The sequence below is a fragment of the Mesocricetus auratus genome, unplaced genomic scaffold (assembly GCF_017639785.1).
Source record: "Mesocricetus auratus isolate SY011 unplaced genomic scaffold, BCM_Maur_2.0 Super-Scaffold_100010, whole genome shotgun sequence".
Lineage (NCBI taxonomy): Eukaryota > Metazoa > Chordata > Mammalia > Rodentia > Cricetidae > Mesocricetus > Mesocricetus auratus.
In genome coordinates this window covers 62,922,864-62,994,952 of record NW_024429194.1, presented here as the reverse complement: position 1 = coordinate 62,994,952, position 72,089 = coordinate 62,922,864, and the positions used below count along the sequence as shown (strand labels likewise).

Below are 72,089 nucleotides of genomic sequence, written 5' to 3'. Positions count from 1 at the left end.
ACCTCTGTTTTCAGCTGGGCTGACTCATCTCTCCCTTCCCCCTTCCTCACCACTGCAGCTCCTGCATCCCAGGCAGACCTCTGTGCTGCTAGTGGCTGCTGTGTGCGGGACGACAATGCCACTAGGCAAGGACTCCTGGCTTCTCATCTGTGTTTGCCTGTTTTTTACACCCTTCCCTGGATCTAACAAAGGGAGCTGGAAACCAGCCTTTCAAATTCCTTTCCTTCCAGGTTGGATGACCCTTGGCCTATTTTTGAATGAATGTAGACATGATGGGCTTTCCCGGATCCTCAGTCTTCTTTGTGGCTCAAGTCTCTGTCCCAAGCACTGTTAGAATTCTGAGAAAGGGAGGGAGAATTAGGGTGGGATGGCAGTGAAAACCTCATGGAAGTGGCAAAATTTTAAGGGAAAATTTAAGAATGCATGTATGTATGTATTTGTCAGCTTGACACAAGCTAGGGTCATTTGGGAAGAGGGAAACCATAACTGAGAACATGCCTCTCTAGGACTGGCCTGTAGGTAAGTCTGTGGGGTATTTTTTAACTGATTGTTGATATGGGAGGGTCCAGCTCAGTGTGGGTGATGCTCGCCTGGGCAGTTGGAAAGCACTGTGCAAGCCGTGGGGAGCAAGCCAGCGAGAAGCACTCACCCATGACCTCTGCTTGAGTGCCGGCCTCTGGGTTTCTGCCTTGAGCTCCTGCCCTGACTTCCCACCGAGAGGGACTGTGGTGTGGAAGTGTGAGCTGCTTTTGGTCATGGTGTTTACCACAGCAATAGACAGCAAAGTGGGGCGGGAAGTAACCGTGGGATCGAGTGAGCACAAAACATTCTGTAAACTTTAAACAGAATTGTTTTAGGATCACAGATGATACAGCCTGTCCAATATATGGTAATTAGATGTTTCATCTTGAGAAGCCGAGGCAGGAGGATTGCTGTGAGTCTGAGGCTCACCATGGTCTGCAGTGTGACATTCTTTCTTTAAAAATGAAAAGAAGGCTCTCTGTGGAGGTGCACACGTAAAATACCAGTTGTGAGAAGTAGAGGCAGGAGGATTGTTGGGGGTTCAATGCCAGCCTGCTCTATAATAAGTTTCAGCTTAGGCTACAGTGTGACTCACACACACACACACACACACACACACACACACACACACACACACACACTATATAAGCAAGAAACAAAACAAGAAATCTGAACCTTAGGCTCCATTGGGGAGAATAAAGGACAACCTGGAGGCTGTGGGCTGCTACCTTGGAAAGGAGACAAAGGGCAGGGTAATCATTTATAGAGCCATTGTAGATGAGAGATGCAAAAGACTAAGCTAGGGGCTGGAGAGATGGTTCAGAGGTTAAGAGCACTGGCTTGTTCTTCCAGAGGTCCTGAGTTCAATTCCCAGCAACCACATGGTGACTGACAACCATCTATCATGAGATCTGGTGCCCTCTTCTGGCCTGCAGGGGTACGTGCAGTCAGAAAACTGTACATAATAAAAAGACTAAACTAAAACAATAGCATGAGGATGGAAATGACTGGGTGGGACTGATAGCATTGTGAGAGCATGAACAGAGTGTGATTGTGGTGGACTCTGATGGGGTCGTGATGGGGAGTGCCGTTAAGATGGAGATAGAAGGTGAAAGGAAGGACCAAAGATGAAGGTGAATTACAACATCAGCAGTTTGTAGACAGAGGTCATCTGTAATAGAGAAAGAGCAAGTTAGGAGCCTGGCCTTTGAGGGAAATACGGGTTTTCTGTTCATCTGTTTAGGTGTGGGTGTGTATATACGCGTGCACATGCTGAGACAAGGTTTCACTATATAGCCCAGGCTTATCTGGAAGTCAGTATTCAGAACTGGCTGACCTTGAACTCACAGAGATCCAGTTGTCTCTGCCCCCGATGTGCTGGGATTAAAGGTGTGTGCTGCCATGTCCATCCAGGGATATAGGCTTTATATTTTAGAATTAAGTGATTCAAAGGGCTGGAAGAGTTTGCACTAGAAAAGTTCGTTACACTTTGGAGATGGCAGACTACAGAGAATATTATCCTGTCAGGAAGGACAGATCTAGAATGCATCCACAGAGACATTAACATCGGAAGCTGTGAAAGTGGTGAGGCAATTGAGAGATATCAAGAAGGAGAGCTAAAGAGTGGAATGGGAGCCACATAGGAGACCACCTTTCACAGGTGTCTTGTTCTTGACATGGGAGAGTAAATGACTCCCCAGAAACATAGGTGACCTGTGTTTAGTCCTCTGCAAACTCTTTCTCTTTCTTACTGGAGCCCAGGTTTTGACCCGGGGGGGGGAGGGCTGTGTTTTCATAGGAAATTTTAGGTCATCTAGCAGAAACAGATGGAGGCCATTTTAGATGCCTGTTTGTATTTTCAGTTTTCAGCTCTTTTGAGGAGACATAAATGTTTGGGCAGTCTTGCTCGGGTGAGTTTGAAGGGCTCACGCCTCAATGCAAATCTGTTTTGTGCCCATTTGTGAAAGACTTAAGCACCTCAGTCTGGGAAGTGGGTGGGTGGCGTGGACAGTGATTTGTTCCTGAGCCCCGGACGCTTCACTTGACTTTTTCATAACTCCCCACCCTGCTGACTTTTCATCCAGAGATCTCAAAGCCCTAAACAAGCCTTGATCCTCCCTGGCCCCCTGAGTCATCTTCTGCTTCCATTTTCCCAGATGTGGGGGCAGGAGAACGCCATGTTTGGGGGTGGGTGTTTGGTTGGTAGATGGGTGGGGGAGGTTGAAGGGGCAAGCGCGGGGCCTTGGGGCGCCTTCCTGATCACGGGCGGGGTGAGGAGCAGGCATCAAGGTAGTTCTAGCTCAGTGTCAGCTTGTCCTTTTGAGGTTGTTTTATGACTGGAGAGACTCTGCTAAAGAGTCCGAGCTAGAGAAATTGAAGAACAAACAAAGCTGTAAAAGACGCCGATAAAATTCCTCCCAGCACACAACAGTCTTTGGAGCCTTTCTCAAGAATCTCAGAATGATCTGGAAAGGCTAATTAAGTCTCACAGCCCGCAGTGGGGACCAAGATGGGACCAACATTAGGAGCAGAGAGCACTTAGAAAGATGTCGTCTCTCCTCTCTGCTCCCTCAAGGGACCCAGGTAGCCAAGCATCCAGTTCAGAAATGGATTTCACACTGAGGAGTGAAAATCTCTGACATTTTCTAAGACTCCCTTTGGTAAATGGGTGCCTGAGGACATGCGGGAAGGCTAGGTGAGGGGAACCTTGATTGGGAGACCATTAGGATTGGAGAATAGCTGGGAGGGAATGAGAACTAGTGGGTCCGTTCACAGGGGTTCTGAAGAGTGGATCTAGATGAAATGCAGGTAGCTGGACTCAGAGGATGGTGGTCTGGGGGCTTGGGATGTTTTAACCGGGGTAACTCAAACCTGGCTGGGAAGGCAGGTGAAGATAGGGAGAGAGGATCGGAGGGATGGTGGGGTCGATGGTGAGGTGGAGCCTCGGGGGTGGGGGGTGGGGGGTGGGGTCAGATGCACCTGTGTAAGAAAATGCAGTGCTTTGGGAGGAAACCCCGGGGCATAAAAACACCCCCAAGCCTAGCTATTCTTCTGTCTTTTGTTCAGAATAGGTTGTTGGATTGGTCAGAAAGGGAAATCTTATGAGCTGAAGTGACTTAGAGGTGGGAGGGAAAGAGTTGATGGGGGAGTGTGTTTGCAGGGGAGCCATAGAAACTGCTGGTTTCCATGGTGATAGCCGAAATCTTTGTTTCTAGTCTCCTGATTTCTACAGTGTGGAAGGCGAAGCCATAATAGAGAAATGCTACCTTTTTATTTCTTCAACTCAATCAATGTTAGGGTGGAATGGGGTAGTGAGGGTAGGGGTCTTTAACAGGCCACAATCTCTAGGCTCCCAGGTTAATTGAGTTATCTCCTTTGATGTCTTTGGGTGTATATTCAAGAAGTTTTGGGGTGTACTGCTGCAGCAGAAACCAGAAACGCTTCTTACGTAGGGATTATCCTGACTCCAGAAGGTGCCTCTGCCTCTGCCATCCTCATCCAAATAGAGGCACATGGTCCTCTAAAATCCAGAGACTACGTTTCCTTTGAGAACACAGGGACAGCTGACCCCCATGAAGTCTCTCCAGATTTCGGTTCTCCCCTGGAACAGGGTTTTGTATAGCCCAGGCTGGCTTGAATGCTCTGTGGCTGAGGATGTCCTTGAACTTCTGATCCTCTTGGTTCCACCTCCCCCGAGTTGGGTTTACAGGCATGAGCATGATTAGTACTTGGAATCAAACTCAGGGGCCCACACATGCTTGCTAAGTGCCCCCAACTCCTCTCTGGCTTCCCGGGATCTCTATACTGTCTGCTTGCTGTTGGGCACTGGATGCCAAGTCCGTCTGGAAGAGGCTGAGATGGTGAGTGCTGAGAAAGGCCAGTGCTCAAGCATCCCACACATGAAAATGGGATATTGTAAAAATCCTCGCTGTCTAATTCTACCTATTTTCCCCGTGACAGCCACAGTGACTTCAAAGCAAGCAAACAAAACCCACACAGCATGTGAAGGATTTAACCTGCCTCCTGTCCAGGAGTACCCTGATTTTTGCCCTAGTCATATTCCCTTTGTAACTGGCTCCAAGTTGAGGTGGGTACCCAGATACTTAACACGATGAGATCATGTCTTAGGCACAGTGGCTCCTATGTGCTCCCCAAATTCCTTCCACCGGCCTGGCTTGTCTAGTGACTTCAGAGAACAGCAGCTGCCAAAGCTGGCTCCTCCATCCACAGGGATTGGCTGCAGGATGTTTTTTGAACAAATGTCTGTCTCCTTTTTGTCTGTGTTGTGCTAAGTTTCTCTCTGTCTCGTAGCCACAGCACCTGATGAAGCCCCTGACTTACAGGATCCTGGAAGGGTTACCTTTTCTGACCAGCAGCGCCGAGGGTTGAGACCAAACAGGTGCCTCTGGCACAGAAGTTTCCCAATAGCCTTCTTTCGTCTCTGAGAGGCTGCCCCTATTCTGGATCCATAGGTAGCCCCTAGCTATCCCTAGTGCCCCCACCTCGTGCCTGTCCTTCTTCCTTCTGTTGGCTGCAGCCTCTGTACCCTTTCTAGGGGCTTCCTACTTTCTTCTCAGCCTTTGCTTATTTCCCTACTCTCCCTCCTGCCTGTTCCCTATTATTCCGTTCTATTCTTCCTGCCTTCTCCTTCCTTTCATAAAATGTTTATTGAGCACCTATTTAATGTCAGGCCTCTAGCTGGCTCTCAGTTCAAGACTTATGAGACCACTTGACCTAGTGCTCTATAGTCCCTGAATACAGTTAGCTCCCTCTTAATGCCTATCCGTAGCCAAAGTCATCCTTCAGGCTCGCTTTGCTCACAAGACCCCTTCCTTCCTTCCTTCCTTCCTTCCTTCCTTCCTTCCTTCCTTCCTTCCTTCCTTCCTACCTACCTAAAATAAACCTCAGTTAAATGGCCACTTTTCCTCATTTTCTGGGTTGCTTGTGAAGAGTAATTGAAATCATCGGTATAATGGTCATATAAAAACACTGAGAACGTTAGATAAGATTCCCCTCTCAACTTCTCACTTTAGTAATGATGGACGGGGTGACAAGATGCCTCAGTGAGTAAAAGTGATGGAGTTCAATCCCTTGACCCACATGGTGGGGAGAACTGACTCCTACAAGTTGTCCTCTAAGCTCCAAATGCGCTCCATGGCACGAGGGTGCCCATCCACTCACATACGAACATACATAGAAGACATAAAACATTTAAAAACGGAAAAAGAGATTTCTTTTTACAAACAAACGTTCAAAAGAAATTTTTAGGCAATTCTGAGGTGCCTGATCTCTAATCTCACCTCACCTGTTATGCATACAAAGTGACTTGTTGATTACAATAGCCAGTGGATTCAGGTCCCTTTACGTATCCCTGTTAGCACAAACAAGTGGCTTCCATTGTGATAGATTCAGGGCAGAGAAAGGACCTTTTTACATACCTAGGTATGAAAACACAAGCCATAGGAAAACCTCCTCCATTATGGAGCATCACCCTTGAAGTCAGAGGCACTGCCGTGATGATCCGGGAGGAGTCTGAGGATTACATGGGAGAGCGGTAGTGGTGCTTGATCCAGGATGATGGATTTCCAATCGAAATTAAGTCTAACAAGGCTCCCTGAGTCAGAAAATGTCATCAAGCCCTGTTCCTAGTAACAACTTGAGAGCAGCTGGCTGGATTCACTCCATTAGCTCAGAGGGTGGAGGCAGAGAGTTGGGGCAGATGCTGTCCAAGGACCAGGAACATTCCCGGATTCAAGGATGAAAGCCTGGCCTCCTGGCAGTGTGGAGTTCTGGCTGGCTGTGCTAATCCTGATGGCTGGGCTACATCAGGGTCTCACTCTTGCTTCCTCCATTGGATGCATCCACACATCAGTTGGCTGACTGTCCAGAGTTCCCTCTCTCCTACACCTGCCTCCTGACTGCCCAAAGTCTTTGCTTTCCCAGACTCTCTCTGAGTGCTTTGTTAACATTGTCAGGGATCTAACTTGAGGCTCAACCTTTAAAGCAGGCCCATTTCTTTGCAACCTGGGCTTGGTAGAAACTTTTGTACATCACACTGCTGCTATACATTTCTTTTTCATCTCAGGCCAGGTTCAAACTTGCTTCATAGTAAAGGATGACCTTGAACTCCTGAACCTCCTATCTCTACCTCTCCAGTGCTGAGATTGCGGGTGTTTGCCACCACAAACAGTTTGATACAGTGTTAGGGACTGAGCCAAGGGCCTTAATGCATGCTAGGCACGAGTTCTATTAACTGAGCTACATATCCAGCCCCAGGTTTTCTATTGTTTTCCCTCCCTTCTCTTGCCCAATCATGCATCTTCTCATTCTCCACCACCTCCCTTTTATCTATGTTTGCAAGCCTCACCCATCCCCCCACCCCCACCCCAACTCAAAATAGAACCAAGGCTTGTCTCCTTTGGCTTCTTGGGGGTTATTATTTTATTCTTGGGCATGTTTCCAGTTTTGATGGTCGGTCAGCAAGTTCTTTTCACAGTTTATTTATATTTTTACTATTTCAGCTCAACCCTGGGTCTCCTTAGTGTCCGTATGGAAGCCATGCTCCCAAGGACTTGGAACCTGGCATTTTAAGAGCTTGCTCTTCTGTCGCTGGCCAGTTCTTTCATGTACAGGCTGCTGAGTGAGGAGACTCTTACTTACTTGGTGCTTACAGAGCTGGGCTAATGACTCAGTATGTACTGGTGGAGCTCAAAGGGACAACAGAAACCCATTTGTAATATCCCCCCCATCCTTAAGAGGATGAGCAACAACATCAGGGATTAAGAAGAGGCTCCAGGGTTTATTTTTACCTCAAGAGGCTCACCTTTAAAAACCACATCCTCAGCATTAAAATGGGCTTGGATTTTAGTCCTTTTATACGGCGGTGCCATTTTCCATTGGCTTCTGCCTTTACCATCATATTTCTGTGTTAAGACAGACACAGCGTGAAGCATGCCACTTTAACCAGTGTTTAGGTGTGCAGTTCAGTGACATCGAATGCCTCCACAGTTGACAGTCTGGACTTACTAAGCACTAACTCCCAGCTCCTGCCATCCTTGGCGTCCTTCGTTTGCTCTCAGCTTCTTAGCATCATCCAGACCGCAGAGGCTCTAGTTCTGAAAAACCCCAGAGTCCTCTCCACTGGCCTCTGTAGACTTCCTTCCCTTCTTGGTTTGGATTCCGTCTCTGAGAGGCAAGTCTGAGTCCCAGCCCTCATGTAGGTCATCTTTCTCCATCTGATCCTCAGGTGTGACCCTCCCTACTTTCCCTTTGGCCCAGTTGGTCCTCACTTCCATGTCCCCTCACAAACTTGTCCTGTTTTAAGATACCCTCCTGGTCCCCAAATACCCCAGCTTCTATGGTGTGACCTTGCCGTCTCCCAGCACACACATGGCATTCAGCGGGATTGCTGTCAGGCAGCTCTTGTTTATCTTTGTCTTTTTCCTTCTCAGACAAGAGGCACCCTCAGTTCAGTCTGCTCTTTCCTAGATCCTCACGGCTCAAACTGTGGCCCACGTTCCGGTAGCATTAGTCCCACTCCGGAGCTTGCCAGAAGTGCAGAGTCTCAGGCCCCACCCAGACTTACTGAGAAAGAATGGTCATTTTAACAAGACCTCCAGATTATAGTGTGCACGTTAAAGTCTAAGAAGCGCTGCCATAAGAGGGTAATAAGTAATTTATCTTGTAGGTGTTTATAAGTAAAAAATTAACACCTCTGGACTAGATTCAAACAGTAAGGGTAACATTGAGGAGAAAAAACAAGTATTTTGTATGCTTTGAATTCACGGGGTTCAAAGAGCAAGGCAGGAGGCTTGCACAGGGAGAATGTTCCCAATTGTCTGAAGCAGAAAGGGGTACAGGTCCCTAAAATTCACTCGGAGGTTAATTGATGATGTCTTCCCAGAATTAAGGCACTTGTCTCCAAGCAGACCCATCACTCCAGCAGGGCTTCCAGCTCCCAGAATAAGTGACTGGTTTCTGTCTCCATGGCTGGTGCTGATTCATCCCTTGTAGGAGGGCTGGCTGTGACTGGGAAAGGCTGAGGAGCGGTGTAATTCTCTCCTTCTTCCTCACTCCACTGAAAGGGAGTGAGGAGGGGCACACAGTGGAGACAGGGTGTGGGAGTCAAACCTGTTCTTCACATAGCAATCATCTCGTCTCACTCTTTGCTCTCACTCCAAGAAGTTGAGTCCACAGCTGGGAAAACCTGGAGCCAGTCTGAGTCTTCTTGGCTCATAGCCAGCCTTCCTGTTTTTTTGTTCTTTCTCTTTCTGGGGATCCACAGGAGTCAGGGCATCTCCCTCTGGTCTCAGGTATTAGAGAGCTGTGTCCCCTTGAGGCAAAGGCTAGTGGTGGGAGTTTGAACTCTTAGTCTCCTGCCTGGCCCTCCTCTGTCATCTTCAAAAGAGGGTGACAGAATTCGAGATCTAATTGTTTAGGTTTTGCTTTTGCTATTTATCATTTATTTATTTATTTAATTTATTCACTTTAGAACATGGAAGGTTTATACTGAAGAACAAGGTAGTTCAGGACAACCTGGAGAGGGCTGCTGGTGTATTGTGTGGGGAAATAGCCTACATAAAATGTCCTTCTGTCCAGAGTCATGGGAAAAGACTACTCTGAGACTTTGCTTGTTTTTCTGGGCCCCTGGATTTCTGCGTGTGGTTTTATTGATGAAGTGGTGTGTTTTCCCTCTGATAGTGGTCTCTAGAGCCGAGACCTGACATATTGCAGTCTGAGCAAAAGACCCCATGGATGTCCTTGTCATGCCCAAAGTTATCACCCTTCAGAGCATCTCTTTTTCATTTTACCACATGCTATTATCTGGTCCTGGTCCTGGGTGTCATATCTAGGGCTAGCCTGGGATTGGTTATATAATCCACTACCAGGATGTCTCACTCTCTCATGTCATACCAGTTCCTACTCTATAACTTCTGCTGGAGCACTTGGTGTTTCTGGGCCCTCAACATGTTTGCTTTTCCCAACTTGGCTGAGGGCTCCCTGCAGGCCTGGAGAGGTGCCCTCTTTTCTGTGTCTACTTCATGTGAGTGCCAGTAGATGCTGAGGAGGAGGGAATGTGAAGGAATCCCATCTGTCTGGTTCAGACAGTATGCATGCAGTTCCTTGGTGAGGGAAAGACTATGCATTTTTCTGAACTCACTTTTAGGTCACACTGGGTTACCTCAGTTGAGCAGAACTTGTGATAGGGCTATGCCCTTAGTCCTGTATTTTTTCTTAGACTTTTTTCCTAAGGATGTCCCAAATTGGGGTCCTTGGAGGTTGGGGGTATATATTGGTGATGGCTGGTGTATGCAAGAAACGTAAAATTTTAGTAAGGAGAAGCTATCTCAGGAATCTATAATGAGCACGTGTGTTATTTCTTTTTCAACAGGCTGCATAATTTTTATGACTAATTATTCCATTTGTAATGACGCTGAGATAACAGAGATCCCATCTCACGCTTCATGGAACATGCCAAGCTCTCATGGGAGCTCAGGGACACCATTCCTTCCTCAAGAACTGGACAGCCAGAGTGTTTCCACTAAACTCAGTACGAGGGGGGGTGGCTAGAGAGAGGAAGAGAGGTGAACCTTTTATGAATAGCAATGGGTAGAATGTACTGGAAGGGGCATGGAGTATTTTGGAGTTTTAAGATGAAGGGGAAATTGGCTGGGGATAAGTCAAAAGATCAGTCTTTTGGAACAAGAAATGCTTGGCTTATACAGATTTCCAGTGAGTTTTACTTACTCTTAACAAGTGTACACTCTTTGGCTGTGAGTGCTTGTGCCACCCCACACTGCAAGGAACCAGTTTTTTTTTACACAGGATTTGGGGGCTCAGTCAAAAAAGTTTGATTTTGGGAGGTTTAGAAAAAGATAACACCCAGGTGGGGCTTTGAAGGGGACTCGCCTTTGGGGCTGGTGGGTCTTGTGTGTGTGTGTGTGTGTTGTGTTGTGTTGTGTGGTGTGTTGTACTGTGTACATGCAGAAGTCAGAAGAAACCTCAGGTCTTGTTACTCCGGTGACATTGTCTTTTTTTTTTGAGATAGGGTCTCTTGCTGTCCTGGAGCCCCACAAGCAGGCTACACTGCTGGCTCATGAGTTCCCAGAACCCACTTATTTCTGCCTCTCCAGCCCTTGTATTACAAGCACACATCACCATACCTGGATTTTCTTTCTTCCTTTCCTTCCTTCCTTCCTTCCTTCCTTCCTTCCTTCCTTCCTTCCTTCCTTCCTTCCTTCCTTCCTTCCTTCTTTCTTTCTTTCTTTCTTTCTTTCTTTCTTTCTTTCTTTCTTTCTTTCTTTCTTTCTTTCTCGAGTCCTGAGGGTTGAACTCAGATCTTAGTACTTGCAAGCAAGTACATTGCTGACTGAACCGTCTCCCCATCTCATTTCAGGAGAGTGCTGTTGGCTGCCAGACAGTCTTGATAGTCAATGCCTCAGGTCCAAAGCAGGCAGGTTAAGGACTGGCCTCCAGCTTCTACCATTGATTGGTCTAGGCTGCTCCCTTGGTCCTGCCTGTATGATTTTCTCCCAGGTCTTTCCCACCAACTTGCCCTTTTACCACATTTCTGTCTGGTTTTTCTTGTCTACTAATTGTTAAGGGTGAGGTATTTGAAGTCAGGCTGGCCTCCGTTTGAATCCCACTTAGTATTATATTACTTAGACTCTTTGATGTTCTTTTCCCATCTGTAAAATGGGGATAATAAAACCTACCCCTCAAACTAGTTGTAAGAATTAAATGGGAGGCTGTGTCAGTGACAGCTTGGCACACAGCAAGTGCTTCATAAAAGGTAGTTAACAGTTTTGCTTTGAATTCCCTCCCTCTGCTCCCTGGGCACTTTTTCTCAGAGTACACAGAATCAGAGCAAAGAGTGATGGCCAAGTAGACGGACATACAAGGTTAACTGGGAGGACGGTAGAAGGACAAGAGGGACAGATACCACGGAGACAGAGTCATAAATACAGTTACAGTCATGGAACAGAACGAGATCCCGCAGTAGACAAGGCGCAGTAAGTGGAGGCGAAGGAACAAGGAGATGTGGTCATCTGGAAAGGCAGAGACATGAATGAAAGCCAGACAAAGCCCATCAGAGGACAGGAATGGAGAGCTCATCTGTGGAGCGTGGCATAGGAACCCTCCTGCCTTCTTCTGGCCCTGCTGTCATGAGTTCTAAATCCCTGTCCCCACCCAGCTTGACTGCCCATTCATCCCACTGCGGACCAAGACCCCACCCACCCACCCACCCCCTTCTTCTCTACTCCCCTCATCCACACTGTCTTAGTTACCAGAGTCCACAGAATTTTTCATTCCAAACAAAACTGTTTGGAGTGCAGAAGCATCATGGTGTCAGCCAGTCAGTGTAATAACAAGGTGTAGTTTTACAGTCACCAACCCCCCCCCCCCGCCCCCGACTGTAACTGCGCTTTCATATATCTCTGGCTGAGACAGGCAATTTTCTTTCAAAGATTGTTTTTTCTGGAGCCCGTGATTTCTGCTCTCGCCTCCAACCTCTGGGATATTAAAACGGGGTCAGTGGCTCTTGGCAGGCTGGCCGATTTGTGGCCATCCTCAGTTCACCCTCCTGTCTGTCTCCACTCTTACATCCCTCTACATCTGTGCTGCGCCTGGTCAGGCTGATGCTGAAGCTCTTGAGACAGAGGTCGTGACCTCCTGGGAGGAGACAGGTGTCTAACTTTAAATGTGGACGGTAGAGGGGGGGCAGGTAGTCAGCCCACCCCCACCTCATTCTGAAGAATTGGGTGTTTTCCTGGGATTTTTGGACAGTTGGAAGAATTGTGGTATACTGTAGATGGAGGGCTGGGTTAGGGGAGGCCTGCATTATGGGAAAGGATGGCAGGATCCCTGCTTCCCTAAAGAGAGATTATCAAGCTGCCAGAAGCAGTGTTTGCCATTGTTCGTTGTGACAGTGTTTTCTGGGTTTTTAAATCCTTGTCTCAAACTTCTGTTTCTTGGGTGAGGCACCTGTGTGTGCCTTTGGGGTTGTCCATTTGGGATTTCTCTATTCCCTGGCTCATGGCTTGATCAAAATCCTTCCCGGGGTCTAACTTTCATTCCCGTCCTTTGCTAACAGATCGAAACCTCTTGAAAAACAACATGATACAACACCCTCCCCCTCTTCGCCCATACCATCCCTTGTTTTTATTAAATAAAAGTAAGTGGAGCTATAAGATGTGACTGGCCTGGATCCCGGCTTCATAAAACAAAACTAACACCCTCTTTATCAAAGGACTGAGGCATCCAGAGAAGATTTCTTAGGCCATTTTGCTGTCACGTAAATGGGAATCAATATTCAATAAGCCCTTGATGCACTACAGTAGCGGTTCACCTAACACCGGCTTCCAGTACAGTAAGTGGCGTTGATATAGGGAGGGCTTTTGTAAAATAACAGTGCAGCTCTCACCTCCTGGATATTGGATCTGGCTTCCCTTAGGCAAGAAGATTCAGGGCTCCGAGGAAGCAAAGAGTCATCTTTCCCACCCTACCGCCTCAGCATGTCTAGTTTGAAAAAGAGAAGGGATTGGATGCTTTTATTAAAGCCAAGTGGTCTAGAGGTCATTAGGCACACATTCCTATTAGGAAGTTTTCCACAATGCCCAGCCTGATTGCCTCCTTCTTCAATAAATTAGTCAAATTGAAAACCAATTGAAGGGTAGAATTTATTCTGCCATTAACGTTATGAGAACAGATCCTCCTGTGCCCTGGAAGCCTGTAGTGGTTAGAAATGATATTTGCTTCTCTTCGCCCGGTGTTTGCTGTAGGAAAGACTGCAGCTGCTTGGCCCCCTGGTGGATGGATGGCAGTTCTGAGTTTCTCTGTGCAGAGTGACTCAGAGTTTGGTAATACATGGAGTATTCAAATGTGGTTATTGATTTATTTTCCAGTGATATCTTTGCTGGGAACGTGTAACCGCATACTTACTTCCTCTGCATAACTCCAAGTAAGCAAAGTAAAGAAGATGCAATCAGATGTTTAGATGTCTAAATGTGACAGGAAAACATTGTACAAAGCTTTGTATGATCCATTTCAGAACCGAATAGATTTTAGAAAATTTGTTATTTTTTTCACTGCCAATATTCATAGAGAATTTAGGAATTAACAATTTGGAGTATGTGTGTGGGAACATTTATTCTGCATTATAGTTATGGATATTTCTTATCCCATTTAGGGTGAAGATGCTGGGGGTGGGAAACTGTCTACACTCTTGTCTGGAATATGCTGAAAGAAGTCAGATACCCAGTCAATAGTGATCCTGTAGCTGTCTCTACATGAGTGATGCTTAGACGTAAGTCTCCTGGAGCCATTTTAGACAGGATGTATATGAAGTGCCCTTCGGTCCATTCTGTTACAGATAGATGTATTGAACCTAAAGCAAGAAGCTGAGGTATGGCTTCTCCTCTTGGACATAAGTCACAAGCTAGAGTAGTCTGCAGTGTTTTGGTAGTAAGCTGTTTCAGTGAGGAGAGCCCTCAAAAGATAACTGGGCATGGATGCAGGCTTCTGAGGGAGGGTTTAGAATCTCCTCAATGTTTTCTCTTTCCGGAGTTCCTCATCTGGTCCAGTTTGATGGCCTTAGGAAGGAGGCAGCAGTGCCCGAGAGCACAGAGCTCAGAAGAGGCTGACAGCAGCTGTGACCTGATCTGGGGTTTTACAATCATTTTCTGGGATTTCTAAATGAAGGGGAAGAGGCCTTGTCATTCCTCTCTTCCAAATAGAAGGAAAAGAGACAAGTGAAAGGCGAGAGTGGCCGGTGGCATTCAGTAAAGGGTTGAATTTAACACACCCAGCTCACAACTGGCTTCTTCAGTTCGGGGCCCATTCTGCCATCCTCTCGGCTCTGTCTTTGGCTGATCAGTGTCAGGTGCAAGGGCCAAGTGTGATTCGGGCACTTCCCACATCATCAGTTTTCCAGGTTGACCTTGCCTGACCAGCCTGAGTCCCTACTTCCTTCCTCCTTGACTGCCTACTTTTCTTGAAGCAAACACAAACATAAAGGATGAGAGAGATGGCTCAATGGTTAAGAACACTTACTAATCTTCCAGAGAAGCCGGGTTGGTTCTCAGAACCTACATCGAGTGCCTTGCAGCCTCCTATAATTCCAGTTCCGGGGGATCCAATGCTTTCTGGCCTCTTCAGGTGCCTACATGTGGTGCACATAAACATACAAAGGCACACATGTGCACACTTACACATAATTTTAAAAATAGATGGATTTTAAGCAGACAAATGAAGTGTTTTTCTTTGGTTGGAGATTCTGCTAACATTTCAGATATGCTGTCTGTGTTAGTTGGTACATAGGAGGAACCCAGGCCCACACATTGGACTATGGCAAAGTTTCCAGGAGTTAGAACTCTGAGAGCACAAGGAGTCCTCAGATGACTTTCTTAAGCCAATAGGTCACAGAAGACTTGAAGTTTTCTTCACTCAATGAGGTAGCTAGTGAGTGCATACATGGCTGGGATTGTCTTGGTGAATCCTATCATGCCATGCCATACTAGAACCTTTGAGTCTGTTTTATGTAGGATAGACCATCTGTCTTGGATCAGTAGCATCTCCACATAGGGTTATTGCTGATGGCCAGCCTCTCTTTCTCTGGTTAAACACCCATTCAATCATTTGGTACTGCTGGCAGTTTGTTTCTTGCCACAACTTGTGTTCTGGCATCAGTGTTCCCCCACGCAACAGCTGATGACATCTCTTGGCCTCCCCCATCCATTCAGCAACACCTCTCCCCCAACCCGCCTCCTCTGCCTGCTGTCCCAGCCTGTAACCCTGATCTCATTTCCTCCTACCTCTCACACCACTCTGAGACCTCTTGCCCCAACCTGTGCCGGGGCTCTTTCTTTGGAGCCCCCCATTCCTTGGCAGAGTCCACTCCTGCCAACCTATGTCCTTACTGGAACATATGTACCTTCCCCCAAGACTTTCAGGAACTAGAGGATTCTGTGGAAGGGGTGACTCCTATCCCTGAGGTTGCCCCCAGCTCCCAATGGGGCGGATTTCAAGCTTGGGTTGTGTGTTGTTTGTCTGTCTCAGACTTTGCAGCCCCTGAGGCAATGGCTCTGCCTTTGCAGGCTCAGGCTCAGGAAAGCCTTGGCAGCCAACAAATAATAAATAACACCCTGGTAACACCACCTGCGACTTGCTAATGAGAGTCTTTCCCCTGCCTCCCTGTCTCTTGGAAGTTGGGGGTGGGGTCTCCCCATTTCTAGGCAAATGGGTCTCTTCTGATTTTCTGTGCAGGACTATTACCAATGGGTGGGTGGGTAGGGGGTGAACAACAGGTCCTTTGCAGAGACATAGTGATGGTCTTGATGAACACAGAAAATAATGTCAGCATGAATTTCTTTTTCTTTTTTTGTTTTGTTTTTGTTTTATGAGACAGAGTTTCTCTGTGTAACAGCCCTGGCTGCCCTGGAACTCACTCTGTAGACTAGGCTGGATTTGAACTCACAGAGATCAGCTTGCCTCTGCCTCCTGAATGCTGGGATTAAAGGTGTACACCACCACCATCCAGCCAGAGTGAATTTCTGTTGTGTCCTTTGCCTTTAGAACTTTGAGAGATGGAAATGTTTGGGAGCAGGAGCCCAGGTCTGAGTCCCTGGGCCAGTGGGGAGCTATCATCGAATTTCCTCCTCAGAAGATGTTTTCCTGTCATCCATTAGTTCTCAGAATCTCTTATATACTCAAGTAGTCTTCTTCCAAATACATAGGATAGTCTACAGAACTACTTTCGTGCCGTCTATGTTTAGTGAGTTCAGGTTAAAATACCAAGTACAGTTTTCTTGAAGATGATTACATTTGAAATGTAGCAGTAACCGCTGGGTGCTTCAGCAGTGACTTGGCTGAAGTTCTCCAAAAAGATTAGGACAGGTATGCCACTGTGTCATGCCCTCTTACGCCTACTCAAGTCACTGTCTACTCAAGTTACCACCCAAACTCAGTATCCTCAAGTATGTCTTCTGACGTAGGCTCTGTTGAAAAACACACATGCCTTCACTGCCAGAATGGTAGTAGCAAAGGGGCAAGCAGAGACTACGCTTTTCTGGGACTGTCTGGTGTCTGTGGGTTTAATTGTCTTTCTAAAGGCAGACTTCAAAGTCTGTATTGGAAAGAGTTGTTCAAAATGGTTTTGGATCCACACTGGTGTGACTAGCTAGAATGGACTGTTTTCAGAGAGGGATACACTTAGGTTCTCACTGTAATACTGGGGAGGTTCTAAGAAGGGGTATGCAAGTGTGGAGAGGTTGTAATTAGAAATCACCTTCTGGTCTACCAACTGCATGGAACTCAGAAGGCAAACATTTGTCCTTTCCAGATTGAATCCAGGCTTCCTATGCAGTGATTGTTGCTACCAAAGAACTGCTTTCTCTGCAGTGTTATTCCTAAGATTTGTGTTTCCTAGAACCACCCTCCTCAGACCCAGACTTGAATTGAGTGGTGTTTCCTCAGCCACAGCTCATCCCCTTTAAGAGATGTTTTCCTTATGTCTACGCCTGCCTTCCAAAGTCACGCTGCCTGTGCCCACTTCCCCATGCCTTCTGCCAGTTCTTGGGCTGTAAACAGTCCTGTCTGGTATTTGGGGGAAATGAGCTTTGTGCTGGATTAATTCTACATGACCCATCTTGTAGACAGTACGGGGAGGAGTTTGCCTCCTTTCCATTCCCTTGGAGTCCAGACCCAGAACTGGGCCAAGGAGGCTCATTTTCACACGTGTAGGAAGCTTATGCCCCCCACCCCTGCAACGTTTGGCTCCTTGGGTTCTCTGAGTCACCCTCCAACCTTGACCGTCTGTAGGAAGGGCCTAGACCCGTTGGACCAACTTTATCCAAGAGGGCTTAATAAGCACCTGGCGGCTGGGTGCTTTGAGATCTTTCAGATGAAAAGGGCTGTCAGTGGTTCTGGGGTTATTACTGTCAAGGTAGTGGCGGCAGCAATTACTCTAGATGATCAGGGCATCCGGCACCCTCTGTACCCCAAGGGACCTCCTGGCTCTCCTAGGGATGATCAGCTACCTTGCTTTCCTGCCTTGAATTCTGATGTGGTATCCATCCGCAAGGTTCTTTTTACTGTTTGCCATCCTCCCTCCATGGGGAGCACAGCAGAAGTTCAGTATATTCTAGAAAGCTCATGAAGCAGAGCTAAGTGATCCCAAAGGGTATAAAATGTAGAAGAGTTATGAGATTGATTTGTCACACCAGTGCAGTCTTTAATGAAGAGGTATTTTTTGGTTTGTTTGTTTGTTTTGTTTTTGAGACAGGGTCTTACTACATATCCCTGCCTGGTTTGAAATTTGCTTTGTAGACTAGGCTGGCCTTGAACTCACAGAGATCCACCTGCCTCTGCCTCTTGAATATATGCCACCATGACTGGTCACTAAGAAGGGCTTTTAATGAAATAGTTCTATAGTGGGGGCAAAGAAGAATTGATGGATCTGACCTCGGGAACAGGTGCTTCTGAGTCCACGGGCACAACCACACCCCAGTTCCCTGCTGCAGCAGTAGGGTTTACATCCTGGGCTTCAGTTCCCAATAGCAGGGAATGACAGTGGTGTACTGAGAGGTGGTAATGTGGACTGTCTTCTCTTTGCTCAGACTTTGAACAGACAGATGTCACAAGCAGAGAGGACCAGGGCCTTGAGTTCCCATCTTGTCCTCACACATTTGCTCTAGAAATCACCACTAGGCCTGCATCATTTCCACAAATCCCATCATTTTTCTAAGAAGGAACACAATTCACAGATTTCCCTTGAGAAGTCATGTTGTCCTGTTCTCCAGAGCAGTTATTTTAATTTCTTGAAAAATCTGAAGAAAGATGCTAGAATTTTCACACACTCTGGCTTTAACATGCTTATCTCATTCATATCAATTGCTCTCTTTCTCCAGCTTTCAAAGCCACAAGGGAGGATAGCATTGTATTTTTCATTTATATCTATACTGGGCTCATAGTCTCTTCCTAGGCTCCAGGGCTTTGGGGGTTGGCTGATATCTTTGCACTGTTTTCTGCCTATGATTAATTATTACTTAATCTATTTATTCACTTTGAGTTGTGTGATGTTTACTACAATTATGGGATGCCTAGAAAGCCGTTCTTTAAAGTCATATGGCTTTGAAAGGGGGATATAAATAAGAAAATTGGGGGCCAAGAGAGATGGCTAGGTGGGCCAAGTGCTTGCTGTGCAAGTTTGAGAACACAAATTCAGCCCTTAGAACCCGCACAAATTCCGGACAAGTGTGATAGCTTGCCTGGAATCCTAGCTCTTGGGAGGCAGAGATGGGATCTCTAGGGTACATTGACTAGCTAGACTAGACAAATCCATGAGCTCTGAGTTTTCTGTGAGACACTGCCTCAATATACAAGGCTGAGAAAAACAAGGAAGACTCCTGACATCAGCCTCCGACCTCTTCATGCAAGAGCATTCGTCCCTACACATTGAACCCACACACGTGTGCACATTCATACACACATGCATGCACACAGACAAGAAAAAGTAAAGTTGTAACTGAAACAGAGACAAGAAAGGTCAGAGATGTGGAACCAAGATGCTGGAGAGATGGATCAGCGGTTAAGAGCCGGTGCTGCTCCTAAGGCAGACCTGAGTTCAGTTCCCAGCTCCCACATCAGGTGCCTCACAACTGCCTGGAACGTCAACTCCAGGGGATCTGATTCCTTCCTCTATCCTCTAGGGCCTTTATGTGCATATACCCCACCACCTGCTACACATAATTTAAAATAAAACGAACTTTTTAAAGGAAAAAGAAGTGGGAAACCAGTGGATTTAAAGTGTTACAAACTCAAGAACAAGAGGCTGCTGGAGCCAAGGAGCAGAAATAACCAGAGCCTTGAACAAGCTCTCTGGTCATTGTCTTCAGTTGAATGAGTCTCCAGAGAAAGGCTCAGATCTACCATTCTCGGAAATTCTATGCAGAGCAGGAGTGAACGTTCCAGAGGGAGACAGTATAGGGAGAAGGGGCTGATCGCCAGAGACCCTTGCTATCCCCGCCCCCAGGCTATGCCCTGCTTTCCCTCACCTGTCAGGACTGTCCAATCCTGCTCTCTAAAACAGATTTGATGACTCGACAATGACCAATTAGGCGTTAACACATCTATCTCTTTAGCTATCTGGCCATCTTTATGGAGAACAAGATCTTAAATCTCAGTTCATCCGGACAGCCAGAGGCTTTGCCTAAATGGTGGAAAGAGCCCCACACATTTTTCATAATTACAATGACTTTTTACAGGGAGAGCCATAACTCCAGTGAGAGAAGAGCCCGTGGCAGGTTCTGCGATGCGAGCAATGGAGCCAGCTGATGGCTGTCTGCAGGCGCTCTTTGCTTTCCTGCCGTGAACACCTTCTGCCAGCAAGATTCACAAGCAAAGATAAGACGGCTTCTATTTTTGGTAGCCCTTCCACCGAGATGAGATAGACTGTATGTTCCAAAAGCAGACAGCTAGTGACAGGAGGTCAGGGATTAGTATTCAGTACACAGTCTGGCTGGGCTCTCAGTGTCTGTGGGTGGAGGACAGTCACCCGGGAGTCATTAGTTGTGGAAGGTTTCCTGGAGCCGAGTAGAAGAGGTTGCTCATAGACAGGGGACACGGTCGTGCTGTGAGATGGGTGTGTGTGAGATGGGGACCACCTTAGGAAAACAGATCCAACTGTGGATCATTGAGACTTTGCTGTCTTGGTCTTTCAGTTGGTCAATCGGTTAATATTCCTATTAATCTCTCCTAGTGATCCCTGTAACACTCCTAGCTGTTACATATAGGAATTCTATAACATTCTACAAATTAGGTTCAAGATCTTGCTACACTGCCCCTATAGCCTTGGCCAGACATTTTGGTTCCTCCTTCCATTATAATGCTGAGCAGTCTTCCAAATTATACTTCAGGTTGTTAGCAGCTGTGAGTTTTTTACTCACCCTTTTAGTCTGTGCTTTCCATATTATATCTAAGCGATTCTCCTGTGCCAGTAAGAAGAAGCAAAGTGTCAGGATGGGAATGGTCCACACAACCTCTGCTAGTTTCCCAAGCCATGTACCCAGAACATACCTTGCTGAATGCCTTTCTTTGGCTAATTTTATGTTTTTCACTTTTTTATATGAATTCTTCTGACAGGTGTTTCAATCTTATGGTCCCTGAATAGTAGGACCTGTGTGTGTTTTTCTCCATTCCACAGTGCAATTTAAACTCTAAACTCATATACTTCAATGTGCCACAGATAAACAAATACCTACATAATTTGATTCCTATAGACAAGTCATTTTTCTGAAGCAGACTTGATTAAAATATATGCTTGCCTCTGGCAGCCTTTTCTTTGGTCAGTAGATTATGTTGTGAGTGTTTATATGTCATAGAAATTGACCTTTGATAGTCTCTTAAAAATTCTTTCTTCGGTCATAATGTAGAAAGGATGAGTTACTGTGCTCCACTGATTCATCCAAGAAATTATTTTGTGATCACTACAATTCCAGACAAAGGTTCAAACGGTGACAAGGTTTCTACCTTTTTGATACAAGTGGGAGAGGTGATAGGCAAGTAAGCCAGACATCACAGGAGAGCTAGCAAGCACTGGGAGGGACATGGAGAGGGTATCGGAGTGAGGGGTGGGCGTCTGTCAAGACTGGCTGTGGTCAGCAGAGTTGGGGAGCATGGCTAAGACCAAGGCAAGACTCTAGAATGACCTTCCCTCTCTGATTACAATGTCTTCATCTACACAGTTCCACAAGGAGCAGTCATTTACTAAGTGCAATTATATGTCAATCACTATGCCAGCTCAGACTTAGAGAGGGATAAAATTCAAGCCCTGCTGTCAAAGATGCTTCCCTTCTGGAGTGATGGACAGAGAAATGAACACTTAAAATACAGCCGGATAAAGGCAGCAGTGGAAGCTAGGCAGGCTGGCATTCCTAAGAAGCTTACTGAGGTGTTGCACTGCTTAGAATGTGAAATGGAAAGAAAGAATAATCTCTAGGCATCCCCTCTTCCTCCTTTCAAGTGTATGAACAGCTTGCTTCGGATTCCACTGTGCAGTTTATTTATCATCTGGAATCTTAGCAGTTGAAGGATCCCAAATATATCAAGCTTCCCAGGTCTCTGTCTGGACACCCTTCCTAGTTCAGAAAGCAATTAGTCCGAGAAAGACAGAAGTGAGACTGTAGGAGCAGAGTACATATATATCCTTTTAAAATAATTTAGTAACAACCTTAGGTAAGTGACCAATAATTTATAGAGTCTATTCTTTTTATAGAGATATTTCCTTGCAGCTCAACCAGCAAGCTTGCTGGATTTAGAGGATTAATCTTTGACGTAGTAAATATGTTCAAGCTGTAATTCAGTCATGGGGATAAAGGGAACTTAGACTTGTCTTGTATAAGGGGAAATATTGAATGGATTTGTGGAGGACCCACCACGATGGCCCTTAGCGTCTCTTGTCTCTTGGCATTGCAGTTTTGAGCTGTAAGGCAGACAGTGCCATTATTTTACAGATGGCAGAGGAAGTGTCAGGTTCAGGACGGGAACTTGTGTCACTTGCTTCACGCCAGGAACATTCTCTTCCCTCCCCTTCCCCATTCTAAGCTTTCCTAGGGCTGTCGGCCTTCTGTGTTTCCACCTTGGCCCATACCCTGCTGCATTTTGATGCTCCTAAGTGTTGATAGCCCACCGTATTATCACCAGTGGCTAGCGAACTTGTTCTTTTTGTTTTTGTTTTTGTTTTTTGCTTGTTAGTTTTTGTTTTGAGACAGGGTCTCACCATGTAGCTGGGCTGGAACTCAAAATGTAGAACCCTGGCCTTGAACTTACAGAGGTCCCCCTGCCTCTGCCTCTGCCTCCTGAGTGCTGGGAGTAGGGGCGCACTTCAAGCCTCAGTCTTGCCTGTGAAGCTTTCCCTTCCGTCTCACAGCTCTCCTGTTTGCCTCTGTGGTCCACGCCTCTCTTCAAGGCCCTCATCCAGGCCTTGTGTTTCTGCTCCTGTACTGTCCTTAGGATGTCCCTCCCCTGGCTGCAGAGCTTCTTCTCTTGCCTCATGATTCCGTCATTTCTTTCCCTCCAATCAGCTCTAGAAACCCTCTTCTAGGAGGCCTTCCCAGAGTCACTTCTGTGTTTGTGCGCCTCTCGACTCTGCATTATGAAGCCCAGCTATGGCTGGGCCAGCTGTTTGCACTTAGTGACTAACCTGAAGTTGTGTGTGCACATGTTTGTATGTATATAAATGTTCATGTATATGTGTGTGTGTTTGTGTGTGTATAAGTGTGATTACATACGTGTGAGCATGTGTGTGGAAACTCGAAGTTTATGTTGGATGTCTCTCTACCTTATTTTTTGAGACAAGGTCTCTTACTAAACCTAGAGCTCACTGTTGGCTGGACTAGTTGACTAGCAAGCCCCAGGAATCTGCTTGGCACCACCTCCCCAGTGCTGGGATGACAGATGCATGATGTGACCCCTTTCTTTTTACATGGGTGCTTATGTAGCCATCATGTCACCGATTGAACAATTTCCTTAGGCTCCTAAAGTCATTTTTGTAGCTTTTTATATTTTATTGATTTGCTCGGATTAGATCCCTTGTAAGATTTATTTTTTATGAGTGTGAATGACTTGACTGCATGCATACATGTGTACTATGTGCATGCCCAGTGCCTACAGATGCTAGAAGATGTTGTCAGGTCCTGGAACTAGAGTTACAGATGGTTTTGAGCTGCCATGTGGGTGCTAGGAACCAAGCCTTGATCCTCCCTGAGAGCAGCAAGTGTTCTTAACCATTGAACCATCTTTCTGGCCCTGGATTAGGGGATTCTTAAAGGGCAAGGCTCAGAACACACAGGGATCATCTCATGTCGTTACCTAACTAGAGGTGGGACTGGAATTGCATAGTCTGAGAAAGTTAAAGCTTCCCGGGGGGAATAGAAGAAGAAAAGTCAAGTAAAGCATAGTGGTGCATGCCTATAATCCCAATACACAGGAGGTAAGGCAGGAAGATGAGGAGTTCAAGGCTACACTCTGCTTCACAGCAAGTTTGAGACCCACCGAGCTTTCTGAGACCCCATCTCAAAAATCTAAAACAAACCAACAAACAAAAACAGACGCAAAAACAAGACAGTGTAACTTAGAGTGAATGGGAATGGTTACCTTGCATAGATGCAGCAGGAGTTTGAAATTACTTCTTAGAGTTCTCCCAGTGCTGGGATTCTGTAACCCTGTGAACCAACCATGGCCTTCACCTAGTGCTGTTGCTAATGTGCCCTGTGTTAGTTAAGAAGACATCCCACAAGCAGTAGGTGGCAGATTGGCATGTCCATTGCATGTTATGAATTTTAAGATGGCTTGGCGGCAGGAGCTTCATGTGTAGACTGTATTGTTAGGCAGAGCACCTGGCTGCCCAGAGGATGACCCCAGTTGCTGCCTAGAGGTCTCTACCTCAGGGAAGGGAGGCCCTGAGAGCCATTTTGACCCAAGTTCAAATTCTCCAGAACAAACAAGCTGATCTGTTGCTCCAAGCAGCAGCCACAGAGGCTCCAGTGTGTTTATTGACTCTTGCGTGTCCCTGCCCTGGAGAACAAACAAACAACTCACCTTGACTCATCCCTCCAGCAGCCTTACCCAGTTCCATGCCTGGGGTTGGCCAGGAAAGTTCCTCAGACCCTATGGAAGTAAGAGAGCCAACTGTTAAGGGTTTCTGTTCATATATTCCCACTCTTCTCCAAGGGATACTGATCCTGCTTGGGGTGGGAGTGGGGGATGATACCAGCAGTGACTTCCAGTTGCTTGGCTTGGGTTCTGTGTGTTGCTTGAGGCAAATCAGCTTGCTTCACTGATTCATTCATTCAACAAGTTCTTATTGCATGCCTACTGTATGTGAGATCTTCCTCTCTGGCCAGGCTTGCTGGCTCTTGCCATGCAGAATGCTGATGCCTCCTTCTTTCCATCAAATGCGTTGACCTCCCACTTTTCTAGGACCCTTATTACAATAATGTTCTTTCTCCCCATTAACACCCAAGAGAACTTTTGCTGAGCCGTAACCACCTCCTTTCGTGAAGCTTTAATGGGTCGCTCTTGCCTCTTGGGGTACCCCATCTTGCTTACATCCAGTTTTGTTTCATATCCTCCACAAGGGAGGAAGCAGCTTGTGCTCCTATTGGAGCTCAGTTTATTCCCTTGCATTCCCATCCATTTCCCTTACACAGCTGGATTAGGTGGACCTTGTAATCTGAATTGTAATCTGAATAATACCCCTGTTTCGTGGGATGTGTACAGGAGCTGATTGTAAATGTGTTGTGCAATCAGGTTTGTGTAGGAAACAACAGACCAGACAGAATTAAAACCTTACCTTACAGAACTCCTCAGAGACTTTGACATACTAATAAACATTTTGAATCTCAAGAAGGGAGCACAGCATGCAATATTGTCCAAATCATCAGGCCTTTGAACCCTTATTAAATCCTCTTATGCAGCCAGACACTCAGGAGACAGAGGCAGGTGGATCTCTGAATTCCAGACCAGTGTGGTCCACAGAGCAAGTTCCAGGCCACCCAGAGCTACAGGGTGAAACCCTGTATGGAAACAAATAGCCTTACATTAGTGTTCCACAAAATTCCATTTGGGAATGCTGATGTAGTGGGATGTACACGGAGAATTAAAGGACAGGGACCTGGAACTCAGTTCTCTCGATTCTCCTTTTTGTGACTAAGAAAATCACTTTCCTTTCCCCTCACTTGGGAAATGAAATAGTGTGGAGAAAATGATCCTTCAAGGCTCATCTTGTTCTGCCCAAAGGCATTCACAGGTAGACCCAGCATCCTAAGCAGCAGAAATAAAATCTAAGATGGATGTACTGATACCCCATAAAAGACACACAAATAATGGAATAAAACATTTTGCTGGCATGTGACTGAAGAAAGCTGGGTACATACACTTTGCAGGAAGGGAGAGACACAGAAATAAAACGCCCAGGTCCCTGGTGTAGCTAAGGGTAAAAAGACAGAGCTGGGAAGTCTCCTTGGAAGATGAGAGACAAAAGGGTGGTCTCTACTAATGGACCTGGCTGGGAGGGGATGTCCCTGGTTTTCAGGGCCTCCTACTTGGCAGAAAATGAATGTCAGAGAATGAAAGACATCTGCCTGGGAAGAAAGATGGGATGGGCCAATTACTTGGACTCCAGCATGCTGTCTGGAGCCCTTGGGAAAGGGGTCAGCACACATTTCACTTTCTGTCAGCCCCAGGGTGTTTAGACAAGATGCTCACATCTGCTGGTGCTCTTGGAAGAGGGGTGGATTCCTCAGTGGGTGGCTTAAACCGTTTGCTTCTTCTTGCATTGGGTGTGATGGGTTAGAGCCCTGGATTCAGCTCATGCCTCTGGGCATTGTCACTTAGGGAAGATAAGAGCAATGAGCAGAGACGCTTATCTTTATAGCTTTTCTGGTTTGATTTATCTGCTGTGTGTGTGTGTGTGTGTGTGTGTGTGTGTGCGCGCGCGCGCGCGCGCGCGCGGGCGCGCGCCTGCGCGCCTACGTACACCTGCCCAGTGTCTGAAGAATGTGTACTTGTATACATCTAGACCACATGACCAGGCCTTATATGTAATCTGGGTTTGCAAAGTATTATGTACCTATGGAGCACTACATAAGGTTTTATTTTATGTGCACTGTTTAAAATGGTGTGTACATCACATGTGTGTGTAGATAATGTTCTGCTTTGTATGTGGGAACCAGGCTTTATTTCACCTGTGCAGTTTGCATATGGATGCTTGTATATATTTACATACCTGTATCACAGGCTGTATCTGTCTGAGCTACTTATGTTCACATTCCTTTGTCTTTAGGGGTGGGATTGTTTCATCAGATTGATGAGCTTACTGAGAGCTTACTGAGAGCAGGGCATATGTCTGTATAAGTGTGTGTGTGTGTGTGTGTGTGTGTGTGTGTATGTGTGTAATATCTGTGGATGGTATTAGTATCTTTGTACATGCCAACGGGCTTTCAAAATACCTATGTATATCTCAATTTCTTACCTTCCAAAACACTTTATACAGCATATCATTGTCAGCTCCTCCCCAGTGCTCCTTGGACAAAGCAGGAGATAACTGGTCATCTTTAATGTGTGAATTCCTGCCTAGTGTGGTTACCTTGGAACAGATAAAATCCATGCATGCTATTAGCCTGTTCATTATTTATTGCAATACAATTTGCTCCCAGGTCCCCAGTGCTGTCCTACTCTTGGGATTTCTCACTCCTGATAGCACTTAGAAAAATGCCTCAAATACTCACTCCTGCTTTCCCTTCCTGCTCTCTCCCACCCAGGCAGCAAGGACAGGACACATCCTACCTGATTTTGAGCCCAGTCATAGGTGTCTCTTTCCTTTTGCTTGGTCTTTTCTGCCTTTCACCCAGATCTCCTAATCCCTCGAAAGACAGACAAGTTTTTCTTTTCCCCAGAGAAATCTGAGGGAGAATAAGAGAGATCTTACTTGGAGGGAATCCACTCCTATTTTATGGAGTTTGGGATTAATGTTCCTCCACTGAGATAACATCTCAACAGAACGAAAGAGGCCTCTGCTCTTCCCCCAAAGAGTTGTTTTTTATTTTTTTCCTTAAGGGGGATGAGGGGTACATTAAATAAACCTGTTTTTAAAAAAAGTACCTTTGCATCAAGGAAATGTGTTATTATTGTAATTGTCTAATGCTAATTATACTTATTACTATAATAAGCATTTTGTTGTAACAAATGATGTAATCCTCTTTATTTCTGTCGCCGCCAGAAGTGAGTGGTGAGTCTATAAGGAGAGGGGGGATTGGGGAGAATTTGGCAGGAGGTGTAGTCTAGGTTCAGTGCAGACAGAAAGCCCCTGAAGCTGCCTAGGAGTAGGAGATGCAGGACAGAGGATAACTGGATCATTTGACAATCCAAACTTGCTGGCCTCTGCAACTTCTTTTTTAGGGCCTTTCCCAGAAGTAGCCAGTAATTCAGTCAAACCTTTATTTATACATTCAGCAAATGTTTTATTTAGTACCTACTGTGTTTCATGTGGTAGAGTCGATTTGCGTGAGATAAAGTAAACCGGATAGCTCTTGACCTGGAAAGGCTTGCAGTCTAGCAGCATACGAGCACTGTTTTCAGAGCCTCAGAGGAAATGTGGTGCTGAGTGGGCCTGAGAGAGCCATGACAACATGTATAGCAGAGGTGACTTACTCCATGCGTGGAAACCTACAGAGCTAGGTCTTTGGGGGAGCCACACAGGAATGTGCCACACAGAAAAGGGGAGAAATCCCAGGAGAGGAATTATATTGTTGGTCTAAAAGCACAGAAACTATTTTGCTGTTGTTAACATTAGTTCTAAAAAACATTGAAAATAGCTTGTATTACTAGCACACTGTTTGAGCAACTATGTGCTCATTCATTTAATTCTCACAACAGTTCTTACATGGAGTGCTGTCGGGGTGAAGCAACAGTAGATGCAGAGAGGGCTTAGATCATCCAGGTCGGGTGACACATGGAATCCTAGCTCCTGTGGAGGCTGAGGCAGGAGGACCAAGAGTTCAAGGATAGCTTGAGCAACTTAGGGAGACTTTGTCTCAGAATGAGAAGGTAAAAAGAAGGTTGAGGATATAGAGCCAGCATGTGCCAGGGACGCTGCATTCAATCCCCAGTACTGAGGGGGGAAAGCTAAGAACCTGATTTGAATATGAATGGCTATTACTATGTTATGTATTTATTACTATTATTATTACTCAATAAAATGAAAAAAAATTGGGTAGTGGGCTGACAAAATGGCTCAGCACATGAGGTGCTTGCCTTCAAGACTCACAACCTGAGTTTGACCCCTGGGACCTACGTGGTGGAAGGAGAGAATTGACACTCCCAAGATTCCTATAACCTCTACACGGGCTGTGACATGCTGTCTCACACACACACACACACACACACACACACACACACACACACACACACACACACGAGTAAATGTAAGAAAAGCTTTTTTTAAGTTTAGTAACTTGCCCAGTTTCACATAGACAGTAAGAAACAGCTTAGCAAGTAGACATTTACAGTTGCACGTCAGTGTAACACATGGCTGAGCAGAGCAGGACCGGGAAGGAACAGGGCTCTGCACAGCTTAAAAACGTCCCCCAAGACTGGTCCTGATGGAAACACCAAACACTAAGCCCAGATAATAGAAAATGCATTTTCCTCTCCAGCATTCCCTTACTAAACTGATCAAACACTAGGTAACAAAGAAGACATCAGTAAGTCAGTCACAGGATGGAGAAACACTGTAGTAAATATTCTCTGATCAGAATACAATGAAACAAGGATAAAAACAACATTTAAAAATACAAAAAGCTGGGTGTCGTGGCACATGCCTTTAATCCCAGCACTTGGGAGGCAGAGGCAGGCGGATCTCTGAGTTCAAGGCCAGCCTGGTCTACACAGTGAGTTCCAGGACACTTAGGGCTACACAGAGAAACCCTGTCTCAAAAAAAAAAAAAAAACAAAATGAAACAAACAAACGAGCAAACAAAAAAGTTTCAAAACTTTTGTCTGGAACCAACATTCTCTTAAACCCTAACAATAGGAATACAATCCAAAGTTTTGTAATTTCTAAGACATAATAATGAAAACACTACATTAAAAAAAAGAACCAGAAGTTGGTAAGAAACAGAACAGTTCTGAAAAGAGACCCAGATTTCAGCCATTTGTGTAATTAGGCTCCAGGTACACGCTGAAGGAGGGTAGTAATTTGTAATGAGATTGCCAAATCATTTGGGTCCAAAATGTAAACAGCCTTGTGAACCACGAGGGGACTTTAACCAGGGGTCAAACAAGATTGGCACTTCAGAAAGGCAATTCCAGAAAGCTAGGACACCTGGCCAGCTCGCCTCCTGGATCTTCTTATCCTGAAGGGAAGTGGAGGGTCCAGGCTCAGCCAGCTGAGCTGTGCAGCTGCCCTCATGCATCGGCTGTGAGACATTAAGGAAGGAGATAGAGAGAGCAACTTTTGGCTTAATAAGCTCCATGGAGCCAAAGCAAGTTTCCAGAATCCCAATACTGGGTTGTGTAGATGTTAATATACCAAGAGGTCTTTGCTTCCTTCTGCGCCAGACACCTCAAACCTCTCTAGCTTTGGTGGAAGCATTGTCCATCTCTGTCACCTCTCTATTTCTAGTGCCAGGCAATAACACACATTAACGAATACATCATGTGAATGCCAGTCACTAGTCCTGGAGTTCAGCCTTGTCCCAATGCTCCCACAAATGAAGATTTCATTAGCAGTCAAAGGAGTCATTTCCTGGTTATCAACAATCTCCTCTCCATCCCATCATGTACACAAGAATGTAGGTATCCCCATCTGTCTCCATATCATGTGAGCACAGTCATCTTACCACAGAGGAGTGCGTTCAGCACAGTAATAGCAATGGGTATCAAGTACTACACACCTGCTTAATGCCGGCCCCCATTCTCCACACTCCACACATGGTGACCAAGGTGGATGAGGAGATTCCACTGCCACCCTCACATTTCAGGTAAGGAAACTGAGCCATAAAGAAGCGAGAGACCTTGTCCATGGTCACACAACTGTCTAACAGAGAACCTTCTTTTTACCAGGGCTCTGAAAGCTTCATGAGCTTGTCCGTTACCTGGAGTCTTGTCAAAATGCACATTGCTACTCTATGCGGTGTCCAACACTGCTGTGTGTATGTGTGTGTGTGTGTGTGTTTTGCTGGAAATCAAACCCAAGCCCTTGCACTTGCTGGGCGGGCATATTACCACTGATTTCATGCCCATCCTTCATTGTTTTCAGTAAGTACACATGTGCTGCTGCCGCCGTCTGTCCACAACACCACAGGCAATGTGGCACCATATCTTATTTGTCACCTCTTCTTAGCAGCCATTTTCTGACTCCCTTTGTCATGAGCTATAAGAGCCATTTCCTGACTCTGTTTTAAATAGTTCTGTTAACCACAGGAGTCACCTTCTTGGGAGACAAAGGGAAATTCCATCTGCCTAGATGTTTTGGCCTGTCTTTGGGTAAAGAACTGAGTCCAAGTGAAGAGAACGCAGTTACAGAGTTAGTTGCTGGTCACGGGCTGGCTTATTTACAGGAGTTACATCAACTGGGTGATGACCACTAGTGGAAGCTCCTGTCTGCCCCTATAGCACTGAAGTCAGAGGTCAAATCAGACCTAGGTATTTAGGAGAAAGTGCCCAGCCTCAGGCCTTCTGCTGTGGTCCATCGATGAACATGCTTCTGAAATTCCCAAGCACAGATGTCTGGAATTCTTTTTGTCAGCACCTTCCAAAAGCTGAGCAAATAACAGCGTATAGAAAGGTGTAGGAGAGGAAAGGTTCATGACAAGAACAGGTTACTATGTTTATTGGCAAGTATTTTATTTTAAGATTCAATCATTTTATCCCAACTCCCGGTCTCAGTGTAACTGCCCAAGGAAAAAGGAAAACACATTCATTCAATGCCTTCTAATCTCACTGCGTTTCCAGCAAAGTATATTGATGAGACATCATTCCTTAGATAATTCTGAAGGCAAACATATTTTGGGAATATTAAAAAATGTCAAATACAAAAATCCAGACTAACTTTTTGTTTTGTTTTCTACTGACTTGGCAAAAGTTAAGCCACAGCTCTTCTGTCTCAGCCTAGATAGCTGGGAGTTTAGACAGGAAGTGGAACCTCTGGTGAGAGCCCCTGATTCTTTTCAAGCAGACAGGTCTAGGCCCCTTGTTCTAGGGCAAAACAATTACAACCTCAGGGTTCTATTATATACAAATTATAGCTCTCCAACAGCTTGGGTTTTCTCTTGGGAAAACCTTAGGAGGTTCATCTCCTGGAGCATTGGAAATTCTGGTCTGGGGTGAGTTAGAGGTGTGAAGGAAGGGATGATAATGAAGTATTAAGGTTTTTGGGTTTTTTCACTTCTCCATCCCTTCCTGTCCTTGAGGCTTCCATACAGCCCAGAACAGCACATCACCAGTTAGCCAGCCATCACTAACCACCTATCTTTAGGCTTTCCCTGTCTTACCCCAGTAAATTTAGAGGAGGAAAAAAAGAATTTTTCATTCATTCCACAACCATCTTTTGTTTTGTAACCCTAGCAAAGTCAACAATCACTATGTGGGTAGCCCTGGGTAGCCTTGAACTTTTGGCAAACCTCACATTTTAAAAGTTTCTATTATAAATAACATATTAGGCTACTTGCTGCAGAATAAGATAAGTGATCACTGTATTCAAGACAAAAAGACCGCCATGTAAAGAGAGGCAACGATCTGGGTGATAAACTTTGAGGCCGAGGAATGCTCAAGATTACAGTGATGCTGCAGCCACAGGGGAAACTTGCCGGGCAGATGTCTTTTGTGGAGTTTGTAAGGGACCGGCCATGCCCTGTCCAGCTGATGAGGTCTGTACTCTGAGTGCCCTCTGCTTGTACCATTGATCTGTCCTTCATTTGTACTGCCTTGCAGGTTTCAATCAGGGGCAGAGTCATGGGGATCGAGTCTTGCCTTTCTCAGCAAGGGATGACCTACCTAGAGGATCATTTCTTACAACATCTAAGGCTGGTATCTACCCACGGGGGCCTCGGGATAGGACACACTGAATCACTTGGAAGCAGTTCCTTAGGGACCTCTGGGGTGAGTCTCCCAACCCACATTCTCTCACCCTGCTGTGCTGACTTTGCAGAGGTTTTCTGAGTAGGCTGATGGCAAGGAAGGGTTTTGCAAGCCTTTGGGTGAGGGGTGGGGAGTGTGTGTGTGTGTGTGTGTGTGTGTGTGTGTGTGTGTGTGTGTGTGTGTGTGTATGGGGGGGAGCCAGAATAATCATTATTATTATCGTTCTTTTCCGTTACTCAGATTAATAATACATACTGAGATTTGTGGGGACAGAATACAGGTAGCAAGGGGAAGCCTTCGGTGGATTTTCGTTTCAACTGTCAACTCCCAGCCAGAGGACATGATTTCATTCGCCCAGTTTGGCTCTGTGCTTGTCCTAGATAGGCCTAAGTGGCAGGTGGGTGGGAGAATCAGATGTTCCTGCTTCCTTTAGCCTGAAGCTTACTCCTAGCAATCCCGGTTGCACTGTTTATCATGTCCTTTATCCCAGCTGCTGGGGATATGGCTAAGCAGCCAGGTTATGTAGATTCCCAGCTCTGATTTTTATCTCAAGCCCTGGAAAAAGAAAACCTCACACCTGACCAAACTCAGTAATAGAAGGTGTTTTTTCCCTCTTCCCTCCTTGGTCCCCTGGAGCTTATTTCACTGGAAGGGAACACAGGTTGATGTATTTTTAAATGGCTTTGATTTTATCACCTTGCTTAATGATTTGGCACGTTATTTATTAGATGGGGAGCTTCCCAGAGGGGCCTGGCCCATTAACGTATAAATAATGTGGCAAATAGTTCAATAGAGCTGTAAAAAAAGTGATTTAGAAATAAATTGACCTCTGTTTGTTACATGTAAACGAAGACTCAGGGTCATAATGTATTTTGTGCCTTTAAGCTGAGATGGTGGTTTGGGGTGGGAAGAGCATGGGGTGGTACAGACATGAGGGTGGGGGATGGGCGGCTCTTTGTGCAACCCCCTTTTCTCTGCTCTGATTGAAGGTGTGGCAGGTGTAATATGGGCTGTGTGGTGTGGATGTGTAGTTGAGTGAATGGTACCAAGCTGTAGACCAGGTCAGCCATGTGGTTGGTGATTCCTGCAGGACACAAATCCCTGTGTGCACTTTTGTCATTATTGAGAAAGTAATGTTTAGCCCAGAAGACTTGGATGGTTCTTGTGTGTAAAGAGAAGCTTGAGTTGTCCTGGGTATATTTAGAGCTTCTTTGATAGAGCTACTGTGTAGTGTGCAGCCCATAATAGGCAATCTGCAAATATTTATTATAAATATGAAACACAGGCCGGAAGTGTGGCTCAGTTAGCAAAATTCTTGCCTACAATGCACAGAAAAACCATGGATTCCATCCCCAGTCATGCATAAAACTATGTGTGGTGGCAAACATCTGTAACATCAGCACTTAGGAGGTGGATACAGGAGGATCAGGAGTTCAAGACCACTATGGCTACATAGCAACACAGTGAGTTCAAGGCCAGTGTGAGATATATGAGACACCCTATCTTTAAAAAAAAGACCAACCAAATAAATAAATATTACCTACGTGTTCACATATATAGTGTGGTTAGTGGAGGGAAAAATGGTACAGACAATTTAGGTAAATAACGACTATTCTAGCTAGCATTTATTGAAAACTTAGTAGGCCCCAAGACATTTTGCTATATACTTTATATTTGTAACCTAATTAAATCTTTAATGTTTTTAGATTTCGGTAAGACACATATTCAGATGAGTACACAAGGAATATGTTTGTAACAAATAATGTGACAGATAGAAGCATAAATGCCTGAATGATAAAAGTAAATAAATGAAAATGTTAGGGTACCAGAGCAGCCTGCATCTCTCTCTTCTGATCATGAGATTTTCCTTTTCCCAGAGATAAGTATCCTGTCCTCCATGAATACCCTGGCTTTTACTCATGGTTTTAGTACCGTGCACAATCCTGTGTTGCCTATCTTGAGAGTTTTGTAAAAATTCACTCTAACTGTTCTCTTGTGTCTTCCATGTCTTATTCAACGACTTGTTATGGGATTCATTCATGTGTGCATGCAGCCGGGATCTGCTTGTTTTCACTAGAAGGGGGTGTATTTTACTGTAGGGAGTCAGGGTGCATTCCCCGTTCTGCTGGAGGGAGCATCTGCCTGCTTCCCAGTTATTACCACTTGGGAGCCATGCTGACCCAACACCTGGGGCATACATCTTGGCACCCGTGTGCCCTTGCTCTGTAGGATATGATCACAGTGGTGGAGTCTCTACACAATAGACTATGTAAATGTCAGGGTTACTCAGTAACTGCCTTTCGCATTATCTTCCAGAGTAGTTGTACTGCCCGCTCTGACCAGCACTTGTGAGCATCTTGGCAGAGCATCCATACCCACTCGCTAGTATCAGAATTTCCTAATTTAACCTTTGTAATGCTATATGATGTTAGAATTATTATTATTATTCCCATTTGCAGGTGATTACACTGAGGCTCAGGGTGTTTAAATTTAAACTGCTTCCTAAATATTTCTCTACATGATAAACAGCAGCAGTGGTGCTTGAATTTCAGCCTGAGTCTATAAATCCACACTTTAATCTTAATGTCTTCCTAATAAGTACTTGAGAGACTTGAGATAAATTATCTAACTTTTGAAGCACATGTAAGTTTGTTAAACATTAATTTTGCTGTTGTTGTTTGTATTCAGTGGCGTGGTCCCCTTTGAGCTTGCTATCTACTTGTGCATTGGCTGGTGGCTTTGGAAGGTAGAGTTGACTGTAGGACATCCAAAAGATATAGACAACTCCTCTGGATACCTCTGTAAAGATAGGTAAAGGAACAGAAAACACGTCCAGGGAACAGTAGGAGCCAGAAAGTCTTTTTTTTTCTGGGCCACCTTAATTCCTGCTGCTGTTTTAACTCATTCCCTCTACTTCATTCTTCCAAAAGCAACCCTTAATATATGATCAAAGGCTCCTTTCTGGTTTCAGGGTATCTTGTTGGTTGGGCAGAGTTTCCAATAGAGTCAGGGCTTTAGGGTGTCTTTCATCCCAAGAGCTCAAAGCCTCCCACAGACATTAACCTATTAATCACCAAGCTGCTTTGTGAAGTTGAGAGCTAGCCCGTGGGTGCCTCCCCCGCTTCCCAGGTAGAGAAACTGAGTCCATGACTTGTCCAGAACTGCCCATGGAGTCAGGGTGGAGCCAGCAAGGAACCTAGGTGTCCAGGGAGATGGGTTCCTCTATTGCCAGTCATCCAGGGCTGCAGTTTTCTGCACATTCAGCAGAAAAAAAGAACTTGCTGGTGAATGGGGAAAGCTGAGGCTGGTGGTGGTTCAGGATATCATGATCCTGTTTTGGTTGCTGAGGAAATGGCCTTGCCCAAGGATCAGGGCCAGGTGTGTGCGCTTTCATGTCTTTAGTCCCTAGACTGCACTTTGCACATCCGAGATCCTTGGTGACCCTTAGTCTGTGAGTGAATCGATGGCTCAATGAAGGTATGACAGGCTGCTTACTTCATTCTTACTAATCCTGGCCTCCTCCTCACTCCCACCATTTCCTAATATCAATCAAGGCTTTGGATGGGAGTATGGGAAGACGAAATTGAGCTTCTCTGGGTTAAGATGAGAATCTGGGTGGAACAGAGAGAAAAGATGCCTTATGTGGGTAGCCCAGGAAGGGAAGAAGGCACAGGTGGAAGGCACCCCAGAGACCCACACTTCTCTTGCCTAAGAGAGTCTACAAATGAAACTAAATTTTAAGCTAAAGTTAGGGATTCTGTGAGTTTCTGTTTCTTAGGCCGTAGGATTCTTCCGGGATAAGCATCTTGAACATAACAGTTATGGACTTTTCCCTCCACTGTACTGGTGGGGCTCTGGGTCGTGTAACCAGATAAAATGTGAGATCTGGGTCTCCATGTATCTATCATCTTTGTGACATCCTCAGTGGGCTCCATTAGGGGGAGCGGTGAATATGTTTCACTCTGTATTCTCAGTGGTCACAGAAGCGAAGATGTGGGTTAAGGTATAGGAATTTCCCTAGGTTATGGTTTCAGTAGAAGATGCCTAACTCAGTACCAGGATGGGCTGGAGAAGGATTTGTTAGAATGTGTCTTATGTGGGATTGATCATGCATATTCCTGTATAGGGCTGTGCACATCTGCCAGTGTGCTTAGCTGTTCTATGTGAGTCTTCATAAGTGGATGCACTAGGAGTGGGGAGATCGCATTTGTGTGTTCTGGGCCCAGTGCAGCTTTTCTCCATCTTGAGACCTTTCTTTCCCCCCACCCCTCACTTGTTATCAGTCAGAAGCTTCTGGAGTATATTGAGATTGGGAACATTCACTCCCAATTTTCCCAGCATGCCTTTGTTTCAGTCACCCATCTGATCCCATCTCTATCCCTGCGCAGGCTTCCCGCTGCCTGCGTTTATCTCACTGTTTTATGATGTCATTTAATTAGCTCGCACACGGTGGTTTTATGGGACAAACATGGCCTTGTTTGCCTTATAACTGGATTTCATGACTCTGTGGGAACAGGTCAGAAAAATCTCAACCCAGCCATGATTGGAACTCAGGAATGCTGGATGGTCGGGAACCTGGGAAGTTTGGGAATCGTCTGACACGGAGCTAGCCCTTTCTTTGATAAACTGGGGAAAAGTCACCTAGCCTGTGCTGCTTCACACTCACAGCATATAAACAAGCCCCTTGGGGAAACGGTGCCAACCTTAGGGATGAGGGGAGCGCCATGTCTCCTGTTGTCCCAATCTTTGCTGCTCGTGTGACTGTCACTCTATTTCAGCCCACTGGCAGAGTGGCCACTCGTAGGGGACTTAGGAAGCCTCCTGAACCTCCACGGTAGGAGAATGAGATACTTGTGTGTGTGTGTGTGTGTGTGTGTGTGTGTGTGTGTGTGTGTGTTTAAAGAGACTCATTAAAATAGAGCTATGGGTTGATGAGTTGGCTCAGTGGGTAGACTGTTGGAACCCATGTATGGAAGGAGGACTAGATTCCCAGGAAGTTCTCTTCTGACTGCTATGGCAATCCATTCCTGTGCACATACACATGCAGCAATAATTAATTTAAACAAAATTAAAATAGGGCTTTGAGAAAGGTGGAAAGAATCAGATACTTTTGATCAAAGTGTTTGTGGATTATGAGAGACATCTGAGTTATTGAACCAAATAGTATTTATCAAGGTGCTAATAGAGAAATGACTGCTACCACTTATATTTAGGAAGCTATTGTTTACATTAATAATATGTATGTATTTAGGTTATATATATATGTACATTAAGGATACGCACACATAATTGGTTTTTTCCCCTGAGCATGTGGGTTGATGTTGTTGTCTTACTAGCAGGCTAGGTCAGGAAGCTCTGGGGAGATGTAAAAGTGAACTGTCCAAAACCATCCTAGAGAATAAACCCTATTTGGACTTCTAGCATCTCCAGTGGAGGACCCTGTCTTCTGCTGTGTGACAATCTTTACTTCCACAGCTTTCCTTATTCTCTTTTCCACAAAGTCACTGCTATCCCTGCTACAAACATGCACATGCATGCACGCGCGTGTGCACACACACACACACAAACTCCTTTTTAACATTAGTTTTAAATTATGCATATGTGTGTGTGAATGTGTCTGAATTTAGGCTTGTTCACAGGAATGCAGGTGACCATGGAAGCTAGAGGCATTGGATTCCCCCAGAGGAGCTAGAGTTACAGGTGGTTCTCAGCTGCCTGATATGTATGGGTGCTAGGAGCTGAACTCAGATCCTCTGAGTGCTCCTAAGCCCTGAGCCATCTGTAAACGATATCTTGATAAATAAGTGGTTCTTGGCAGGATTTCTTACTCTTTGCCCCTTTGTTTGTTTGAGAAAGGGTTTCATGTATTTCAGCCTGGCTTTGAACTTGCTATGTAGCTAAGGACGGTAACCGTGTGTGATCCTTGCGCCTCTAACCCGAGTACTAGATTACAGACCTACACTAGCATACTTCATTTGTGTGATACTGGGGGAGTCTAACTCTATCAATGGAGTTACATCCCCAGCCTGTGCGGCCCCCCGGCCCCTACCCCTCCCCGCATCCCCACTCATCTTTAGACAACATATTTCTTTGGCTTGTGGTTTATGAATAGCCCACAAGATGAGTGGGAAGTTCAGACAGAGGCAAGGCTGGCTCAGGAAACCAGGAGAAGTCACTGCTTTTTTCATCCCCCTCTGTCCTCTTCTGCCCCTCTGCTCCCTCAGGGGCAAGGTTGCAAGCCTTGCACCTCAGCCCTGCCCTCCTGCCGTTTGTTCTTCTCTCTTCCATCACTCCCATTCTCGTCGTCTTCATCTCTTTGAACTGAACTATAGTCAACACATCTTTGAGGTCTTTCTGAAATTCATCAGCCCAGTTTCTCTAAAATCACAGAAGGAAGGTGTGTATGAAAGACGGCTCGAAATGTTGGGAAACCATGAGCAGCCAAGGGAAGGGAGGGCAATGGAGGCCAGTATCTGTCCACGTGTCAGTTGCTTTTGCATCTCTTGACAGAAACAACTTCAGGGAGGATGAGTTTTTCTTGGCTCATGATTCCCATTCATCATTGTAGGGAAGACACGGTGGCCAGAATGTGCTTCTGGGACTCCTCACACCACAGTGGCCAATGAGAAGCAGAACTATACCAGAAGCAGAGGCAGAACCAGGCTATACCCTTCTGCAAGTAACACCTTATTTCCCAAACGTTCCACAGGCGCCCAACACCACCAGCACCTGGGGCCCAAATGCCCAAACACATGAATCTGTGTGTGTGGGGGGGTGGCTTTTCATACTCAAACCATATGTGGGTTTGGGAAGGATATTATCAAGCACAAAGACCAATAGAGGATGTTAACCTAAACGTAAACCATAACTAAGAAGAAATAATAGAATTGTAATCTCAGCTGTGTGGACTTATTTGCATAAATTAATTTGTTCTAAAATTGAAATATGATATTTAAAACAGCACTGTTCTGCTTCTTCTGGAATGATCTGGAACGGTTTAGCTTTATCTGGAGGCAGGCTTAGACTGAAATTCCCATAGGAGAGGGGAAAACTCATCTCTCTAATGCCCATCTCCAGACTCTTCCTGGTCAGGGAAGACTGAACCCCCATCCCTCCTGCCACTGCTTGCAGAACCTTGAAGTCTAGCGATGCATACAGTTCCTGTCAAGTGTCCCCTCCTCCTTGGGAGCTTGTGACAGCACATCACACCTGAAAAACCATTAGGCACAGAAAGTTTTGAGACTGGCCCCAGCATGCCTTTGCCCTTCCGTGTTGTCCTGTCTCTGGGTGACTTCAGAGAAGGCGAGGGTGGCGTTCAGTGGATGCGCCAGCCTCCCCCACCTCCTTCTCTGAATTGCCAATATATTTTCTCTGACAGTTTGCACAGATAGTTAAGATACCGTGTAATTACAGTTGCATTTGAAAGCCAAACATGATTTATTTTTGACAAGCTCAGTCATCTTTGGGATGACTTGGGGTGTTTGTGTGCATGAGCGCATCTGTGCATGTGTGTGTTGGCTATCTGCGTACGTGTATGTGTTGGTACCTTTTTTGTATAATAGAGTGGGCTGTAGGTCCTCTGCCTGTGTCCCATCCAGGTACCTTCTTATATTGAATTTAAGAGATATTAAATTTTACAAAGCACTGAAGTGGAGGCAGAGTCCATATCCCTAGGTGACTGTGTGATGGGAATTGTGTGATACATACCCAGGACAACAACAAACACAGAAATAATGAGACAAGGACAGAAGTCTGGGCAGTTGTGGGGCATAGAAGGAGGCCAATGGGAGCCCAATGAATGGATTATCAGCAGAAGTTTCCCACCGGAGGACCTAGTGGGGGGAGTGTTTAGACTAGCAGTGGTTCTCAACCTTCCTAACGCTGCGACCCTTTAACACAGTTTCTCATGTTGTGGTGACCCCCAAGCATAAAATCATTTTCGTTGCAACTTCATAACTGTAATTTTGCTGTCGTCATGAATTATGGTGCAAATATCTGATATGCAGAATGTCTGATATGCCACCCTTGTGTAAGTGTCGTTTGACCCTCAAAGGAGTTGAGAGCCACAGGTTGAGAACCACTAGGAGAGGAAGACGTTAGGGCTATGGAGGAAATAAGAGTGTCTCTGAGAGAAGAATGGCCTTGAAGGAAGAAGGAAGCATTCGCTGGGCAGAAGTTGTCCCGCTCAGTTGATATCTGGAGGGAGAGGTCATAAGAAAGTGGAACAAGGGAATGAGATGTCCAAAAGTTCTGACTGATGTTTTACCAAACTACTCTGGGGACATGTAGAGGTAGTGCAGTTTAAACATCAAGTTCACAAAGGCGTGGGACTTCCCATCAGCTTCAAGGGGTTGGGCATGAGAGAGACGAGGACTAGATGAGGTCAGCTAAAAGGGGAGTGAGGCCAAAGATCGGTGAGGACATTGGCATGCCTCTCTGACTGTTGCTGCTGAGCTTGGAGCAGTGGAAGGAACAATGGGACTGATTTCCCTTCTAATTCCAGGAGAGTTTAAGATTAAGAGGACAGATGATCTGATTTCTCAAAGTCAAGAGTATCGCTACATTGCTCTCTGTGCCCTGAAGTAGGTCTAGGCTGTGAGGAAGCCACTGGCTGTAGGGCAGAAAGATAGGCAGTGATAGGGTTCATTTTAGCCACTGGGTAGCAGGAGAGTGGGGGGGGGAGTGGGTGTGCTTATTTTGCTCTGGGCGTCTCTCTCTGGCTCAGGCTTCTGTCAGTACAGACCTGCATCCCGGCCCCGCCCCAGCTGTTGATTATACCCCTTGGGATGTATCACTGCTAGGAAAGCAGATGTGCCAGATGTGACATGTTTGAAAGAAAAAGAACCCTTTCGCTCAGAGCCTTGGGGAGAGTTGCTAATCACTGTCTTACTGTTTGCTGTTGCTCGTGGGAAGGGTAGGGCTGAGGTTGGATGGATGGCGGCTAAGTACCCTTAGTACCCCTGCAAGGATCTCACTTCCAACATTTCAGAAGCCAGATATGGAAGGCGGGAGTGATGAGAAAAGGAGGAGAAATTGAGGCCCCTATCAAGTGAAGGAAGTTTGGCTTCGTAGTAGTGGGTAGACTGCAAACAGTACACCTCACTGAGTTGGGTTCTATATTCATAGGGGTGTGTGTGTGTGTGTGTGTGTGTGTGTGTGAGAGAGAGAGAGAGGGGGGGGAGGGAGGGAGGGAGGGAAGGAGGGAGGGAAGGAGCCTATAGGAATCAACCCAACAGGACCACTTCAATTAATCTACCACCTTCTCCTAAAGACCTCAGGGACTTTGTGGTCCACAGTTCCCTGCTGCCCTGTTGTCATTCAATTTATTTTCTCCTTGTCCTCAGAAACAGAGATCAGGACTTTCTGTGTGCCTACGTGTCTTTCGCCTAAGGGGATCCGAATGAGCGTTGGTGACAGATGTCTCAGTCTGGGAATTCCCAGCATGCTTTGCTTGGTACTTCTTTGCCAAGACAGTGCCTAGGGTACCTAGATACCAAGGCCTTAGTTGTTTAGCTGCTGCCCAATCATTCTCCAGAACTAATGAGGCAGACAAGCAATTCTGATAAGACCAGGAGTGGTCTAGGGGAACACTTATGAGAAAAAGTTATGGGTATTAGAGACTGCTGAGAGGTCAAGGTGAAGTCAGTGCATCACAGTACCCAGGGCGTGGATATAATGAGAATTTTACTATCGACAACCCTTAGAAATGTAGTTAATTCCAAACATTCTGCTTGGATTCTGAGGAGGTAGTTCTTGATTACATTTTTGTTGAAGGGTTGACATTTCCTATTGTCTTAGGTTACAACTCTTACCATCTAGACCCAAGGAAGCCGGTCCTGTTGACCAAGATGTATCAAAAGCTGATGCTGGTGCATCAGTAGAGATCTGTTGTCTCTCTCGGCTATAAACCCACCAACTAATCCAAATTCCAGAACAGCATTGTTCATAATCTGTCTTTCACCCTGACCCTGGAATTAACTCTAACTCAATCCCAACACTAGTCCTTCCCTCCCTGCCCCCAACTACCTAGAATGATTTGGGGGTAGGAGGACTAGGGAGGAGAGGGCAAGATGAGCAATGCCTCTGGGGAAAGGAGGAGGAGGCGGCCCAGCCAGAGAGACCTGGAGGAGCCAGTGTGGTATCTGGGAGCCCCAGGCATGATCCTGGTACTTGCCAGGCCATGAGTCACAACTTCGCTCTCTGTGGCATTTTGTTGGGGGTGTGTCTGGGCTGGCAGCTGGTAAACAGGCTGCCTTGGGTAAGGTGCTCCCCACCTTAGCCGGCTCCCTGACTTGGATAGAGGGGAGAAATTCTTCTTTTGTGAGGGTCCTTCCTTCCTTCCTTCCTTCCTTCCTTTGTACCTCGTGATTTTACAGGACTCAGGCAAAGCAAGAGAAACGCCTGCTACTTGGCTCTACATTGTTAGTAGCAAAGGAATCATGGAGAGGCTAAATTAGAATGCAGAGTCCTGAAGCTTCCAAACATGAGAGGTCACCTTGCCCAGCCCCTTGAGCATCGTCCCCCTCAGGGACACTGATTTGCCTATTCCGTCCAGGGATCACACTCTATCCAACCCCTCCCACTGTAGTCATTGCCCAGATCCAGATAGGCATCCCCGGTGGCTGGATAGGGATCTTTATAGGGGTGAACCTGTGCTTGTGGATGAAGCAGCAGCTGCAAACACCTGGAACATCTCCCCAGACCTGGTATCTATGCTCAGCTGGCTTCAGTCATGATGTGTCAGTTTCCTATCTACAAAATGAGACCGGGCCTGACCTTCCTTGTGGGGAGGCAGGGAGCAGGGCCCTGATGACTGTTTCCTGATGGTGGGAGGTGATTGGGATTATTATTGTTTATTAAGCAAGACAACCATCAGCCTGACTCCAAACCATCACAGTTCATCACAGTTGCCATCCTGGAGACCCATGGATGCTCAGCTTCCTTCTCTACCCTTGACTCACATCTGACAATCGACTGTAACTGCTCAAGGATGGTGCCTTGCTGCCTCCCCTCTAGGCCTCATCTTCACAGCCTGGAGGAGAATTTACCCTCTGATTACACATTTGGCTACTGTACCAGCATCCTCTGCCAGGTTGGGAGGTTAAAGTCACCGAAGAAGAGGCAATCATAGCACTTCATATACACGGTGTGTAAGGGGCCTCCAATATTCACTTTACCTAAACTTGATTGGGGGAGTGTCGGAATATGCAAGTAAAAACAAGAAAGTGTTGAGAGTCAGGACCCTGAAGATGTCTCTTTTTTTCTATCTCTGAATAATACCAAAACATGGCAATAACTTTTAAATAGCAGCCTGTCGTTACAAGGTGTTTTTCTTTTGTAATCAGACAATAAGCTTGTGTGCTTGGAATTCTCGCCGTCATTTTTTACAGAAGACGAAGCTGAGTTAAAGGGCTTTCCTTTCAGGGTCAGAGAGCTGGTCCACGACAGAACTGGAACTTGACTGAAGTCCAGGGAGCACTGCCATGGAGCTAGCCTTCTTTCTGTTGTCGGGAGGAGAAGCAAACCAAGCTTTGGTCTTACAAACATATTCCTTACTCACAGGTTTCTTGATCATAAGAAATGACATAAAAATATAAAGGAAATCAAGGCCAGGGAAATATTAAGTAAACTGGGGGAAAGGTGTCTTTATCTACAGATTGAGGACATTTGATAGCTGACATTCTAGGTATTCCAGAAGGAATCTCCAGTTGCTGCTATGCCAGCTCTCCTCTCCTAGACACATGGTCAGCTTGTGTTGAACTCTGCGATTCAAAGTCATCAGAGGAGCAAGAACCTGTTGAAATATTTCATCAATCCATCTGTTACTGATTTTCTCTTGGGCCTGAGTCTTTACACTGCTATCTTTCTAATTCTATTTATTAAAAGGAGAAAAGAGTAGAAGATATTTTATACATGTCACATGTGATACATTCACACAAAACACTCACACACTGGGAGGGACAGAGAGATAAGGAGGGAGGGATAGAGAGAGGAAGATTTGGATGCCAGTCTGGAAGTTCCCAATGTAATTTCCATTCCATAAGTTGAGAAACACAGATTCATAATCCTCAGCCTAAATAACACCAACTCTCTCAGCCTTTTTTAGTCATGTCCAGCTTTTAAATCACACTGGCCTTTCAGGATCTCTCTGGAAGGTCAAGGCCCCAAGAAAGTGAAGTGCTTGTGTTCCTTCTGCTCTCGTTCAGGCTGCTCTTGTGTTTTCGCTTCATCTGTAGTGCAAATGCGACTCCTTTCCTTTTATTCTCTCTTGCATCCATCCTGTGCATGGTTTCAAGATCTATCTTCCTAAAACGTAGCTCTCATCACAACACCTTTCTTCTTAGAAGTGTTTTTTGGCTTCCACAATGCCTTGGTCAGAGCCTACCTGCTGCATGGAGTGTCTTAGTTTGCCTTCTACTGCTGTGATAAAACACTATGACCAAAAGCAGCTTGGGGGGAAAGGGCTCATTTGGTTAGCACACCCACACCACAGTCCATTATTGAGGGGAGTCAGGGAAGGAACTCGAGGCAGGAATTGAAACAGAGGTGATGAAGGAATGCTGCTTACTGGCTTGCTCCTCCTAGCTTGCTCAGTTTCTTTTTTAACCAACCCCAGGACCATCTGCCTATGAGCAGTACCACCCACAGTGGGCTAGACCCTTTTATATCAATTATCAATCAAGAAATGCCCTGCATTTTTGTCTACTAGTCAATCTGGAACATTTTCTCAGTTGAAGCTCCTTCTCCTCTGATGACTCTAGCTTGGGTCATGTTGGCAAAACCAAAACACTAGCAGATGCCAGCACTCAGTGCCTCCCATGTTTTATCTAATTTCGTTGCTGTATCAGCTCTTGTATTCTTCACCTAAAGGTCAGGAAACTGAGGTACAGAATAGTGAGATAATTTGTCCAACTATGGAAAAGAGCTGAAACTTGATTGTACATGCTCAAGTCCTGGTGTCCACACTGTCCACATGCATCCTGTGTCTCAAGAACACTTTAGATGTCCTCCTAAATACCACACAGCACCTGCTTTGGTAATGCTCCTAAAATGCTGAGATTTAGACACCTTCAGTCCTGTAGGTTCTGTTGACTTTGAGTCAACCTCTGCTCTGGGTCTGGGGGGTGGCTCAGTGAATGAAGAGCCTGTGTACCAGAGCTCAGATCCCCAGGATTCACATAAAAAGCTGGGGGAGAGGCAGACCTGAATCTGTAGTCCCAGAGCTTGCAGCAGAGAAGGATGGAGACAGGTAGATTCCTAGAACTTTTGGCCGGCCAGCCTAGCAGAATCGGTGAGCTCCAGGTCCAGAGACTCTGTTTCAGTAAACAAGATAGAGGACAGTTTAGGAAGATACCTAGTGTTGACCCCTGATTTCCACATGTGTGCAACACACATGCTCATGCACACACTGTGCATACAGCCACATGAACACATACATATCACCCGGACATACAAGCATGCACACAGGCAGGTAGGCTGGCACATACGCATGCTCACACGCATTCCTAGTGTTTGGTGGGGGTAATCCTGAGATCTAAGGCAGATATTTTTAATGAATAACACAAATTGTTGCAGGTTTTCAACAAGAGCTTAGAGGCTGTGGTTTACCCATAATGGGATGTGGGGATGGATCTGGTTGCCCTTCAAGACGTGTGGCCTGGATGTGGCACAGAATTTGGCTGCTCTGTGTGGTGCGCCTCCACTGTGTGACCTCCAGGGAGCCACTTCGTAAAGCAAGCAGCAGCCAATGACTTGTCCCTAATGAGGCAGAGGGCAGGAAAATGGTCCTAAGTTGCAGGACAAGTCACTGAACTGGAGCTGGTACAAAGATCTCAAAGGGCCCCATCTGAATGCCCTCAGCACCTCAGGATCAGGGTGGAGAGCAGCTGTTTCAATATCAGAGTGATGTGATGCTGCCATTTCTTGGCTGTGTCCCCCTTGCCCTCTCCACCTGCACTTTTCACAAACGCCCAGCCCTCAAGCAAGAGCTGAGATCTCATTTTTTTTGGGGAAAGTGAGATGCAGCGTTGCCTGACAAATGGGTGGGTCCCCCCACCCACCCGGTTTACGAGCACAGGGTGGCTCCCTCCTCCTTAACATCCTCCCTCTCTTTATGGCCCTGCGCAATCTTTGATGTCTTCTTCTAGAGCAAGGGTGGTAGGGGAGAAAGAAACCAGCCTTAGCCTAGGAGATCCTCCCAAGAAATTCTCAGGTGAGGGAAGGGGCTCTAGGGAGTAGGGCATGGAGTCAGCATAAAGAACTGTGAGCTGGATAAACAGAGAATCCTCTCCCATCTGTGTGTCTTTGAGAGACACCGGTGTTGTGGTTCGTCTTCTTCAATGGTGTTAGAATACACATGGGTGAGTCGGACCTGGGTTCAGAGCTTGGATCTTTAGCTTTTCACCCTAGGCAGGTTGCTTAACCCTTTGAGCTTTGTTTACTAATTTAAAAAGAGTTATACACCACTCCTCTCATAGCACAACAAGAGAACTAAGCAAAACATGCATGTAAAGAACCTATTGGTGTGTTGCAGCTAAGCCCACCCCCCCAATTTAAAGATAAGTGCCTTAACAGCCAGCACTCCTCTAGCTTGCTTCCCCAGACTCCTTCACCTCCTCCAGCATGAGCCTCTTCACCCTGTCTCCACATTATGGTAAAGAAGCAATTTTTGCTAAAGCAGACCCCACTTCCCTTACAAATGTACAAAGCCACCAGGATGCATGCCAGATTTCTTTTCAGACCTCTGGGATCTCCAAAGCTGTGACTGAAAAGGATGGACAGAAAGCCTCTTCCGCCTGGCGAATCCTGCAAGCAGTCATCTTCCTACTTGACAGTGTTCCATCTCTGCCATGTTCCCTCTCTCTTCCATTAACATGATTTTATTTGCTTTGCTCCTTTTCTTGTCCATCTATAATTTTTATTTTATAGCTGTACCATAATGGTCTGGGGCCATCCCTACTGAATCACCAACTGGTCTTACTTTAGAATTTAATTTGGTTTTATTAAAATTACCAAAATTCTCCCTGGGCAGGTGTAGACCTGGGCAGGGCACAGCTCTCTGTGTTGTTGGCTGTGAGGCCTCTCCCCCACTGGTCCATTTCCAGGCTCTGTAGTTTTGGTTCAACCACAGATGGTGAGTGTTCCTGCTCACACACTGTGTGTGTGTCTCTGTGTGTGCCTCTGTCTCTGTTTCTCTGTCTCTGTTTCTCTGTCTCTGTCTCTCTCTCTGTGCACTCATTTATTTAAAGGTAGCTTGAAGTAGATATTTTCCAAGTGGACAAGTTCTTTGTGTTTCTAGAACTGTGAAGTTTGCACAGCTTAGGGAAGGAGCTTCATCTTAAGGGTTAGAGCAGCTAAATGCATGGCCTTCCTGCCAGCACCAGGGGCACAGACATATCCTGACATGCAGGCACCACCGAAATTAATTCTCCGCATGAAGTCAGCCACAGTCATGGGCTTTCTGCTGCTTTGGACCTTGGAAACTTCTTTCAGGGAAGTGGAGGAGCAAAGCTCGGGAGGAAAACAATTTCCACATGGATTTCCCAACATGCACGTTCTTTCTCCCCTTGAACAAAGGTCTCTCCATGAGGATTTTAAGTCTTGGGATGGGGCAGGGGCTAGACACTGAAGTTGTAGAAGAGGAAGTGCGATCCAAAGAAAAGGAAAGAGTCAAACTTAAAAAGGAACCATACCATGGAATTCCTCATCTTTATCCTAGAAGTTGGTCACTGTCTCCCGAGGCCACTGATCTACATAGATCCCACAGATAGGTGGACCTCAGAGTAGGCTTTGGACTCAGCTCCACGGGCATCTTTAAATTGTTCTCCTGCCTAAAGAGAGACATCTTCAGCTAATGAGGGTGGATGTCTTCTTCTGCCCTCCCAATCCCATCTAGTGTCTAAGATCTGGAGGAGGATTTTCTCATTTTGTTTGTCTCCTAAAATCACAAACATTTCTCAGGACCTGGGAAGAGCTGCCAGATGGGGAATATAAACCACACACTTCCTTAGTAGAGAATCCCATAAAACTGGGCCAGAGAGAGGTTGTGAGTTTCTTTAGGAACCTCAACCGGTTCCACTTGCTGCTTTGCTTGGCTGAATTAGTCGACATCAAATCTGACTGCAGTTTTTAAGAGAAGTAGGTATAAAGATTTTTTTAAGAACTGGTTTTGTATTGGGACTAATGCTGGAACTCAGTTCTCCCTTATAGATCTAATTTCAAATCTTGACTATTAAATGAGAAAAGAGGACATCAGAGGCCGACTGACTTTGGCATTGAAAATGGAATTTTTCTCACTATTCATCCTTTCCTTAAAAAATAAATAATGTAACTTGGAGAATATGATTATCCTAAAACACTTTATTTTTTAATTAAAGAGGGTTCATTATACTGCCCGTCTCATCTCGTCCCAGAGGAGGGAAGTCCTATGCTCAGCAGGTTTGCTAAGAAATAATTATAGGTTCAGCTCTTCCCCAGGCCCCGAAATTCAATTAAATTTTTTTTGTTTCAAGTTGCTCGCAGTCATGTGGGGGGTGTGTGTGTGCGTGTGTGTGTGTGTGTGTGTGTGTGTGTGTGTGTGTGTTTGCATGTGTCTTGGTTTTCCTCACAACAGTTCATGCGAATGGGTCCTCACATCCAACAGTCACCACCACTCCAGACCCCAGCCCAAATTATTTGGCTACTTGTGTGAAAGGAATCTTTGTTTTTGGTAAGAATCACTTCAGTTGTCTATGAGTCCTGAGGCTGAGCTCTTTCAGGTTATTCTGAGTTAGCTTAGAGTGAACCAATGGCTCTTGACCACCACTGTGTTTTAGGATCCATCTGGGGAACTTAGGCTCAGTGAAGGTGCCTCCCAGATGCATGGGTTCCACTGATGTGGCATGGGACCCCTCACAAGTATCTTATTTTTTGTTTTGTTTTGGTTTTTAGAAACAGAGTCTCTCAGTGTAGCCCTGGCTGTCCTGGAACTTGCTCTGCAGATTAGGCTGTCCTCAGACTCACCAAGATCCACCTGCCTCTACCTTCTAAGTGGGCATGTGCTACCACTGCCTGGCACAAGCATCTCTTAAAAGCTTCTCTAGTGATAGTAGCCTGTAGGCTGGGCTGAGAACCACTGAAGAGATGACTGCATTCAGCTGGCATAGGTTAGGTGGGGATTCAGTGATTAGTTAAAGACACCCGAACTAGAGCGTGAAGCCAGTGTTTGGTGGCCTCCACGCTCAGCTCATAGTATAGTTATTTTAGGTATGTGAGCATAGGGCTAGGGGTGGTTTCTTGTCATTTCTAGGCTAACTCTGAGTTTATATTTAAACCCAGGAAGTAACAGTCATCCATAGTTGTGCCCATTACTACCTCTTTCTCATGCCAAGAAGGGCAATTCTGTTGTGTGACTGCCCCTGTTTACATGAAGAAGGGTTTTAGGAAGGACAGCAGAGGCTCTGACAAACCTGGTGTTAGCAACTGGAACACAAGCACCCCGGACATTCTGGGAGATGGAGCAGTGTTTATGGGTGCATTTAAGCCATGGTTGACCTATCCTTTTATATAAATAAAATAGCTGCCCCCACACCTCCAGGCTTCGGGGCACAAGCCCTCCTAGCAGCCAGGAATATAGAAGGAGGGAGGGTAATGCTGTGTGAGGCCAGATTCTAACCAGGTAATAAACCAAAAAAAGACATGGCTAATCAAAATCTAATAAATGAACTAATAAATAATATAAGTGTGCTATGAATCTCTATATATTCTAGCACATAAACATATATAGGCTTATATATATTAGGACTTATATAATATATGTGTGAACTTAAATAGAGGGGTATAAACTTATTTATATACCTACACTAGCCTTATGGGGCAGGGATGTTATGATGCAGATATCTCAAGCATATTTTTGAAAAATCATAGCTGTTTTCATGGAAAAGTCCACCAACATCCTAATGTTTTCAAGTATGTAGACTAATGAGATGTGTGTGTTTTCTACTGGTATATAGATTTTTATTATTGCTAGGTTTTTTCAGAGGAAAGAAATTGAATCTGTGCAGAGAGTCAGAGTGAGCAATTCAGACTCAGATCATTTACATTCATTGTCTGGGTCTAGACCCCTCCCTCTCTTTTGTGCTGCTTAGATATGACCTTTGATAATTTGACGCAGTTGGACACATTCCACTTTGCTTTTCAGAATACCGGTGGGTGATGAAGAACCCTTGAGTCTATCCCCTGTATCTACACTCTCATAGAGAAGAAGGGTGGAAAATACTCAAGAAACAACCAGGAAACATAATTTCAATTTGACATAATGACATCAGCATTCCTGCTCTCAGATGGGCATTCAGGCATGTACACATGGACTCATTCTGGGCTTTACTGACAGCAGATCCATGGAGTCGGGGGAAGAAGGTGAACTTAGATAGTCTCCAGAGACGACAGAACGAGACACATGCCAGCATGTGTTTGTCACAAAAGAGTTCAGCTAAGAACTTGTTTCCAAGCCAGTCTTTACTGAATTTTTGCAATGTCTGCTTATTTGGAAGCACAGTGTAAGTCCATGTCTGAGCCTGTAGAGCCCCATCTCCCCATACTGCTTGTGATAGCTGGAGTCCCAGGTTCTACTATGGACAACTCAGGCCGCCAGGAATCATCCACCACTGTCTTCTGCCCTGTGGATAGTCTGGGCCAAGATGACTACTGAGGCTCCCAAGGCTCTGATTTACAGGTCCATTTGTGAAGGTTTTTTATGAGAAGGAATATAGATGGGTTTTAATAAAACTCTTCTCTCTCTCTGTCTCTGTCTCTCTTGGTCACTCTCCCTCTGTCCCTTTTCTTTCTGTCTCTGTCTTTGTCCCTTTCTCTCTGGAATGGCTCTGCAACACTATGACTTTAAACATGCATCTCATTCTTCTAACTGTGCCTCTTGGTGAAGTCAAAATGAGGCCCCTGAGAAACAAAAGCAACCTAACCTCAGATAAAGACAACCTGGGCTTCTCATGGACAAAATGAAGTGAAAGGGCGTGGTGAGGATTGCTTGGTCTTGGCCATCGAATTTTAGAAGTACAGATGAAAAGAAGCTGGTGTAGTTTGTCCTGAATGCCATCTCCACTTTGGTGTGGAGTTTGTGAAGACAGACGGAATGGTTCTGTGAGTATCATAGATGTTGTTGGTTTCATCCTCATTTGTTAGAATGGACCCCACGGTTTGATGGCTCTTGGAGATTCCAGGGTCATGTGACACACAGAATAGTGATGTGAGGCCCAGAGGATTGGACTTGCTATTCATCTTCCCATTTAGTAAAGGATTTTAAGCCCTTACATGCACCGGGAACCATGATAGGTACTGAGGTGGCAAAGAACAATTATTTATAAGATATTTATGGTACTAATGGATGAGCTCACACATTAACAGGTAAGTGTGATATGTTTGAAACGTGATTGGAATGATGCAGAAAACATGACTGCACATGAGAAGAATCTCATCTAGTTTGAGGGCTGGGTTTGGGGAGGGTGGATTCTCAAGGAGACGAAGATGAAAGCTGGGTTTTTTTTTAATATTTAGTCACTTGGTCCTGACTATAGTGTTGTGTTTATTGAATAAACTGATGGAGTATTTATTAAGTGTCAGGAATGCAGTGGCAAAGCACTGGATAGGAGTCAGAAGGTCTGGGATCTGGTCTGAGCTCTGCCCTTGCAATCTGTGGCTTGGCCATGTCACTACTTGTCAAGATAAAATTAGAGGAAGATTCAGGACCAATACCTGTCCACCACTTCCCTGTTGAGAAAGAAGATGGTTTCTCTTTTCAGTCGGAGAGAAATAAAATCAAAGCTTTCTTTCCAAAGCCCATTCCTAAATTACTTGTTAACTTTGTAAAATTGTCCTTTCCCAATTTTCTATGACACTTTAAAAAGTATTTAAATTTTTTCTGAAGAGAGTAGGTATGGCACTACCTTTTTTTTTTTGCAAAATTTAAGACAGATTGGATGTCATTGAAGAGACTGGAAATGGGGGAAAAGTAAAGTAATATTTAAGAACTCACTCAGCCCAGTATTGTGACTCATGCCTAGAAGTTGAAAATGGCAGAGCCTGGGAACTATATGGCATCCTCTTCACCAGGACTTTGATTCTACACTTGAGCCTGGAAGAAAGCTAGACATTGCCCAGAACATCCTGCCCATGTGGGAACAGCAGGGCTTGCCTCCCTTTGACCATGTTTTCACTCCCTTTTCCTTGAAGGAAGGAGGATGAGGTACAGATATCTTCTGCCTGATCAAACAGCCTTGAGTGAGAGTTAAAGGCCTGACCTGGCTAGAGGAGCCTTTGTTCTCTGCCTCTAGATCTGAACACCCTGGTTTACCAACAGCCTTCCCTTCTGCAAAATGGCTGTGAGAACTCCTATACTTTTTATCATTCAATGTACTTTTCTTCTGTAGTGTCCATCCTGGTAATTCTCTATAATGATCAGAATTATAAATTGTCTTTCCCTAACCAGACAGTAATATTCCTGAAGGGAGGACATGTTTCCCTTTCCACTTATTCCTACTTCTGCAAATTAGTGAATCAATGCTATTTTCACATAAATGAATGAATGGTGCGTTAAGATCACCAGTTCTATCACATAACCAACATACGTGATGCTTATTATGGCTGATCCTCACTTATTTGTGAGTTACATATTTCTAAACTTATCTACTTGCTAACTTGTTGGTGGCACCTAAATCAGTACTTTGAGAAACATGTAAAGCTGAAAGGTCTTCCTTTTCAAATATATATGTACACATACACACACACACACACATACACACATATGTTTCTATGTGTTCACCAAGTGCTGACTGGTACCTGTGCAGGCCAGAGGAAGGCTTTGGATCCTCTGGAAATGGAGTTAGAGATGGTTGGGAACCTCCATGTGGGTTCTGGGAACCTAACCCAGGTCCTTTGGAAAAGCAGCCAGTATTCTTAATCACCAAACCATCTCTTCAGCCTTTTGTCATATACATTTTTGGTTGAGTAGGGTGGTGTGTGTATATTTACAGTTCTAACATTTGGGATCTGGAGGCAAGAAGATCAGGAATTCAAGATCATAGGCAGCTACATAAGTAGCTCGAGGCTATATTGGGCTACATGAAACTCTCTCAAAATGGGAAAAATTAACTTGAAAAACAATAATTGTACATTGTACATATTCTTGCATGTGAAATATGAAGTCTATCTCAAAGAAGCAAAAAATAGAATGGTGGTTATCATAGGCTGGGGGATAGAAGGGCTGGGGAGATGTTCATGGATATAAAGTCCAGATATAAATAAAGGACATGAATAAATAAGGGGAATAAGGTTTTGTTTTCTTTCTTTTTTTAAAGATATATTGAATAGCATGGTAGACACAGTAAATAATAATGTATTGGCCATTTCAAAAATGTTAAGATAACAAAAATGTTTGGGAGCTAGGTGTGTGCCACAGTGGTATCATGCTTGTCTAGCAAATGTGAGGCCTTAGATTCAATTCCTAGTACCATTATAAATGAATGAATAAATAAACAGATATTTGAGGACATGGATATGTTAATTAGCCTGTTTTAATTATTTTTACACTGTGTCAATAAATCAGACCATCATTTTGTACCTATGAATACAACCGTAATTTTTCAATTTATAATTAAAAATAAATTGTAGAGAGGAAAAGTGTAAAGTGTTGTTTGTCAACTAGATTCTCAGTTCCCCGTGCTTGGGGATGAAAGCTTTTACTCTCTGTTCCCATCTAACCTAACAGAGCACATTTACCAAAAGACAATGTTTAGCACTTGCTGAAGTTTGCTTCTTAAATTTCCCCAAAGGCCCATGTGTTGGTTCCAAGTGTAGCCCTGTTGGGAAATGGTAGAAACTTTAAGCCGTGGGGCTTAGTGTATGTGTGTGTGGGGGTCTTAAACATGAGGGGAGGGTGCACTCAAACAAGGTTGCTGGAGCTCAGCCTCTTGTTCTCTCTCTTCCTTTGCCTCTCAGAAGGAGGTAACAGCTTGGCCGCACCCAAGGCTTTCTGCCAGGACATTCTGCCTCAACACAGACCCAAAACATCAAAACCAATTGACCATGTTCATCCAGAGCTTCACCTTAAATGAGAGTCTCCTCTTTGTAAGTTGACTACCTCAGAAATTTTTATAGTAATGCAAAGTCAATGAATATAGCTCTGTAATGTTTAAAAGAAAATTATACCTGCAATAAATGATCTGAAAATGAACTTAAAACAATAGCACTTAAACAGTATCATCAAGAAAAAGAATTAATTAAGAACACATTTAACAGAGGAAGCCTAAGGCTCACACTCTGAAAACTATAAAACACTGTTGAAGGCAATTAGAGAAGACCTAGAGAAATGAGAAACAGCCCATGTTGGGCTTGAGAGATGGCTCAGTGGTTAAGAGCACAGGCTGCTCTTACAGAGAGGATCTGGGTTCAATTTCCTGCACCCACAAGTCCCAGGAAATTTGAAACCCTCTTCTGTCCTTTGAAGGCATGTATGTACATGATGCATAGACATACATGTAAGCAAAACATAAGTTCTTGTTCTTTTAAAGAAAAATAAATCGGGGTTTTTGTTTGTTTGTTTGTTTTGTAAAGCCTGTATTCATCACAATACTTCCTAAACTGACTGACACAATTCCTTCCAAATCCCACCAGGTTTCTTTGCAGAAACTGACAGTTGGAGCCTAGAATTCACACAGAAACCTAAAGGAGCTCAAATAGTCTAAACAATCTTGAAAACCCAGAACAAGGTTGGTTTCTGGTTCAATTTATGGTTGCATTAGGAGTTATTAGAGATTATTCTCTAGTGGTGAGGGTTAATTTGGAAGGCTATATCAGTATTGGAGGTAAATTTGTCAACTTATGAAAGACAATTTCATATTTCTTGATATCAAAACTTAGTAATAAAAGTAATCACAGAGGAGGCATAAGGACAGAAAAATCTTTACCCAAAGAAATAGAATGGGGAGTCTAACAGCAAACCTTCACATTTCCTGTTCATTCATTTCGACGTGAGTGTCCTGACAATCTAATGGAGAAAAGGATAGACTTTTGAAATAGTCCTTGGAGCATTGGATGGATGCATATAAGAGAATTAAGCAAGAGTTCTACATCACATTTCACCCAAAACATAAGCTAAAAATGGTTCAAAGACAAATTCTCCAGTTGAAAATGGCAAAGGATCAGAATAGAGCTCCTGCCACACACACCCAAGGAACACATACAAATAGCCAATGAACACACAAACTATTCCTAACATCATTAGCTTTCAAGGGAATGCACTTCAGAACTGCAGCAAGAGGCTGGCGGGTGGCTCGGGTGGGAAAGCACATATGGTGCAAGCATGGGCCCTGAGTTTAGATCTCCAGCACCAACATAACAGCCAGGCGTGGTGGTGCACGTCCATGACCCCAGGGCTGGAGTGGCAGAAACAGGGGCAGACAGTGTAGCCAATTGATTCAGTGAGAGACCCTGTCTAAAAATAAGGTGCAAAGCAATCAAGGAAGATGCCTGACCTTGATCTCTGACCTCCACATGCATCCATACACAAGTACGCACACGCACATGAACATGTACAGACACAAGCAGCACAGTGAGATACTACTTCACATCCACTAGGGCGACTGTGGTAGCAATAACACAAATGAGCCGATAACAAAGGCTGATGAGGACGCAGAGCGGTTAGACCTTCCATACTTTGCTGGTGGGGATCTCATGCAGCTCTTTGGAAAAGCAGCCCTGTAGCTCCTCAAAGTGTCCTGCTCACTGTTCATCCCAGCCATTTCACTTCCATGACACAGCCAGGAGGAAAGAAGCTGGGAACCCACCTAAAAGCCCATTCTGAGCTGAAAGCAGAGGCAACCCAAGTCGGCTGATGTTAGAGAAACTGAAATAAAATACTGTTTGGCAATGAAAAATGAAGAGTTCATACGTGTCACTCTATGCACTCTGGAAACATGTAAATCCGTGTGCTGTTTGATTCTGTTTATATGAACTGTTTAGAGGAGAGTAAATGTATAATGAAAGAGCGAATCAGTGGCTGCCTAGGATGAGTGATGTTGAGGAGAAATGGGAAGTGACTGCTAACTGCTGTAGGTTTCCTCTTAGCGGTGACTGGACAGGTCTGTAAGTATACTAGAAACCACTGAATTCTGTGTACACTTTAAATAGGTGAATCATGCAACGTGTGAAATACATCTCAATAAAGCATTTTAAATCCTTATAATACAGTTCCTGCCCTCAGGGGCCCTCCACAGTAACTAGAATTTTATTGTTATTGTTCTTCATCTTTAATGGCTGTTCCTTTTTGAAAATGTATTTATTTTTCCATTGGCCACTGGAGTATAGTGCTTGGGGTGAAAGTTGCAAGAAAAACATAGGAGCCGCAAAAACAAGCCCAGAGAATGGGGCAGAGGGCCACTGAAGTAGGTCTGCCTTGAGATGGCCATTGGGAAGCAGCTCATTCTTGGGTGGTTTTGGCAAAAGTGCTGTCTTCAAGGGTTCAACTCAAATGTTCTCATTGATTTCTGCTCCTGGTGGTGTCTGGGACTGACTACTCCTCTGAATCCCTGACATTAAAAAGGTAAAATACTAACCTTCTGCCTGAAAAAGCTTGAGGCTCAAGGAATGCCATTGAGAAGTCGCTTCCATCTGGACAGTAGAAAGGAGGCAAAGAGTTGGAAAAAGACTAAGGAAGTCTGAATGGAACTTAGACTCAACCTGAATCCATGTGCTCGGGGAAGGAATTGAGCCCCCCCCCATGATGGTTGTGAGCCTAATCCTGGCTCCTTTTCTTCCTCCAGACTCTAGACTTGAGAGACCTGTTGCATCCATTTGTTCTGAACAGCCAGGTTGATGGGATCCTTTCTTAACAGAACAGATATGCAAGAAGCAGAGAGCTCTGCAAAACAAATGAAAGAATGGGATACAAGAATTAGCTCTGCTGCTACATAGATGGCTCAGTGAGGATGGTTCTTGCTGCCAAGATCCCACATGGTGGAAGGAGAGAAAGGATTCCCACAAGTTGCCCTCTGAGCAACACACATACACACCGTAATGTGTGTGCCCATATACACACCATAATGTGTGTGCCCATGTACACACTATAAATAAATGTCATTTTTTTAGTGGCTGAGCTCTGGTCATTTGGAAACTTTTAGCATGATGGGGAAGCAATACTCAGATGGGAGAATTAAAAGCCAAACAAGTAGTAGACTTTATTTCAAAAGCCACTCACAGTGACTGGACAATAGTGGTGCACGCCTTTAATCCCAGCACTCAGGAAGCAGAGGCAGGTGGATCTCTCTTTGTTCAAGGCCATCCTGGTCTACAGATTGAGGTCTAGGACAGCCAGGCCTGTTACACAGAGAAATCCTGTTTAGAAAAACAACACAACACAACAACAACAACAAAAACACTCTTGAATGAGAACATCCATGGCTAGATTCTGAAAAGTAAGTCCCGAATGCTTGCTGCAAGAAGAAATTCCAGCCGTAATGATGTATGCTGACATGGCTGAGGAGATCTTCCTACCTGGAGTGCTGGGCTTTAGTCAAGGGAACAGACTCTGCACTGCGCTGGTCATGTGGCCTTTGCCAGCACATTTGGAGTGTGACTGACTGAATCCCAGCTAAGGGCCAGCCAACAAAGCAAGCATTGGGGAATATGAAGGAAGACACACTAGGTGAATGGGTCCTTCTGGAGAAGTCCATGCACTCATGTGACAGTGAGTTAGGAGCCTTTGCTGCCTTGTGGGTTGCCTGCACCAGAGCAGATCCATGCTCTGCTCTCTGGCCAGTTTTACTCTCTGCTCTTCTTATCCCAACTTGCCTAATTGATACCTTGGCCGATGGTGTCATTAGCAATGCTTGAATAATAGCTGGACTAGCTGATTTCAAAATGGCAGAGGTGATTAATATGTAGGAAATCCAGTGTGGAGGCGGCAGGGAACAGGGAAAGAAAGAAACGGAAGATGAGGGAGGTATCCTTCTGCAGCCCCTCACTGCCCATCTATCACCATCAAGCAGAAGGAAGGGCTTAGGGATAGGAGTCTAAATCCCAGCTCTTGGTTTGCTGATCCCCTCCAGTTCCCTCCCTCCCCCAGCAGCACACGTTCCGACACCTACAAGCTCGTTACATGATGATGGCCTATATTTTTATCTTTTTTATGAGCATCAAACACACATCGTCTTGCAAGCACATGTGTTTTTCCCCTATTGACGTGAGTGCCTTTGATGGTAATTTATTGTAGGGTTGAGCAGCCAGGTCTTAATTGTACCCTAAAATTGCTTACCATTTTGATGCCTCCAAACCATCCCAAAATGTACCTTTTTCCTCCAGAAGGGTGTGGGGCCATCCCTTTGTTACTGTCATCTGCAGTGGAATGCAGAGCTTAGAGAGAGCAGGAGGGAGAGATTCTCCAGTTGGGTTTCAGGGACGCCTTCGTCCCCAGCTTCTAATTGCAGTTGGGTGGTAGGAAAGTTTTGCTATACTCAGCAAAAATGAACTCCTGTTCTCCTTCATGCTTTAGGGTCAACATGGCTTTACCAGTGGCTCAGAATGGTCAACGCAGTTATAACTCCAGTTTTAGGCTTTGGAGGACATTTCAGCGAATTTAGCTTGGATCACAAAGGAAAACTGTCAGGCACTCACCTAGGGAGTCTGGCAGCTAACCCAAAGTGAATTATGCTTCTGAAGTCACTTTGTAACAGCTCCCACTCCCACAGCTGACCACTCCCTTACCTGGCTTAGGTCAAATTCAACAACCCTATTCAATATCCAGGGGAAACAGAGGAAGGGAAAGGCAGGGAGAAAGGACTAAAGAATATAAGCAGGGCTTAGTCTTAATCATAATTTGAATTTGAGCTTAATAGCCTTCTTTGCTCTACCTCACTTGTCCCTCGGAACGATAGACAGCATCATACCCCAGCAGACTCATAGTCATTACAGAAGGATGAGTCAATGTTACAGAACAACCAGAAATGTAAGCCATGTCTCATGAAAATGTAAGGGGAAAGGGAGACTGAAAGAAATCGCTGCTTCTTTCTGGGGAAGCAGGTTTTGGTGCAGCCCAGGCTGGACGCTGCTCTACCCCTGGACCAGTTCTTGTTAGCTTTTGTCGCACACTCTCCATCGCAGCTGTGCTCATGAGTCCTCTGTCCTCCACACTCATCACATGTACCTGCTCGTACTTGTCTCCACGCAATCATACAGACTGCTTTCCTCCTCCCCAAAAGCAGGCATGGCTTCTCAGTCCTCCCTGTTGGCCCTGATTATTCCCTCCGGGTGTCAATGGTCCTGAAGAAGCTTCTACCAGAAAAGCCTTAACTGACTTGTAGGACTCCATCATTCCAGAGCATTTTATCATCTCCCACAAGGTCTCTGAAGAGACTGCACAGCCATGAACCTTTTCACTGAGCACAAAGTCAGCACCTTTACCTTTAGGTGATTTTAAAAATTTTCTTCTGCTAAATGTCTTCTCAAGAGATACTTGGCACTCTTCTTTGGTCCCTGATTTTTATACCCATGGCAATGAAGTTGTAAACATGCAGATGGACCTTATAAAGACCGCAACTTCCATGATCAGTTTGACATGAAATCTCATTTTTCTTAGAATAACTGCAAGACTGCAGTTCTCAAACTTCCAAACACCGGTTATCTGGAGAATTCCAAGAAATAAGGTGTATCAATTTCAATTATCTGGTTTTCCAGTGCAGAGGGAATAAAATTCAAATGCTCAGAACCCTCCATGCTGACAGGGCTCTTGATTGACATCTACAACTCTTTTTATAACCCAGACTACAACCTGGTAGGTCTGCTTTGAGTTCCCTAAACTGCAATCCTCTTTTGCACACAGACCACGGCAATGCTTTTCTTTCTGTCTGGGTTGCTGTTCCTTTCCGTCAATGTACGAAAGTCTGGTTGAAAACCTTACCCCCAAGTGCTTCCTAGACCTCTGGTGATATTTTTTTTCTGTTCCCTAACTCCAGTGCTGTACTATTTGAACTTCTAGTTATAGCACTGTTTCTTATTGTAGTACTTACAATTGTGTTTGTATCTTTCACCAGTTTGTAGGGTTTGGGGAGGTGAAGATTGTGCATTTCTGGGCTGTGTATTCCTAGACTCAGTGTGCTGCCCTGTATAATAGGTGTCTGAGATGCACAGATCACCTTGGAAAAGAGAACCAAACTGTTCACTCTGTCTACGGTTGCTTTTCTACTGTACCATGGTTTGCTCTGTCAGGTCTGCACATTCTCCAGCTCTGCGTATGATAAGACAAGAACATCTGAAAAGAAATTAGGCAGAAGGCGAGCTGGTGCGTTTTGAGGACAAATTCTAACAGATTCCTCCTTGGAAATTTTCTGGACTGGTGTAGTGTTCCTGCTCGGCAAAGGAACTGAAGGGATGTGTGTCCAGGTCCACCCCCGGAGAAAGCAGGATTGGCAGAGGCAGCTGAGGATGGGAAAAGACTAGCAGCCCAGAACAGGGTTTTGTATGTCAGCAAAAAAGGGCCATGTACTTGCTTAAAGGTGCCCATTTCACTCTTGGCACCGATCTTGCTTCTGGATGCTCCAGTAATGTCACCGGCAGCAGTTTTCCTGCTGGAGTACTTAGGAAAAGACTGACTGCTCTACTTCCATCTGGTAGGGGAGTGGTTTCCAGCTGTGTATGTCCTGTGTATGTAAGAAAAGACAAAGCCAACCCACCCCCAGGTGCCCTGCCAGCTCCCCCTGTCAAATGCTCGCCTCCACCGTATCAGTTCTGACCTCTAGCAATGCCTTTTATTCTGAGATGAGCTATTAAGTTGTTCCCCCTTCTCCATAATTATCTGACTTAGTTCTTGATGGTCCACAAGAACGGCATACTCAATTTCATTTCTTTGCTCTCAATTTTGTAGCTTTCGGCATGTCAGACCCTCGTCTACCTCCAGAAATGTCCCAAACTTGCATCCTCTTTAGCTCTGATTCTCTGTGCTCGTCTGACTTGCTTCCTATCATATGGGGACTTCCTCACATGGTTATCACTTTTCTTAGCAGCCTCTCCTGTCTCCCTGTGGCTTTCAAGGGTCTTCTCTGGCTCTGAAAGTCAACCAACCTTAGCAAGTTGTAGTGAAGAGAGAGTCTAAACCCATTGATCTAATACTTCCCTCTGTCCCTCTCGGTTTTGTTCTGAGTTCCTATGCTCCTTCCCTAGCTATACCTCACATTTGACTGTCTTGGGCAGGAGTTTCGATCTAACCCTGAGGATTGCCTGAACTAAGGTTCTCAAATAATGTGGAAAGTAGAGAAGTCTTCTGGAGTACAAAGTCGGGGCTTCTCTTCTCAGTTAGCCATCTCCGTTGGAGTTAGAATAAGGAAGTTGTTTCCTCTGGAAATGGCTTGGAGGTAAGTTTCACTGCGAGATGAGGAAGGAAGCCAAGACTAAAAACAGCGCTCCAGAGACAGTGAGCAACCAGGGCCTTAAACACGAGAAAGAGTATGACTACGAGGTCAGTGAATGCACTGTCTTAGTTAAGACACAAGAAATGAATAAGAAAAGTTTTAAAATGGACCTATGAGAATCATTTGCAGTCAGCAGAAGAGCTCAATGTCTATTCTGGGGTACATCGTCATAGCTGGAAGCAAAGTCATAAATAAAATAATTCCAGGATGGATGCAAGTTTTATTTTCTTTCTTCCCTTTTGCGGAAAACTAACATTTTTGGGGACTCTGACTACTAAGACTGAAGTGTTTCACAAGCATGAAGTAAAGAACAAAGGTCAATTATGATATGAGCCTCGTAACTACTCTTCTCTGAAATATTCTTAAATGTCAACTGAATCATTTGTCTAAACGGATTCTATGCTTCATCTTGCATGGTTCCATTCAGAAACCATAAAGTGACCAACCAAAACAACTCACCTAGCTTCCTGTTTCTTGTATCCTTCTGTATTCTAACAAAGTTTCATGTCAAAAAGTGAAGAATTTTTCGCACTTGGTGTCTGTCCACTGACTCTGCTTCCTTGGAGTGAGCGTTGAGGCGGAAGGACCACCTAGGAACTGCTTCTGGAATTTCCCAGCATGCCACTGAGTGGTCTCTGACAGGAGAGGAAGGTCCTTCCTTACCAAATTTTTGTTGTATTTCCACCTTAGAACTTTGTTAGGATTTCCTCTGAAACATAAGGCAATTTTCCTAGAATGAGGAAGGGAATGTTATAATATGCCTACCTCTTCCCTGTGGTATATTTAGATATAAAAAGATGTATTTTCAAAAAAGAATTACATATTGTAGTGAGAGAAGGGATAGAATCCTCACAGTAATCAAGTAGATTATTAAACTGATCAAACGAATTTGTGTGGTCCCCTCATCTGAAGCTAGAGGGATGGGGGAGCTGCCGTTTGTCTTTATGATTTGTAAGACAGTATAATGTATGAACAGATTCTCAAATTTTTGTCTTTGGGCTCAATACTCAATCATTTAAGAAAGGGACAGAGACAAAGAAAAGTAGAGTGACTTGAACCCATTTCTTCAGATATCTCTTCCCCATGGCTGCACAATCATCATTCCTTTGATATTAGCGCACATAGTAAATCATCTTTGTCCCTCATTCACATTCGTGGAGCCCCTTAGTCAGATGGTAATCAAAGTCCCTCAAACCCTAATCTCCCATTTTCAAAACTCTAAGGAGGTAGAGAGAGGACCCAATGGATAAAGTCCTTGTTGTGCAAGACTGACAACCTAAATTTGATCCCCAGAACTCACATAAAAATGGAAAGAGACAGTGGGCAGTAGTCATGCACACCTTCAATCCCCGCTCTTGTTTGGCAGAGACAGGTGGATCTCTGTGAGTTCAAGACCAGCTTGGCCTACAGAGCCAGTTCCAGGACAACCAGGACTACTGTTATATAGAGAAACCTTGTCGAAGAAAGCAAAAAAAAAAAAAAGGAAAGAGATTTCCACACATGTACTTCATGCGCTGTGGTGTATGTATACATGTGTTCATGAATGCTCACACACAAGTACATACACACATATATACACACTAATGATGATGATTGATGATAATAAAAATATTGTTTTATAGCTGAGAAGAATGACTTCTCGTGGTGGTGTATGATTTTAATACCAGTACCCAGGAGGCAGAGGCAAGCAGAGCTCTGTGAGTTTGAAGCCAGCCTAGTTTCCATAATGAGACCTTGTCTCAAAAAAAAATTGGAGTCAAGGCCAGTGAGGTGGATCAGCAGATAAAGGTGCTTACCAAAAATCCTTATGAACTGAGTTGGATCCTTGAGTCTCAAATGGTAGAAGAGAACTGACTCCCACAAGCTGTCCTCTGACCTCCACATAGGCACCCATGTGCATATATACATAGGCATCCACACAAAATATAGATTAAATGTATTTTATGTTAAAAGAAATACAGAGTCAGAACATTGGAGAATAGACACCGATGGTGAGTTTGCGTGTGTGTGTCTATGTGTGTGTGTGTGTGTGTGTGTGTGTGTGTGTGTGTGTGTGTGTATGTGCATTCATGAGAGTGACTCTATGCTGGTGTTCAACAGTGAAGTAATGTATATTATTTCATATTTTTTCTTCACAGCAGGAATTACATTTGTGAATCTGTTCAATGTTAAGCTATACATGAGACTCATGTTTACTTTGCATATCATGACACCTCACATAGAACTTGGTACATGATAGGCATGTAAGAAATGTAAACAAATAGGAAAATCAGGTGTGTCTTTGTTTGGATAATGAGAAGCACCCCTTTCTCAGAGACTGAGAGGATGCTCTGCTGTGGCAAGTCCAGGAATTAGAGATGAACCACAAAGTCTGTCAGCTCTAGGAGAGACTCCTTGTTGACTGTCTAGCCTCTCCCCATCTCCGGAAGCATCTCATCATAACACTGGGACACAGGCCAGAGAGTGATCCAGGACTGTGCATAGGAGGAGGTGGGTCATGGCTATCAAGACGGATACTCTATTCCAGTTGTAGTGTTCTAGATATGGCCGAGTTTGAAGGCCACTAACCTACAGGGTACAGTGGAGGCTTGGTAGCATGATCAGAGAGGAATATGGAGCTGGTATTTGGAAATTTTACTCTGGGAACAAGCTAGTTCTTAGTGCTTGTCTTCTCTGATGGCATCTATGAGGCCCAGCACAATTGCATGAAGATGGCAGGCCAGGCCCTTCTGAATCCCCAGAATGCTGATAGGAGAAGAATTTGAAAAGATTTCAATGGGAAGAGGACAATCACTGGCCCGGGAAGAATATCAGAGTGGTTCACTTGAAGGAAGTCTGAGAAATTCCCTTAACTATAGCTCTGCCTCCACCCCAAATAAATAAAAATCTGTCCCTAATCAAGACCTCTTGAAAGTGAGAGAATTGTGCTCTTAAATTCATCTCAAACCACTGTGCAACATGGAGGCTGTGACTCGATCAGAAGTACATGGAAAATTCTCCACCTCTCTTGCTGGAGTGAGGGGACCCAACAGCAGTCCCTCATCTCCACCTTCTTGAGATTCGGCCTCTGCGTGGGGTGGGGGTGGGGTAGCTGGTGACAGCTATGGAGCGGCCTTCATTCCTGGAGCCTACCCGAGAAGGTACCTATGACTCTTGTAAATGTGATGACATCGGCAATGACAGACTCCAGTCGCCTGGTAGTCTGTAATTGAAGCCAGGAATTCAGCACACGCTCAGACACACCCAGCCTTCACCGTGGTTCCCAGAAGTGAGTTAGTTCCTATACAACCACTAGACTGGAAGGACCCTCTCTTAACTCATCCTCCCTTACACGCTCACAGCCTTTGAGCTGAGTCCTGGATTCCCAGACCTAGAGATATTTTTAATTTAATACCTGTCTCTATTTCCATTTCCAGTGGTGTCTACATTGTACATTGTTCTTGCTAGTTGCCTCCAGGGTTAACCTCCTCAGTAAATGATACCCAGTCTCTTTGGTGTCACAGCTCATCCTTTCTGGTTGAACAGAAATTTTTCTTGTTATAATCAGGTTCTAAAATTAATCAAGCCAGCAAACTTCTACACTGTTTGGAGGCCCCAGGCAAAGAGGTTGGAGGACTTCTTGCTGTTCTCAACCCCTCTCCATAATGAGATGCTTTGTTTCCGTGAGTCGGCCTCGATCCAGACTTCCAGACTCTATGACAGGACACTTCATCCCTCCCTTTGCCTCCAGGCAGGACTGAACTTAACTCATCCCAGACTGAAGGGTGTCTCCTTTAGACCTTGTTTCAAGGTGTCCTGAGTTCTCGGCTTCTTCCAGTTAGGAGTACCCACACGATTGACACGGATGGCTGTCTAATCTCATCTTAATTTCCTGTAGAATTTCTAGTCTATTTCTTCTCACTGTAGGAAAGGAAATCCACATGGCTCTTACACATTCCAGCCAACAGTCTCTCCATGCCTTTACAGTTCTCAGATGTTAGTTTGGCTCCACACATTCAGGTTTTTTGACACATGCTGCTTTATCTGGGCGTCTTTGGCCTGAGTTGTATCACCCATACTTTCATCATTGTTATTAGTGTGCCCCTCCCCCAGCACATCTCCTTGGTTTGGACTGGAACTTCAAGCCCCAGTTTTCTCCAGCTTAGATGCCCTTCTTCCCTCATTCATTCTGTCTTAGACATCTTTGAAACCCTGATTCATTGTCCCTTTTGAGACTGCATTTCTTTTTTTTTTTTTGAGACTGCATTTCTTATCCATTTCTTATCCCTGCATTTCCTTTATACACCCCCAGTCTTCTGAATTCCTCTAGCCAATGTATAAAGAAGTTCATTTAGTCTTCTCCAAGGTCTGCCCTTGCCTCACTATGGCTAAATAGGAAGTATGGGCGAGAAAGTTCCCAGAGGGATGTTCAGTGAATCGGCCATATGGAACAATGGGATTTGTGACAACTCCAAGTCCTCAAACTGAGATTTCTAAGGTAGGCTAGTGATCTTGGGCCATTTGTGACTTCTCTGGTCTCTCACTCTGATTATATGTGCAAATATTGAATGGGATCATCTATAGATTATCTATAAGAATTCTCCCATCCAAAAAATAATCATAAACTTGTGTTTTCCTATTTTTCTTGACCTCTTCCAATAGTACAGATGGAACTCTACAAGCAGGCAAAAATCACAGACTTGGAGAAGAATGAGCTGAAAGGCATAATTGACAGGGAAACATTCCATTTTAATGTGTGGGTAGTGCCACCATAACACCAAGGAATGTACAGGGAAGAGGGAAAAGGGCTTCCACACCTCCTTACCTACTTGAAATCCCACAAAAGTTGCTGTGATGATTTGAAGGCTGGGAAGGTGACTCAAGCAGGAGTCTGAGACCTGGTACCCTACGCATTGCTGTCTTCAGGAGTAACCTGGTGATATCCTTGTTTTACTGTGGAAAGGTTGGCCCATGCTGATTCAAGTTACTGAAAAAAGTGCTTCAGTAAGCACTTTCCCCTAGAAATTTCCCCTAGAAATTTCCAGACCCCATGTGAGTTTCCATGTGGAACCACAAAGTCTCCACTTTCTTAACGGAACTTGCTTTTCTTCTATGATATATAGGCCACAACACTTTGTAACAATCCTTGTAAAATAAAAGGGCATAGGAGCAGTAATTTATAAGGTTATTTGGTCATGTGTGAGAGAGAGAGAGAGACAGCACATGTGTAGAGATCAAAGGACAACTAGCAGAATTCAGTTACTTTCTTCTGCAGTGTGGACTCTGGGGATCAAACTCCAGCCATCGGGTTTGCTAACGAGTCCTTACTGCCAGGCAGTGGTGGTGCAGCACCCAGGAAGCAGATGTAGGTGGATCTCTGTGAGTTCATGGCCAGTCTGGTCTACAGAATGAGTTCTAGGAGAGCCGCTGATACACAGAAAAACCTTATCTCAAAAAAAAAAAAAAAAACAAGAAGAAGAGAGAAACTTTACCCTCTGAACCACCTCATGGGCCCAGAAATACTTTTTGTTTGCCATGTGTACTTTTAATATTAGGTGAAAATTTATCTCCCCCAAATAATTTCTCAGAATAAAAGGAGGTTGCTTTATATTTGAACTCTGCCATATCATGGAATTCTTTGATAAGACATCAACCTGCAAACCCAAACACTCCTCTCGCTTCTTACAACAAAAACCCACAATCAGCGCTGGATTCTATTACTTATAAGGCCATTTGATGGGATCTGTTCTGTTTTCGTTTTCTTCAAGCAACCTTTATTATCTGGAAACATCACAGACTAGGTTATTCAAATCAACTTTCCTGCTGAAACAACTTAAAATGCTAGATAAAATATTTAAAAGATCTTAAAAGCATGTAAGAGCTGACAAACATGTTATAGAAATTCTGGTCAAAAGCTAATGGGAAGTAAAAATGCTAAGTACTAAGTGGAACAAAAAGACTACTTTTAACCAGAAGATATTTGCTGATAGAAGCAAACTTGAACTTTTGAGTTGATGCCTGGATTCAGGAGATAAAGCTCAGGGATAGCCAGAATGGAGAGCATGATGGGAGACTCATTCCTAATGCAACTAAAAACCAAGGGCCCAGACAATGACAAGAAAGTGGGGGCAATTCAACCTAGTCTGATCTGCAGCCCAAATTTACATTAAATAAGAACACAGGGCTGGAGAGATGGCTCAGCAGTTGAAAGTACTGACTGTCCACATGGAGGCTCACAATTGTCTGTAACTCTAGTTTCAGGGGACTTGACACTCATAGAAAAATACCAATGTGCATAATATAAAATAAAAAAAAAGAATCCAAAGAAAACCTCCAACCTTGAATTAAGTTTTAAATGTTTATAAATTTACACTTCACATAGGTATCCAGAAAAGGCTGGAAAATCTGCCTTCATTGAAGACATCTTCATCCTTTTGTTTGCTTCTTTGTTTTGCTGAGACAAGGTTTCTCTGTGTAGTTTTGGAGCCTGTCCTGGAACTAGCACTGTAGACCTGGCTGGCCTCAAACTCACAGAGATCCACCTGCCTCTGCCTCCCAAGTGCTGGGATTAAGGGCACATGTCATCAGTGCCCAGATCACACCTTCATCTTGAGTCTCAAAATCTCCACACATAATTCTTGAAAGGCACCCAACAAGCACACACGTAGAGACTGGACCATGATCAAGACTCTTTAAAACTAAAGAAAGCAAAAACAGATTCATGAAGGCTTCAGAGATTGGAATTACCAGGAACATATTGAAAACTAAGCTTGACAAGAATTTCAGGAAATGGGGACTGATCTGGACCCCCCCAAATGTGAGTGTCAGCGAGAAGGCCTGGGCAACCTATGGGGCCCTGAGCAGTGGATCAGTGTCTATCCCTGGAATACAAACAGTCATCGTGTGCCCATAGCACAAAGAGGGATGCTGTCTCAGCCTGGACTCTTAGGGGAGTGCCTGGACCCTACCCAGAGTGAAATGACAGACTCTAGATATCCCCTATGTGGAAGGAATTGGCAATAGGGTGGGAGGCTGGGGGGGGGGAGCGGAGTGCGGGAGGAGGGGAGGGAGAGGGAACTGGGATTGACATGTAAAACAAGCTATTTAAAATTAAAATAAAAATGATAAAAGAAAAAATGCATTAATATTGTCATAGAAATGCCATAGTTAGCCTCGGGGAAAAAAAAAGAATTTCAGGAAATGAGAAAGATGACCTAATGGACTTGAAACAGAATGAAGTAGAGTACATCAAACAATAGATTTGGCTCAGTTGAAGAGAGAATTAGTAAAATAGAAGATAGGCCTGAAGAAATCCAGAATATAGCACAGAGAGTCAAAGATATAAAAATATATGAGAGTGTTGAGAGATGTGAAGGCTAGAATGAGAAGAGCCACTGAACCAAAGGACAAAAATTCAGAAACAAAAGGAAGAGAGAGAAAGATAGAAAAAATGATTGAGAATGTTCTAGAACTAGTTAAAGTCACTGAGAATCTCAATCAATTCCAAGCAAGACAAACAAAAGCCAGATCAGTGGGACTTGCCTGTAATTTGAGTTACATGAAGGGTTGTGGCATGAGGAGCTCTTGGAACAAGGCACTCGTAGGCAGCACAGCTACATAGTGAGACTCATATCCCACAAGAAAGAGATTCATACCTGGTGTGCGTTAGTGAAACTGCAGAATATAAAGTTTGAGGAGAAGAAGAAAATAATGAGCTGGGAAAGAGACAAGTTTCAGGCCATGAAGAAGTATCTGATATGAAATCTTTCTCTCCATCACAAAAAAATGATAATGTATATATTCTAGAGGCAGTGCAGAACTGTGATTGCTCTGAGAGAGGAAACAATGCAGACTTTACAAAATCATCGTGACTTTCAGTCTAGAGGCAACTTCCAAACAGCAACAGAGAAGGGCATAGCTGCAGAGCATGGCAGCCTTTCTAAGTTGAGGAGACAGAGACTAAAGTTCAGGGACGCTGAGGCAGCCAGGACTTATGGGCCAGAGTATTTGAGAGGAAAGAGTTGTGCAGAGAAAGAACTCCAGGAGCCTGTGTAGAGCCCCCCCAGTCAGGCTGAAGACTAATTTATGCATGAGCAAGGGAAAACTCCACAATGTGGAGCAAAGAATAACACCAGGTGTGTATAAGCTGAACAACTCCCAGAGTTTACACAGGGTTGAAAAACATCCCAATCCCATTCACTCAGAGAGCAGATATCAGTGAACAACTAAGTAGAAGCCAAGAAGTGTCAGATCTCAATACTAAGCTAAGCTAGCCCAGACTTACCCTGAAGGAAACTTAAAAACAATAAGATAAAGTGTGGCATACAGCAGTACTGAGGTACTGCTCAGTGTCAGAGCTTGTGCTTAAGTGTGTGAGGCTCAGGGTTCAACTCCCAGTAAAACACACACACACACACACCACAGAAAGATCCAGATGGTATTTCCAAAACAAACTTTACAACTCTATATTTTAAATGCTTGAAGAAAAATTTAAAAAAAAACCTGGCTACTTTAGAACTGACTATATAGGTGAGCCTCGAACTGACCCGAATGCTGGGATTAAAGGAGTGTACAAACATAGCCAGCTTTCAAACACTTAGTATAACAGTCACAAGGTCAGAACCCAAATAAAGATGATCAGGCATGAGAAAAGACAGCAAGTCGTGGTCCATGCAAGAAGGGGAACTAGTCAAGAGACAGATCTAGAAAAGGCAAAGCAGGCAAGAAGCAAAGACCTTAAAACAGTGATTGCAAGTGTGTGCAACAGTTTAAAGAAGACAGGCATAATGTCAAAATAAGTGTTCTAGAAAGGATTTTCTCAGACTGAAAGTATGTGTCTAAGATGGAAAATCAGCTGATTTGGCTTACATGGCATATTCAGCAATGCAGAAGAAAAGATCATTGAGTTTGAAGACATTTGAAGAAACGCTATAGAGGGAAAAACACTAAAATATGTGAAGAATCCATATCCATGGGCGACATCAAGAAGTTTATGATCCGTGTAATGGATAGAAAAAGATATCTGACTAAACAATAGCTGATCTCCCTCCAATTTAACACAAACTACATATCCACAGATTCAAGAATCTTGCTCATCCAAACCTGACTAAATATTAAGATAATTTCACTAAGAGCACCACAATCATTAGGATATTCAGAAGAGCCAGAGGAAATACTAAAGCATAAATAATCACTAGAGATGTTTTATCAAAACAGAGGTAAAGAAGGAGACATAAGAACAAAAATGAAAGGATTGAAAGAAAACTATAGCCCAACCTGTGTGATAGCCAAAGTGTTTTTCAGAATGAATATGCAACAAAGAATTTTTTGTTTGGACAACCAGAATCTGAATAAATTTGGAGTGTTAAGGGAAGGTTTTTAGACCAAAGTAAAAGGATACTGATTGGAGATCCGGGCCTATGAGAAACGGGGCTGGGAGGGATGTCTTGGTCAGTAAAGTGTTGCTATGCAAACATGAGGGCCTGAGTTCAGGCCCCAGAATCCAGGTAGAAAGTTTACTCAGTGTGTATGCAGGTAACCCCAGTGCTGGAGCAGCAACAGGATGATCTCAGCTTGCTGGCCAACCAGTCTACCCAACTGACAAGCTTCCAGGTTCAGTAAGAAATGCTGTCTTGAAAAAAAATAACAATCATCAAGGAAGAACTGACACACACACACACACACACACACACACACAAACACAAACACAAGTGAGCTTCAGAAACAAAACATTATATAATAAATATTACAAGTCCTTTTCTAGTTTTAAAAGTTTCTTTAGAATACAACTGTTTTAAAACAAAACAATAATGTACTATAAAGTTCATAACATACAATAAAAGTAAAATTGTGACAGTAGCACAAAGAAAATGGCTGCAAAATGTTGCAAAATGCTTCCATTATGTGTGTCTGGATGTGTTGTTTGAATATAGACTTTGACAGTTAAAAATATGGTTGATTATTAATGGTACATGTTGGGAGTCACAGAGCAGGTAGCAAATTAATTATCTGAAAAAGTATAGCTACAAAGGTGGTAATGAAAATCAAAATGAAATCTTAAAGCGTAATTCAAAGAAGAAAGGAAAAACAAAGAGTATAAATAAATTTAATCTCAACCCTATTGATACTTACACTAATTGGAAAGTCTAAGCTTTCCAATTAAAACCTGGAAATGGACAGAATTGAAAACTGCTTAAAGAATATCAGGAAATGCATTTTAAGAATAGAGACACACAGGTAAAAGTAAAAGGTTGGAGAAATGAACATGTAAACAGAGTCCTAAGAAAGTTGGAGGTCGTATGGTTCCTAATGTAGGTGTCAGCACATGGAGTAATAAGAGAGATAAAAAGAACATTTCTTTCTAATTTTTAGTTACTTTATTTTGTGTGCATGGTGTGTGTGTGCATGCCACAGCACATATGTAGAAATTAGAGGACAAATTATAGGAGTTGGTTCTCTCCTTTCATCATATAAGATCGAGGGGTTGAACTCAGATTGTTAGGCTTG

General features: G+C 44.6%; 1 long non-coding RNA gene across 1 annotated transcript; it reads left to right on the top strand.

Annotated features, from left to right (window-relative positions):
- Nucleotides 1-30,030: 30,030 nt before the first annotated feature.
- On the top strand, nucleotides 30,031-57,293 carry LOC121142853. Its single transcript, XR_005879964.1, has 3 exons — nucleotides 30,031-32,178; nucleotides 50,336-51,291; nucleotides 54,145-57,293. It is a non-coding gene; the product is annotated as an uncharacterized LOC121142853 (long non-coding RNA).
- The last annotated feature ends 14,796 nt before the right edge of the window (nucleotides 57,294-72,089 follow it).